Source organism: Mytilus californianus, unplaced genomic scaffold (assembly GCF_021869535.1).
Source record: "Mytilus californianus isolate M0D057914Y unplaced genomic scaffold, xbMytCali1.0.p SCAF_14, whole genome shotgun sequence".
NCBI lineage: Eukaryota > Metazoa > Mollusca > Bivalvia > Mytilida > Mytilidae > Mytilus > Mytilus californianus.
This window is the reverse complement of record NW_026262626.1, coordinates 16,239,127-16,299,510: the sequence shown is the minus strand read 5'-3', so window position 1 is coordinate 16,299,510 and position 60,384 is coordinate 16,239,127. Positions and strand designations below refer to the sequence as shown.

Here is a 60,384-nt window from a genome sequence, read left to right as displayed (position 1 = left end):
ATAAGGTGCTCCTACATGTTATATGTACCAGTTATTAATTGTTGTCTTCTCTATTCTAAACTACAAGTAATTTTTCATTAACCATATTCACAGATACCTTGTCTTGTATTAATTAAATCTTGTATTCTTCCAATTAATTAACATCTGTTAACCACCAGAGGTCAATTTCTAAACAATTACTCAGAACATCAGCTTTTCCTTCAAATTTTGACTAGAAAACGAAATAAGTTTAATTTTTTTGTTGGTGAAAAAAAAAATCGTTCTTTTTTCTAAATCAACAGTTGATGTTTACATGAAACTGTCTATCTTCAATATTATTCAAAAAGATTGGTCCTCATTTTTATTGAGTGGTTCTTTTGAAAATAAAGTACTGTCAAATTTTCATATCCCTTTAGATGAAGAGAAGTCTTATATGGCATATATCTATGGTTTTAGTACAAATCATATGAAATAGTTTGTTAACATGATAATGGGAATCCACATGAATTCTTCAAGTGTCGTGTGTGATCGATGGGATCCAAATCAAAACCTTTGGCACGCATCATCTGCATCAAGTCTCTGTCTTCTTCTCGTTCTCTGCAAGAAAATATATAAAATGTTATAAGTTTTCAAAAGTAAATACAAACCAAGAGTTGTTTAAACTGTTTTTATTTTAATACTATAAAAATACTCCTTTTTGTTAAGTACAATAACTACAATCCTGTGAACATTTATACAGGCAAATAACTATTATTACCACATGGCCTTAATATAACACACCTTAGAAGGTCTAAAATTATACCAGTAATTAAATGTGTGACAGTTCAATCCATCATTGCTATTATGCATGGTAGCATTAACACCTGATCCTTGCAGAGCTCAGTAAAAAAAAAACAAGCATTCTGAGAGTATTGCATGGTAATACATAAGTCCCCTACCAGTTAAAAATTCTTTGTACTGGAACAAAATTGATCTTTCACTTGTCATGGTGTAAGCTATATAACAAATATCAAGTCAATATCTTCAAGCATGACGCAAAAAAAGTGGGGAAAACTGATAATTGAAGTGAATTTTCAGTCCAAGGACCATAACTCTGCACAAAATCATCAGACCGGAACAAAATTTTAACTTGATCTGTAACTTGTCATGATAAAACTATATACCAATTATTAAATCAAAACCTTCAAGCATGACAAAAAAAAGTGTGGAAAACTGATTATTTGAGTGAATTTTCTAAGTCCAAGGATCATAACTCTGCACAAAATCATCAGACCGGAACAAAATTTGAACTTGATTTGTAACTTGTCATGATAAAACTATATACCAATCATCAAATCAATATCTTCAAGCACGAAGAAAAAAAGTGTGGAAAACTGATTTGCTGGACAGACAGACGGACGGAGTGCAAACCTAAAGTCTCCATCTACTTCGTCGGTAGGGGACTAAAATGCTGTGTTTTCAGATTTAAGGAATTTTTGGTTATTGTTGAAGCACACAGGAGAAGGAAACGAATTAGGTATATAATTAAGTGAATTGAATCCTTTCATATGTTAAAAAAAAGAAAAGAAAACTTGTTTTTACTAATCATGCAAGTTTTTACATGGAAGAAAAATTATGTATACATTCAAGTAACTTCTATACTAATTATGTAACTTTAATTCTCCTAACATTTAATATAATGCAGTTAGTAAAACTAGGTATTGCTATACTGAAAATAACTGCATTTCATTGTAAAGATTAGTTCAAAACCTACCATCAAAATAATAACATTAAACAGCACTTTGAATAATGCTCCAATTATCCAAGTCATCACTGAATGAGACTTATCATTGAATTTGTACTAACACGAGTACCAGGACAGGTGCCACATGTGGAGCAGAATCTGATTACCGGTACCCTTCTGGATCACCTATGATCACCCCAGCTTTTGGTGGGGTGCCTGTTGCTCAGTCTTTAGTTTTCCGTGTTGTTTTTTGTGCAACATAAACCAGTAAAACCCCACCTCCTCCTTTGGGAGCAGGGTAAAACTAAACTATTATTCAATGAAGTTTTGAAAAATTGGTAAAATGGAAGGAAAAGCAGGTTATTATGGTTTCCCAAAGACAAAATTCTGATGGGTAGAATCATTATTCACATTTCAGGTCATTTAATGTAAGCTTGAAATTAACAATCTGAGTGTGTGACACCCTCCTGACAATAGCCATCAGTTTTATTTTCTATTTCCGCTCCAACAATCTCTTTTAAAAATTAGATTTTCCCTTTGAATACCTGACTCTATCTTCTTCAATCATTTTAACTAGGCTATTTTTCTCCTCAACAACCTCTAACAATTCATCAAGGATTCGTTTCTCCTCAGCAGCCTGTTCAGGAGTCTTTTGTTCATCTGTAAATTAATGTTAGCCGTAAAAAGACATGCACAAGCAAAAAATAAAGTAAATAAAACATCTACCATACAGAATAAGTCAAGTAATAAGAGTTAGTACTACTTTCTTCAAGTTAACTTTATAGTACTCTAATCTTTATCATCAACATATAGTTCAAAGAGGATTAATACAATTGATCATAAATTCTTGACTTTTTCTGAAAATTGAAAAATAAAAAAGTTGTCTACCATATTATAAAATTATCAAAAAATAAAGAATTTGTTAGATGCAAATAGTGTGTGCGTACCGCAGGTAAATAAATGTTACTGTGAAAGCAGCAATGAAATAAAATCTACACACAAGTGTTTATGTTGTGTGAATTGATATATGTATGTGTTCATTATTTTCTCTATTCATTAACTGGAAAGTAACACGACTGATTTCCAACATGTAAACAGCAAAATTTAAAACATCAATTGACAATAATTTTGGATTAAAGGAAAATTTTTTAAAAACTTTTTTTATCGATTTTTGCTAAAATTGCTGGAATTTTACAGAAAATGTGATAAATCAAAATAAAATTGCAAAAGAGAGGGATTAGAATCTATAGATAAATTTTGTGCAAGCCAAATAATTGGTTTCCACCCCACCCCCCCCAAAAAAAAATTTAAAACTTTTTTATATATTGTACCAATTTTTGATACAAACTATTAAACGTACCTGCATGCCACAAGTGTAGATTTCTTGCTTAAAATTTACCTTACTGAATATTTTTAAGCATTAGGTAAACATTGCAATCAGTCATGTTGGAATATACTTTATAATGTATCAAAGCATGTACAGAACTTGCTGGAATGTTTTCACATAAATAACTATCAATAGGTTATAAGATAAGTAGAATACATGTGCTACTATAGTCTTCATACATGTACCTCCAATGAAAGAGAACAGATAAGAGGATAGATCAAAACATGTAACATCTACTTGTAAAAGAATGATCTGTTTTCTTCTAAGAGCACACACCCCAATAGAATTAATTGAAAAAGTGGGTATTAAATCACTTTATGATATATAATAGTAGAATATCTCTTTTCTCTATGTATGTTAAAAGAAGTATGAATTTTTTTATCATTGCTGTTTTTTTTATATATAAATGTCTGGAATATGATGATTTAGTTATAAACTTTGATATAAAATGTCATTTTTAAATCCTGTCTACAAATAGTGAAATCTCAACATTTAAAACTTACACCAAAAATCAATTGAAACAACCCATGGTATCCAATGTCCCACTGCCATCAAACAGAAAAAAAATATAGGAATTATAAGGAAAAAATGTCAGTAAATCTAATGTTAACTGTTGAAAAAAAAACTTTGGAAAATCTGGAAATAAAAAAATATGGAGCAAAGCAGGAGGTGAGGACTCACATTTCCGAGGTAAATAAACCTCACTCATCTCACTTGTCGAGAATCGGTTACTTCTACGACCTGTTTCTGAATTAAATTTTGACATTTTAAGCAATTTATATTCAATTGTAGAATTAACTCATAATTTTATACAGCAACATTAAGCAAACCATTGCACCAACAGTGACAAAAAAAGCATATGGCATATGCTGAAAGGCACGCATAATGACCTGGATTTTTTAGGGCATAACAAGGAAACAGTACACATAACTACACAATACACAAAACAAGTAGTTGAATATGGTGACAATTCACTGATAAACAAACAATTACGGTAAAAAAGGGATATAACTGACAAACAAATCAAGCGGGATATATATAATGCTGCATGATTTCACATTTTGAATGATTGATGTATGTTTCCTTGGTTTAAAAGTGCAATCACTCATCAAGACAACATGTGCTCATTACAAATCATCACTCAAAAGATGACCCTAATACCAGATATATAACCCCTTCCACATGTATAAATGTATGACTGAATCCTTTGCAGGTCTTTATCTACACACGTTACTGTTGAACAATGGACAAAGATGGAGGATTAATTATTCCAATTTCAGGAAATGTTGCATACAAATAAGGATACTCTGAACTCATTATTATTCGTGGGATACCAATTTTCATGTTTCCATGGGTACAGGTGAACCCTGATTTTAAATGTCCAAGTAAGTACAAACTTTCCTTAAGCTTGTATGCAGACTTGGACAAATCCACAATATCAAATATCCATGAAAATACAATTGAAATTCACAAAAAATTGGAACTCACGAAAATAAATGAATCCACAGCAACAAAATTTTAAAATGCAAAACCTATGTTGTCAAAATTTTCGTAAAAATAAAATCATCACAAAAACGTCTGAATTTAGCTTGAAAGCTATAATTTGCATCCTCCATTGACTTCCTGGAAAAGATCTTTATAATTTACTCTAAAATGCTGTTAAATGTTATTGACTGTTGAATATGTAGCCCTCTAATAGTGGATTCATAATCTGGTGTAGATTCTGTATTAATTGTTTCAAGCCCTGCATGACTAAGGATTCAGTTGTAAGACATAAGGGTGATGAGACATACGTGAAATGTGAACACTGTGAATTGTCACCCACACATAGAAAAACAATATCTGTGAAGATAAACTACCTTTCAGAAGTAATTTAACTAAAAACAAAATGGAATTTGTTTGAAAAATTTCGTTTAAAAAAATGTTTGTGCCATGGACATTTCCCACACATGAAATTAGTTTCCCAAACCATATTCCTAAAAAAATCCATTTTCAACTGATTTACAAAGAACAATATATCATCTTTTAAACTAAATAAATGTGGATAGTGTCCACATGTGGACACAGATGATGCCCCCGCTTGCATATCATATAGTTATAAAGGGACATAACTGAAGAACGGTAAAAGTGACGCTACCCAAATTTGAACTTGATCTGAGTTTTGTGGTAATAAGCATTGTGTGTAAGTCTCATAACATTTGGTGGTGGCTAACTTAAGTAGAGAACAGAAACTAAAAATTCAGCAATTTTTCTATTTGTAAACACGCATAACTCTAGAACGGTTGTGTATAAGTTTTACAACATTTGGTTGAGACAAACTAAAAAATTCTGCAATTTTTATGTTTATAAAGGGACATAACTCTAGAATGGTAAAAGTGTTGCCACCTAATTTCGTACTTAATCTGTATTATGTAGTAATAAGCATTGTGTATAAGTTTCATAACATTTGGTTGAGGCAAACTCAAGTTAGAGAACTGAAACAAAAAAATTGTACTTGATCTTTACTGAGTTTTGTGGTAATGAATATTGTGTATAGGTTTCATAATGTTTGGCTGGGGAAAACTTCAGTTACAGAATGGAAACTAAAAAATTTTGCAATCTTTCTATTTATAAAGGGGCATAACTCAATAATGGTTAAAGTGACACGACCCAAATTCAACTTGATCTGTGTTTTATCAGTGGAAGTCAAAATTAAACATTGCATTGTATAAAGCAATGATTGAAGTTGATTCAACTATAATCATGGTCAAAGGAAGATAACTCCAATTTTAAAAATATATTATATAAACTTGATATTTAGAAGAAAATAAAAATTTTGCAATTTTTCCTTTTATAAAGAGGCATAACTCTAGATCGGTTAAAGTGACACCACCAAAATTCAAACTTGATCTGTGTTTTGTGGTAATAAGCATTGTGTATAAGTTTCATAACATTTGGTTGAGGCAAACTTAATTTAGAGAACGGAAACTAAAAATTTTGCAATATTTCCTTTTATAAAGGGGCATAACTCTAGATCGGTTAAAGTGACGCCACCAAAATTCAAACTTGATCTGTGTTTTGTGGCAATAAGCATTGTGTATAAGTTTCATAACATTTAGTTGAGGCAAACTGAAGTTAGAGAACGGAAACCAATTTCGGGACGTACGTACGTACGTACGTACGTACAGACGGACAAGGGTAAAACTTAATGCCCCCTCCGCTACGGCGGGGGCATAAAAAAATTCAAATGAGTGCTTTAAGAATAAAATATAAGAAAAGTGCTGGTCAAGAACCATTGATTTGTGCAAACTGGAAGACCAGAATGAAACCAAATACCAAGCCAAAATACCCAATGCCCTTAATGTGTAAGTGGGGGAAACTTTACCATATACGGCACATTTTCTAAACATTTCTGACAATGGACAATCTTGAACTTGTAATTTTAAAATACCTATTAAACACAATTAAATGATTGTCAAATTCATACATTTTATCTAAACACTCTTTATATACTTATCATATATACAAGTATACATTAAATCTGACATTATATTTGATCTATTTATTGTAGATATATGCATCTACCCAATATCTGTATCAAAAAGTTACAGTAAATTTGACATCTAAGAGTTCAAATTTTTTGCTGTTGGGGTTCTGTCTCATTGTGCATACCACATCTCTTTTCAATCACAGTGAAAAATAAATAAATTAAGTTTCAGATTTACAGGTATATTTTTCTCCATAAAATGAACACCCGAAAGCCCTTTTTTGTGTCACAAATATACAACCCAGTTCAGTGATGCAGAATAATTTATGATGCACTGACAACTCAGTAGATGAAAAGCAAGTCTCATCATGAGACTTCACATTTTAGTCATATGAATGTTAGTAAATCATGCACAAGATGCAATCCATATAGTGTTCTATTTCTTAGTAATTTTTCAGTCTTTAAAGATAGCAAAACTCTTCAAACCCGACTGTATCCATTAAAATAAGTGTACAGATGAGATTTAAAATGCCAATGTAGCAAGACCCCAAAATTTGAAAATTAAAGATTTAAAAATGCAATCTTCCATGCAAATGCATATTTGTACATTCAAATTATGCAAATAAACTTCTAAAAATGAACTTACTGTTGATAGCCATTCTTTCTCTTAGTTCTTGTTCTAACCGCCCATGTCTGTCTTCTAGCTCCATATATTGGGCACTACAACATATTATGTAATTCTTTACAATTATAAGAATCTACAAATGATCTAATAGTACATGTACTTTCAAATCAAATACCAGGACAATATAATTTCATTTAAATTCATTTTTCTAAATTATCTCCCTTGAACTTTTCCAAAAACAACAGAATTAAACGCAGTTGAGACCATGTAGACTTAACCTATCACATGCCAAACAAAAATAATATTTGCAAAGATTTTTTTCTACAAATGGTCAACTGAAAATAAATGTAAGGAAAACTGTGCAACTAACAACCACTACTAACACAGTAACTATATGTATGCTATGGTAGACTTACTTGACCATCAGTTCTGATTCATATCTAACGAGAGCATTCTTCTCATATACCAAATTAAACCATTCCTGCATCAATTCTGACTCAACTCGCCCTGATTCTGTAAATATATATATGGAAGTAAAAATACCTGCTGTATAAAATCAAACTCAGAAATTTACCAAAATATAAATAGCAACAAGCATATTTATGCTAAAACAAGTTAGTGACTTTGAAAATAACATGTAACTTCTAAAATGTTGACTGACATTTACAGTTAACAAATTCCTGTCCAGTTCTGCTCAAACAAAGGCTCGACTCCCTAAAGCAAAACCGTTCATAGATGGTTTTAATTCAGATTTTGTTGTTAGGGGATATTTTTGTTATTTTAGTCTTAATATTTAATGTAAAAATGATAAATTAAATTTCTGTATTAAATCTTGGTTGCTGGATATTAAGCAACCATAATCAATCAATCATACTAATCAGATAAATTTGACATCTCAAGATTTAAAGAGTTTTTTTTCTTATTCTAAAAAATTAGAAACTTCATCAAATACAGTATCTTAATAAATTATTCCATGCATCTATTAATGCAATTGTGGACAATCAACACAACTGCAAGTTTTATAATTGTGATTTCAGGAAATATTACATACACATAGTCATGCTAATGCTATCAAAATTTAAAAAGCAAGTTATTTTTTTTTCAACATCTATCTTGTCGCAATTTTTGTAATAATAAAAATATCTAAAAAAAAAAAATACTGAATTTACAACAAGATAATCCCTCTACTCAGACAGTATTCCTTTTAAACTGGTAATAGGGATAAATACCTTCTCCTTCTCCTCTTAGGGCTTTCTCCACAACAACTCCTCTCTCCTCTAACTCCTTTTGTTTAACATCAACCTCTTCTAGTTGTCTTTGAATCTCCTGAGCTATCCTCAATCTCTTCTGTTCTTTCTGCTTCAACTGTTTACGAGCTGCTGATTGAACACGGCGAGCTATCTTTATATTCAGTTCATCCTCCGTTAAATTTCTCTGAAAAAGAAAATAGTTTGTTTCGGTTTTCTATACATCTTGCTACTAAATTCTACATTTATGAGCAGATATTTCACTTAATAATACACTTTCTTATAGAAAGAAAATTTATAAATTTGAACCTCCTTCTGATTTAATTTTCTATACATCCTGCAGGAAACTAACAGTATTGTAGGAATATTTGTTCCTATGAAAGTCACAAAATTCAAACTTATACAATTATACAATTTAAAAAATTTTGGAACCAAAAAACCTAGATACTTTGAATTAATTGGTATCCATAGAGGAAAATGGATTTGGGGAGTGCAAGGGATACAATCAGACACCTGTCACAAAATATGTAACTATCTAAAGTGTAAGAATCCTTACAATAACAAGCATTCAGAGAGTATTGCATGGCAATACATAGTCCCCTACCAGTTAAACATTCATTGTACTGGAACAAAATGCTAACATAATCTATAACTTGTCATGGTGTTAACTATATAACAAATATCAAGTCAATATCTTCAAGCATAATGAAAAAAAGTGTGAAAAACTGATTATTTAAGTGAACTTTCTATGTCCAAGGACCATAACTCTGCACAAAATCATCAGACAGGAACAAAATTCAACATTGATCTGTAACTTGTAATGATAAAACTATACACCAATTATCAATTCAATATCTTCAAGGACGAAGAAAAAAAGTGTGGAAAACTGATTTGCTAGACTGACGGATGGACACAGACAGATAGACAGACAGACAGACAGACAGATGGAGTGCAAACCTAAAGTCCCCTTCGACTTCGTTGGTAGGGGACTAAGAGCCTTGTGTTATGATGCATCTCCTGGTCAAAATTCCTATGTACGAGGCACTCAACTCTCTTTTTTTCATATAAATATAGTTTAAGAATACTGAATAAAATGCTCCGCTGGGGCGCAGCTTGATACGACCGCAGAGGTCGAACCATGAACAGTTGGGGCAAGTATGGACACAACATTCAAGCTTGATACAGAACTGAATTTGGATTGTAATTAAATATTTGACACAGCATAGGTTTCTCACACAGAATGAAAGTGGTCTTAGAACTTAAAAATTTTTAATTTACCTATTCAAACCATATCATTATTATTTGCTTTTATATTTAAATCAGAAATAACCAATTTAAAATGGATAATTTAAAGAAAAAAAAGGAAAAAAAAATCCCCCCAATTTTTTGAACCCCCTCATGATTCATCACCCCCAAACTCAATCCCAGCTTTCCCTTTGTGGTATGGTACCTTGCAGTACAATTTCAGAGAGATCCATACACTTGAACACAAGTTATTGTCTGGAAACTAGAAAAATGCTTGTTTTTTGGCCCTTTTTTGGCCCCAAATTCCAAAACGTTTAAGGCAATTACCCCCAAACTCAAACCCAGCTTTCCCTTTGTGATATGGAACCTTGCAGTACAATTTCATAAAGATCCATACACTTACACACAAGTTATTGTCATGAAACTAGAAAAATGCTTGTTTTTTTGCCCTCTTATGGCCCCTAATTACTAAAATTTTGAGGGAATTACCCCCAAAATCAATCCCAGCATTCCCTTTGTGATATGGAACCTTGTGATACAATGTCAGAGAGATCCATACACTTACACACAAGTTATTGTCATGAAACTAGAAAAATGCTTGTTTTTTGCCCCTTTTTTGCCCCTAATTCCTAAAATTTGGGGGCAATTACCCCCAAAATCAATCCCAGCATTCCCTTTGTAAGATGGAACCTTGTGATACAATGTCAGAGAGATCCATACACTTACACACAAGTTATTGTCATGAAACTTAAAAAATGCTTGTTTTTTGCCCCTTTTTTGCCCCTTATTCCTAACCTTTTTGGGCAATTACCCCCAAACTCAATTCCAGCTTTCCCTTTGTGATATGGAACCTTGTAGTACAATTTCAAAAAGATCCATACACTTACACACAAGTTATTGTCATGAAACTAGAAAAATGCTTGTTTTTTGCCCCTTTTTGGCCCCTAATTCCTAAAATTTGGAGGCAATTACCCCCAAAATCAATCCCAGCATTCCCTTTGTGATATGGAATCTTGTGATACAATATCAGAGAGATCCATACACTAACACACAAGTTATTGTCTGGAAACTAGAAAAATGCTTGTTTTTTGCCCCTTTTTTGCCCCTAATTCCTAAAATTTGGAGGCAATTACCCCCAAAATCAATCCCAGCATTCCCCTTGTGATACAATGTCAGAGAGATCCATACACTTACACACAAGTTATTGTCATGAAACTAGAAAAATGCTTGTTTTTTGCCCCTTTTTGGCCCCTAATTCCTAAAATTTGGAGGCAATTACCCCCAAAATCAATCCCAGCATTCCCTTTGTGATATGGAACCTTGTGGTACAATGTCAGAAAGATCCACACACTTACACACAAGTTATGTCTGGAAGTTACAATAAAAATGCTTATTTTTGGCCCCTTTTTGGCCCCTAATTCCTTAACTGTGGGTACCATAACCCCCAAAATCAATCCCCACCTTCCTTTTGTGGTATTGAACCTTATGGTAAAATTTCATTGAGATCCATTTACTTAAACTAAAGTTAGAGTGCGAAAACTAATGTGTCTTCGGACGACGTCCACGCCAACGTCATACCAATATACGACCACAAAAATTTTTTTGCGGTCGTATAAAAATTCATTAATTATTAAAGTTTCTCTGAGCGTTCCTGATGAAGGTAAATCCAGAAAAGTGCTTCGGATGTATAAAATCCATAAAGTGTTGGTTTCATTTTTTTAACACTTTAACGGCTTTATATCTGCGGACAATACAGAACTTGTGTGGTGTTGGCACTCACCATCATATAAGGTCACACAGTGATCATTGCGAATTGTTTTTAATGCTGTGTATACATAAATTCAGTATTTTTCAGTATTTTTCCTACCTTAGATCTTCTATTAAGTGAAGCATCTGCTGATAAATGACTTTCGTCTGAATCTGAGAACTCATCAACTGTAAACATACACAAAACATTATAAATATGCCAAAAGAAGTCATAACAATGTTAGTTTGGTCAAAAAACAATTTATACCATATACTGTGGATTCATTTAGGGCTATTCCATTAAAATGTATGTGGGAGGGTAGGAAGGGAAGTTTAATTATTGAATGTGGGTCATGGGTCTTTTTTCAGTATGCCTCTATTACCATTATGCAAAATTATCTAAAAATGGTTCTTGGTTGTAGGGATATTTTGAAAGTCCCTTCCTACCCTCCCACATACATTTTAATGGAATAGCCCTTATTTTTGTGGGTACCAATTTTCATGGATTGAGGAAAAAGTGTATCTTTCTTGGACATTTGATTTCATGGTTTGCAAAAGCTTTGATGCCTTAAAAAAACCAATAGAAAATTTATACATTTATACTTGGTTAAACATTAAAATTCCTGGTTTACCTTACCCTTGAACATGTTGAAATCAGCGAAAAACTGGTATCCAACAAATAATAATGAATCCACAGTACTGTAAATTCAGAAATTTGTGTGTGCATCTATTTATTGTAAATTTTTAACAGTGGACAAAAAATGGACGATTAACTGCAATTTGAGGTAAATACTGCAAACAAATAATACTTTCAAAATTTAAAATGCAAATACTTATATTTGCTATACCTATCCCCTCGCAATTTAAGCAATACATGTATATAATACATCTAAAAAAATTCTGAATTTTAGTACTTAAAATATTCGCATATATTGGAATTTTTTTGTTTTTGTTTGTTTGATTATTTTTTTTTATATTCACAATGTCGTCCTGAATATACATGAAATATTTGCCACTGGACATTAAGCAACCAACAATCATTTATTCACAATGTTTAGTATGTTATATCTTTTTCAAATAAAATCTTATTTTCAACCTTTAAAAAAAGAATGGTTAAACTGTTTTAAAAAGTCATAAATAAATATTATATATATACATGATATATATCCATGTACATAAAATTATACTAAATGTACATATTTAAATGATAAGTGATTCTGATATATATATATATGTATCAATATTATCATTTTTACATATACTTCTGAAAAACAGTGAGTAACTCAGCAATTTTTAAAGTTTGCTCCAACATGAACTGTCCAAAGTTTGAAAGTTTGCTTTCAAAAATACCTTTCTTCTTTTTGTCTTCCAAATTTAAAACAACCCTTTTCTCTTTATGGGACATATTTGTAGTTATTCACCTACTTCCTAATCAGTACAACAATTAAGAAGTCTAGATATTTACTACACAATAGAATGATCTATAGAAATCTCTTTAAAGATGTATCAGTTACAAGTATCTACTTTCTATTATGAATCTTTGATCACTGATGCAAAGATAATCACTTATTTTATGTAGACCGAAGCATGCAATTTATATTTGTGATAATAACCAGTTAAGCTTGATCAATATCTGGTCTTTTCTATAAATTAGATTAAAATTCAGTACTTCAATGTATATGTTTTTTTTTTTTTTTTTTTTTTTTTTTAAATGTAAAAATCAGACTATAAAAATATTTTTCTCTTCAACTCATTGAACGAGGACTATTTTTTTTTTAAAACTTCTTACGTTTATATACTGACATTTTTCCATTCAAAGAAAAAATATCTTTAGTAGGAAACAATCAATAAAAAAATTAAAAAAAAATTAAAAAAAAAAAAAAAAAAAACTGACCTGAAAACAAGAAATTTGGCAAAATCAAAACAACCAGTCTTATTAACTGAAAACATGATCAACATGATGAAATTTGCCCAAAAAATTGAACCACCTTTATATGATATATGCAGTTATAAATATAAAAGTAGCCAATAAGGGAACAAATTTTGTTTAAATCCTCAACCACCAGCCATATCAAATCTAAATAAAATGCTCTGCTGGGCGCAGCTTGATACCACTGCAGAGGTCGAACCCTGAACAGTTGGGGCAAGTATGGACACAACATTCAAGCTTGATACAGCACTGAATTTGGATTCTGATTAAATATTTGACACAGCATAACCAATTTAAAATGGAAAATTTTAAAGAAAAAAAAAGGATAAAAAGGGGGAAAAAAATCCCCCCCCCCCATTTTTTGAACCCCCTTATGATTCATCACCCCCAAACTCAATCCCAGCCTTCCCTTTGTGGTATGGTACCTTTCAGTACAATTTCAGAGAGATCCATACACTTGAACACAAGTTATTGTCTAGAAACTAGAAAAATGCTTGTTTTTTGGCCCCTTTTTGGCCCCAAATTCCTAAAAGTTTAGGGCAATTACCCCCAAACTCAAACCCAGCTTTCCCTTTGTGATATGGAACCTTGAAGTAAATTCCATAAAGATCCATACACTTACACACAAGTTATTGTCCTGAAACTAGAAAAATGCTTGTTTTTTTGCCCTTTTTAGCCCCTAATTCCTAAAATTTTGAGGCAATTACCCCCAAAATCAATCCCAGCCTTCCCTTTGTGGTATGGTACCTTGCAGTACAATTTCAGAGAGATCCATACACTTGAACACAAGTTATTGTCTGGAAACTAGAAAAATGCTTATTTTTGGCCCCTTTTGGCCCCTTATTCCTAAACGTTTTGGGCAATTACCCCCAAACTCAAACCCAACTTTTTCTTTGTGATATGGAACCTTGTAGTACAATTTCAGAAAGATCCATACACTTACACACAGGTTAATGTCATGAAACTAGAAAAATGCTTGTTTTTTGTCCCTTTTTTGGCCCCTTATTCCTAAAATTTTGAGGCAATTACCCCCAAAATCAATCCCAGCATTCCCTTTGTGATATAGAACCTTGTGGTACAATGTCAGAGAGATCCATACACAAACACACAAGTTATGTCTGGAAGTTACAATAAAAATGCTATTTTTGGCCCCTAATTCCTTAACTGTTGGTACCATAACCCCCAAAATCAATCCCAACCTTCCTTTTGTGGTATTGAACCTTATGGTAAAATTTCATAGAGATCCATTCACTTAAACTAAAGTTAGAGTGCGAAAACCAATGTGTCTTCGGACGACGACGACGCCAATGTCATACCAATATACGACCGCAAAATTTTTTGGCGGTCGTATAAAAACATTCCATATAAGTTTTCTGGATCCTTTCAATAGGAAAATAACACCTTATTTTAAGTGGTTCCTGATCAAACTCCCACCCCAATCAATTATTACTGGACTAGTCAGCATGGTCGTAATCTAAACAACAACTTACAGTCAGCTCTGGGTGGCATAGATCTTCTCTGCAATAACGATGGACGTTTCTGTGAACCATTCTGTCTAAGTTTAACTTTTTCAGAAAATACAGACGGTAAATCTTTCATTTCGACTACATCTGTAGACTTTTGTCGTTTCTTCTTTTTTTCAGATTTAGGAGTCTTCTTCTTTTTCTTTGCTGATTTTTCTTCCAGTGTGTCAGTAGAAGAGGAACGATTCTTGTCCTTCAATTCTTTAGAGTGTTCAGGAGATTTACTGGGTTTTAGAATTTGTAATAAGGATTTCTTTTTCTTTGTAGATTTTGAAGGAGTTTCGGTATCAGATTCTTTTGATAATCCACTTTCTATTATATCTATAGATTCTTTCTTTTTCTTTTTCTTGTCTTTTGATTTTGGTGTCTTAAACACAGAATTAACAGGTGTAGAATGCAAGATCCCAACTTTTTTGTTTTCCTCACTATCTGAAACCATGTCACTTGTACTTGGCGTATTTGAAGTTCCTGTACTCAATTCTTTGCGCAATTTCCGTTGAATTTTCTTTGCAGAAATAGGGGTATAATTTATGTCCGATAATCCTAATTCCTCATCACTTTTCAACCTAGCTTTCAATCTAGCATTTTCTCTAGCTTTACTTATTTCTTCCTTTTTTAGTTCCCTGATATGATCGGCAGTTGGTGTACTTGGTGTTGGAGGAACAGGCAAGATACGTTTACGGACATCCTTATTTTGTATTTCAATCTTATTATCAGGTTTTGTTTTCACAGATGTCTTCGGAGTGTAAAACTGATCTTTTTCCTCTAAAAAGTCATCTTCACTATCATCGGCAAACGGAATATTGTCAATATTTTTGGGTTCCACTGACAAGACTGGGGGACTAATTTTTTTAAGACTTACATCAACACCTATTTTTTTCCTTGCACCTTCTTCATTCTGACTCGAACTATCTTCAATACTATTAAATGCCATTAATTTTGTTTTGTCGACTGAGATTTTGGTTTTCTTCATATTTACATCTTTTATAATATCAGGGGTATCTGAAAGAACACTAGGGGTATTTGTACTGGTTGAAACAGATTGTGTCAATTCGGGACTAGATGGCGTCTTTGATCCTGATGAAGTTGGAGATCCAAGACGTTTCCTCATAAACTCACTTTGGAATCCAGGAGGAGTAATTCTACTCTTCATATTGCTAATATCAGGCAGCTTTCTCCCTTCAGTAACAGACAAATTTTTCTCTATACTTTCATTAACAGAATACTGCACATCATTGTTAAAATCATCAACTGACTTCCTCTGCTCAATAACTTTAGAAGGACTTTTAATTAGCTCTAAACTTTTATCAATTGTAATTAATTTTCTTTCAGAACTTTTTACATTATTTGATTGTTCTGAATCTAATGGAAGTTTCTTTTGTCTTTGTAGCAGTTTCTTACTCTTTGAAATTTTTGGAGAAGTGGAACTTTTACGGGGACTCGCATTATCGTAAATTTGTTCCTTTTGCTGTTGTTTATTTAAATGATCTGGTAATTTCGGCAAAGGTCTCCACACAGACCCATCACTATTAATCAATGGTGCTATTACTTTTTTCTGATTACTAACAACATTTTGTTCATTGCTTATTTCACTACCATCACTACTGATCTGAGGGGAGATAACTCTTTTATGAGAAGTCACATCATTAGTTTCACTATTTTTATCAGAACTGAGTACACTACCATCACTGATACATTTTTCACAACTTTCCAATTCGTTAGATTCCAAAATCAAAGACTTTTCATAATTATTATTCATATTAATTGAATTCCCTGCAGACACAAATGTATCACTAGTAACACTTGCATTCGGGGTTTCATAAATACTTTTATCGACTTCTTTCTGTTCATTATCCATTTCAATTTCCTTCTCGGCATTTAACGTATCGTCCAAATTATCAATAACACAAGGAGTCACTTCCTCTGAGTATTCTTCGTCATCATCATCAAGTTTCTGACTTATCGTCACTTGATACTGACGGAAAATATCATCGTCCAAATCATTATCAGGGGTATCATCCTCCCGCTCGTCGTCTCCAGCATATTTCTTATTGTCTTCCGAAAGAGAAGTTAATGAGGAATGAGCAGAATTACTCGGAGTTGAGATTGTAAAGCTTGAATCAGATCCAAATGAATTCCTATACCTTTTCTTACCAGGGGTTTGATTTCTACCCCTGCCTCTAGAACATGTCACAAATCTATCATCAATACCTGTGAAGTCTTTATTTTCCTCAGAACTTTCCATATTTCTAACACTTTCTAAGACAGCCTGAGTTGTATTTTTAGAACTACTATTGCTGCTTGTCCTTTTTGAATTATTTATAGAGACACGATCCTCCTCTTCACATTCAATATCGGCATGATTATCCTCTGACATCACATATCTATTATCGTCTGACATCACCAATTCTTCATCACAAACTGAAGAACTATCCGTTTTTAAAATATGATCACCACTGCTGACAGATGATTTATGATCAAAATCAGCCAATAATTTCTCCATTTCATTTTTCAGTGCAGTTCTATCATTTTCACCTTCAGACATATTTTCATCATCACTTTCAAACACTTCTTCAAACTCGTCACCAGTATCTTGCTTATTTTCTTCCTCATTTTCTTCCTGATCTTCGTGCACATTTTCTTCTTGATCTTCATCACTGAGTTCACCATTAACGTTTTTGATTATTTTCTCTGCTTCATCAGCTATTTGTTCCCATTCTTCAATTTCTATTATTTCTTCTTCTACAAATTCTTCCTCTTCCTCTTCTTCTGATTCAGATTTCTTTTCCTCTTTCTTTTCTTCTGTTTTATTACCCATGTCAAACATTTTCCATGGGTCTAATCTGACTGGTTCAGGCGCGGTGTTAAAGAAGTTAGCTCTGGCTGATTTCATTGCTGATGGACTGTTAGCCTGATTTATATCAAGAGGTAATTTACCATTCTGTTGACTAGGTTCACTATCCTTACTGGGGTCCGTTTCTTTCTCAGTTTCACTTGTAGAATCATCATGTTCCTCTGTATCAGAGTCTGAAATTTATTTCAAGAATTAATTACTTATTCAGGGCTATTCCATCAACATGGATATGGGTGGATTAGAACGGAATTTACCATTTTAAATCTTGTTACTTATATTGAGCTTTAGCTATTAGCTTATTCCTCACTTTTTGGATACTGCAACGAACCAAGAACATTCATAATATCCTCTCTATTTATTTTGATGTACTCTTGCTTTTAAATTTTATTTTTATTCTGTTTGCTTTTTTTGCTTTTTTATCTTGTATTTATGGTTCCTGTTTGTTTGTTTTGTTTTTTGGTACTTTATGTGTAAGTTCTGTTAATGTGATTTTGGGGTAGTGGTTGGGTCCCTCCGCCCCCTTTCCCTTCTTTAAATGGCACATGTATTCATTTCCTGAAGAAAACTCTCTGTTTAGTACTTATCTCTAATTATTGCATTATACACATACACATAAGTTCAAAATATGTGACTCTGGCTTCCTACACCAATAAAAACTGACCACCACGAAATAGCACAATAGTGCTGAAAGTGGCATTAAATACCAATCAATCAGAGAATCAAATCAAAATATGTGCACTGTATTGACGAACAATGTAATACACAATCTGACAATGGCCCAATATTTATTGATAAGAGGGCTTTAAGTATACCTGAAACTTTAACATGGGCTATGAATTATCAGGAAAATTTCCATAATTCTCAACTTACAAGTTACAACTCCTTAAAACAAAGTTAATGTTTTGTTGTTTTAACCTTTTTTTAAATTTTACCCTTCTGATAATATTACTCCACATGTATTTTTTCAAATTTGACTGTCCTCATCTTCAGCTCTGAGCCCTTCTACATGAAGATTAAAACACAACAAAAATTAAACCTTTTATTAAAAGAATATGAATATATCACCCCTCCCCTTTTTTCAATGTATATCATTAACAATTTGCACATACCAGCCTCTGACTCTTCTTCCTCCTCTGGTGGTTTGTTCATCTTTTCATATTGTATCTGACTTTCAAGTTTCAGAGCGTCCAGTAGATTTTCATGTGACTTTCTTTTCAATGTTTCCACGACCTGTAATGCTTCCTCTAAAGTCAGATCTTTGCTGTGTCCCACGGTCTCATTGAGGACCTCATTTAGTTCTTCATCATCACTTGGCCTGAAAAATAGTTTAAACTCATTCAATTCATCAATTTCAATTGATTTCATGGATAAATACATTATAAGTGCTGCAAAGTACAATAAGAATCCTGACAATTAATTATTCCAATTTCAATTTCGTCTCATAATTGATAGGATACAAACAAGACAACACTAAATTAACTCTTTTCTGCATACTGTAATCTATGCTGAACAGTCGTCCTTTACATAATTTCAAAATTTCTTTCAATAGTTTTGTATACATATGGACTATGGACAAACCTTACAAAATGAAATTCTAATTCGAACCATTACAAACAATACATCTTAACTAACTAATATTATAAAAAGTAAAATAACAAAAATACCGAACTCCAAGAGAAATTCAAAACGGAAAGTCCTTTATAAAATGGCAAAATCAAAAGCTCAAACACATCTAACGAATATTACTAGTACTTTTCTTTTATAACAGTTTGTTAGTAATGATCTCAGTACAACATAGCCCTTACATGAACATCACATGACACAAACCAAACTTCAACAATTTGGAAGATGAAACAATTGCATTTTTTTATTAATTTTTTAAACCAGTACGCTCTATGATTTATTGTTATATTAATTTGATATTAAAAACACTAAAAAAAAATTGAATCGAAAATTTAAAAGAATTATTACATTAAACATAAATCTGTTGGCATAGGTTTAATGATGGTGGTTGAATGCTGCATTTGCACGAATGGTTTTAATTGTGGTACGGGGCACAGAGTTATAATCTAAGACCGTGTAAATTGTGTGTAGTGGCAATGATTCATTAAGTGGTATTAAATTCTAAAGTTTTAGGTTGAGTGCTTAAATATCCAATAATTAACAGCAATTTTAGAAATATATGCAATGATAAGACATTAATACAATGAAGTATTATACAGCTACTGAAATAAATTAAATATGTTAGTCAGTGTTCTCCCCATAGATTTCATATAGACAAATTTTTAAATTGTAACTTTTGTCTTCGAACTTGACCTTCATTTTGTCATTAGTATAACAACACATTAAAATTTCATAAGTATTGGTTAAACGGTTCAGATGTTATTGAACTGTAACATCTGTAGGTGCCTGTTAACCAGCCATACTATGCCAAATCAATGACCACTATTTTTTTAATAAGAAGTTGAGTTAAAAATTTATCGGAAAATCATTTCCGATAACTTCAAATAACCATAATGCTAAAAGGCCCTTGGGTGAACACTGTTAGTATTGAAGTACTGTGCCATTTCCTTTAATTTTAGTTTCTACGTTTTGCCCTACTACAAATGATTTAAATAATTGATAGATAGCAATAATTTATACTTTACATAAACATAAGTAAAGTTTTTAATGATGATCTCATTCTGAAAAATAAAAATTCACTCCATTACATTGTGAGGAGCTTAGGGTGTGTAGGGATTCACTTGGATATAAATCAGTTGCGCATTTCTGCTGTTCTCAGTCAAATACCAGTGGTGACTATAATTAGGCTAATTGTTCTGTTACATTGTTTTAAGGTGGTACCAAACACCTTGACAAAAATTAATTTGGCTTGTTAATTTTCATAAAATTTTGACAAAATATTTACTTTGACCCTTTGACAAAAAATATAAAAATTTTAAAGACACCCTACACTTTATCGGAAAAATTTCATTGGCTATATAGCAGTTTGATAAACACTAATTTTGATCATTGAGAAGCTTAATATTTCCTTAACAATAGAACGTGATTAAAGCGTTCAGCTGATTTTTACAGAGTTATCTCCCTGTAGTGTTATGTACCACCTTAACATTGGATCTCACAAGATTATGGATGGGCATGTACAAAAGTGTGACATCTTTCAATTAAACTCAATATAAGTGATAAATTTCAAAGACATTTATCTTCAATTGCCAATGAAGTCGTAACTAGTTTAAAGCATTGAAACAAGTTTAGAATTATAAAATTACAAATTTGTTGAAAATTAAAATAAATTCACTATATTTCCTGAGAACAACAGATCACTTCTACCTTCTCTTTCTTTTGTATTTCCTGAAACAAAGAATTATTTGCCAAAAAATAGCACAAAAATACAAGCACATTGAATGTTGCAGCCTGCTTATGGAATCCAAATTCTGATTGAAGATATGCAACTTGTAAATAAAATCATTACATGTAAATCTTATTTTTTTTACAAAGATCTTTTATCATTCAAAATCAGCAACATTAGCAAAATATGTAAAGTAAAAAAATGTCATATTCAATTCATCTGTGCCAAAAAAGTAAATAAAGTTTTTTTGTGAATTGCTTATGCTTTTGTTTTGATTTTTGGTCTAATGTATTTACTATTTTTCTCTCTTTTTCTTTTATTTTTACGTAAACTTCATTTATCTTGGAATGAAATTTAGTTGAAAGACTGATTTACTGCTCTTTGAACAAATATTTCAACCTGACTCCAAGTCAAACATGTCATACAAAGGCTGTGAACATTTCAGAAGAAAACCAAAGTAAAACAAACAAACAAACAAACAAACAAACAAACAAACAAACAAACATGCTTCAGTAGAACTCAATATATAAACAACAACTAACATTACAAGCAAAAAACCTTCTTCAATTTTTTCGACATGAAAGTTTTAACTGTGTGTTTCTGTTATTGCTGTTTCTTATTCTGCTGCTAAACGAATCTACTGTAAATTCAGAAATATTCTGGAATGCTTTTAGTATTGCAAAAATTGCTATAGGAAATGTGAGATGAATCATTGCAATTCCAGGAAAAGCTGCATAATAACAATGCTTTAAACGCATGTTTTGACTTTGTTTGTCGTTCCAACCATCGCAATAAAAAATACACGCAAAAATTTCTGAATTTCCATAACTAAAGGGATCACTATTCAACCTAAAACTAAATGCATGATCAAATCAAAATAATAAACAATGTAATATTTAAGTGATTCTATGGATGCACAATCTGTGCAGTTCATTGATAGGAAAGAAATCTAGGCTACACAAATCAACAAATATCATCCAGGTACAAGGTAGCAAGAACTAATTAAACACACTGGCATTCAAAGCCTACCATTGACTCAGTGTGTGAGCCATCTCATAATCTATTAAATCACTGAAAATACAATGGAAATTATTACTGTTGATTTAACCCATTTCTCAGTCTATTGTTCTGTTCTAACAGTAGATTATTTTTCAAGAATCCATTGTCGCCCAGAATTAACATATATTCTAACTTTTGACTTATAACTTTCAAACTAATGTTGCATGATGATCATCGCTTAAGAATCCACCTCTTCTTATAAATCTCTAATACGTAATTTTAAAAGCTTACCTACTTTAGATTTGTTTATTTTCCTAGGCACAAAATTTCATGGATTTAAGAAAACTATTTTCATGAATACTTGATTTCATTGTTTTAACAAATTTTCACTCCTTATTTATAAAGCATGATAAGAGTCCACAATCTCACTTTTTTTTACCACTGACTTTTGTCAAGAATGTTTCAGTAAAATTTTCTTAAACTTGCAACTGATTTATATAGGTAGCAACCAATAAACAAATTTAGAACAATTATTTGACCTTTATAAGTACAAATCCCAAATTATCCTGTATCAATTAAAAATATGTTCATCAAGCCCGTAAAATAAAATCCAACTCAGAAAAGAACACATGTAGTAAATACATAGTTAAAGTAAGCTCTACAACAATATTATCTATCAAATAAACATGTACATACTCTAAATCTGAATCACTGAGGTCATCGTCCATGTCCAGTAGTAAGGCATCAGATGACATGGACGCCCTCAGATTATGTTCTGTAAGCTCCTCCTCAGACTCCTCTTGTAGACCATCTATACTGTTCTCAAACTCTATACGCTCTGGGGTCTTCTTTGGTTTAGGCTCATCATCAGGTGGGCTTAACGGAGGGGTTAGTGGGGCTAAAAAGTAAATCATATACCATATTACGGTCATCTAATAAATCATATACCATATTATGGTCATCTACTCTGCAAGTGGGGCTAAAAAGTAAATCATATACCATATTATGGTCATCTACTCTGCAAGTGGGGCTAAAAAGTAAATCATATACCATATTATGGTCATCTACTCTGCAAGTGGGGCTAAAAAGTAAATCATATACCATATTATGGTCATCTTCTCTGCAAGTGGGGCTAAAAAGTAAATCATATACCATATTATGGTCATCTACTCTGCAAGTGGGGCTCAAAAGTAAATCATATACCATATTATGGTCATCTACCATTTGTGTCCTTTTCCTGATCATGTCATTTTGACTGAGTGGGGATTCGCATGGAGGGTGATGAATGCATAGCAGGAGACCCTTACCCTGTAGATGCAAAGGTGATGTATGCACAGCAAGAGACGCCTACCCTGTCGACATTCCCACACTCCTTTAGTTCATGAGAATCTCTTAGTTATTGTTTGTTGCCTTGATTTGTCTTTTTTATTGATTTGTGAGATTTGAACAGCAGTAAACTACTTTTGCCTTCATTTATGGGACTTAATTCACTAGTATCTCTTCGTTTTTGAAGATACTATCTATGTCCACACCTTTCTATCTCTTTTCTTCAACAACTTTCTCCCTCTCTCTCTCAATACATTTATTAACTCTGAATTCTGACACTGTGGAAGGAGAATCATTTTCAGGGTATAGACAATTTTTTTCATATTTTCGTTTTGAAATACTTTTATTCATTGCAGTTCATTAAAACAAATATAATCCAAAAAGATACCTTTTGACTATGAGAATACTTTTTTTTTTGAAATCAGTACAAATGTGTGTCTTTAATTTTGGTTGATTTAATTAATATCCACATCAACAAATCAAATTTTCTGTCATGAACACATTCTGTTACTTACATGGAATTTTCTTGGGAGATGTTCTCCTCTCAGGTTTTGGTGATGGACCAGCATCAATGACAACCTTTGGAATATTTTCCTGTAATAATATAAGGTATATTTGGTATTTGTTACAAATTGTAAGTTCACTGGACTCACAGCATTCATTACTCCTGATAAAAGCAAGTCAAGAAAAGCACTTTGAACATGATAAATGTGACATATATGATTACTAGTTCAGTTGACTATTAATGGGAGAGGGTATCTGTCCAGCAGGCAATGCATCAATGCTAAAATGATTTTTCACATACATTTTTATGAATTCTTATTCAACTACATTTTTCCTAATATGTGTATTTAGGTTCCAACTTCCATAACAAAAATTGCTCTAAAGACAGTTTGAGTTTGTTTTTGGTTGATTATTTTGTTTGTTTCTTTGCTCTTTTTTTTGTCTTCAATTTAATACAAATTCTCAATATGAACTGATTTTTTTATGGTAAATTCTAAGAAATGTACCTCAAAACATTAAAATTCTTCATTGTTTATTGTTCCAAGGTGTAATGTCAAATTGAAATGTCTATGACATTGACCTTCAAGACAGAAAATTAAACATTCCTCTCCATAAACCTTCTTGTGGTTGACTACAAAAGTCACTTGATCATAATAAACCATTTGTATCCTTCACATAGTAATAAATGTTTAAAAGACTCATCTCTAAGAAAATCTGTAAATGAGTTACCTTAATCTGTTCCTCTTCTTCATTGTAACCTCTTTTTCTTTTAAATTTCGAAAATCTCATTTCTAATCTGGAATGCCGGAAGCAGAAGAACTTCACTGTAAAAAATAAAAATAATTTTTAAATTGTTTTCACATTTTCTCATGCTGGGGCTTTAATAACTTAACATACAGTATGGATTTTGCTCATTGTTGAAGGCAAATGATGACCTATTATTTTTTGCATCCTTGTCATCTGGTCTCTTCTGGAAGTTGTCTAAATGGTAATCATACCACATCTTCTTATATTTATTATAATGTTTAAGTGAAAGAAACAATTCCTTCAAAAGACAAAAATTATGCACATAATTAATCTAATTTCATCAAACCTTTGTATATGTAAAAAAAAACTGTGATTGCATTACATACTCAATAAAATTTACAAATATAGAGGTCATAAAGAATAATTACCATCCCCAGTGGGCAGTTTATCAGCACTATAATTATTCAGGCGTAATCCAACGTCACAGTAATCACATTTGAGACATCCTCGGTGGAAAAACAGACCCTCTGCACTCATCCTCTCCATTAGGTAGACACGTTTCTTACAGAAGTAACAGGTTTCACTCACTGGTTGTGCTGCCAATAAAACACCTGGTGTCTTCTGTTGAAATATATTTTATTATTTTTTTTTGAAATTACATATAAACAAAACATGACAGCTAAAGCAAATTTATTTCACTTGAAGAATTCTTAAAGCAATGAGAAACACTATTTGTACCTCCAGTTTTGTTAGGGTTTGTGTTGCTCAGTCATTTTTGCCATGATTTTGCTGATCTCTCTTCCAATTTAATGATTTTTTATTCTCTATTTCGTATCTTCTGCCCCTTTTTAAAAGTTTACAGTGCCTGTTAATCATCAAAACCGCAACCTGGTTCCTTATAACATAAAAACTTTTATAGCATTTGAAAAGGTTACCAGTGATTCTGACTATCTTTTGCATGGCTGTGCCTTTCTTTATTGAACTCTTCCATACAGTAATGGATGGAATCCCTTAAACCCCTTAAAAATTAAAAACTTACCAGTTTCTTGACAGGTGTTTGGTTTACAGCTTGTTCTGATTGACTCTGGAACTTGGAGGCCAGAATCTCTGCCATGGCACTGACCTTGACATTGCCTTCAATGTCAATCTTATTTTGATTACTGATGTCCTTGAACTTCTGATTCATGTCAAGTTTATTAGCAATCTCCTCCATTGGCAGTTTGTTATATTTCGTTAACTCTACTTCTGTCTTCTCAAAATGCTGAAAAATATAATGACTTGTTTTTCTTAAGCGATATAAATGTTTGTATCCCCATGACAACGGAGTACAAATGAAGGGTTAAAATTACCCCTAATATTTAAATGTTTTTTTAATCAGTCCAAAATACTTCAAATTTCACATAGAAATAGTTCTGACATAACCAGTCAGGAGCGTTACTTAAACAAGTTATTTTTTGGGGTTACTTATATAGGTAATTTTTGTTTTTAAAAATTATAAAATTACTCAATAGAGTTATTTTAATTTTCAATAGAAGCATGGACTAAATGTAGTTTCCATGAATTTTTACATCATTTTATATCATAAAATTAAGAATTTATTAAATTTGAGAGGAGTATAGAGATAAAGGGTTACTTTAAAAATAATGACAAAAATATTACTTGAATAAGTTATTTTATACATCTTTGAAAGAATTAGTAATAACACTTATTTTAGGAACAAATGTAATTGTTTTGGGTTACAAATTATAAATAACTTCAAGTCTTAATAAAATCACAGGTTTATATCTATTTATATCGGTCTACCTTCAAGATTTTCAAGGAAAATGATATTTTAATAGTCCCTAGAGACCAATCTTTGACCCAAAAGCGTGGATATGAAAGATTAGTGCGTCAGAAAGGCAATTAGTGTTTCAGAAGGATTAGATTTTATATTACATGGGAAAAATAACCAGATGACTTGTGAAAATTTGTTAAAGCTAGTAAAATCTGTATATTTGGACACCTATAAAAATAATATTTAGAAAAGTTACTTATATAAGTAATATTTAAAATAGCCTCGTTTTCAACATTACTTGTATAGGTAATTTTAAAAGTTACTTGTTTAAGTAATGCCCCTGACTGATAACTGCCGATACAAAATTAACATTTTGGCACATCACATTATAAACTACAATCTAATGACCCATTAATTAGGTGTTGTGTTGTAATGTCGGTTTTGGTCCTATTATTCCATAATTTATAATTTTTTAGCCTAATTTACTTTGGCTGCAACGCCAGATCCAGAAACGCTTTGTGTCTAAGAGATTGAATATGATTATTAGCACCTTTTGCTTACAGAATCATATGAAGTGTCCAAGATTTTCCGCAAGCTAAATTTTAGCTCTGAAAAATGCATAAAATCATCATATTTTGACAATATATCCAAAATGTGATTACTTTGGAGCCTATAATGTATTCTTATGAAAACAAATTGTTTACCTCGCATTAAGGCTTTTGAAATAGATCTATTTTGAACCAAATTACAGCCCTTCGAATATTTTATGATAAAGATGAAATTCAAAGCCATATTTGGCCAAAAGTGAACCTTGTACTTGTATGTAAATCAATCTTTTATTATTATACAGTGTATAAAAATTTGGTTCGAAGCGGATGAAAAAAAAACATTTTTCTTTTGAAATGATTTACAGCATTGTAAGGTGTGCCAATAATTTGTTTGTGGTTTAGTGTCGGCTGTTGTCTGCTCTATGGTCGGGTTGTTGTCTCTTTGACACATTCCCCATTTCCATTCTCAATTTTATTACTCATGAAAAATATCAAAATAAATCAAATTTATTAATAATCTTAAACACCTGTTTTCCTATTAAAATAAATCCAAATAAAAATTGTCTGCTTTTAGAGTGATTCAATTAAGGAATGACCCCTTACCTCTGGAGATTTATGTTTTCGTTTGGACAGAGAAGATTCAATGACTTTATCTTCATCTTTATCTTTTCTCTGGAATAAGATTACATGTTATTAATTCACAAACCTTGTAACTATGAAATACACTATAAAGTCCCTAAAAAAAATTCACTTCAAATTTTTTTTATCTGCAACTTGAAAAACAAGAAAAACAATATATATGTACAGGAAACCATTTAAAATAATCTTTTATATCTAAATAAAAAAACCTATGCATTCAGCACTGTTGTAATAATATTTTTTACTTTTTTTATTTACTTGGATTATTACATTTTAAGTCCCACTTTGCTTTTATGCCATTTAGATAGCTGAATTCTATGAAACATACACATCATACAAAATTTTCTTTAAACACATTCTCTGTATATACACTACCTTTTTAGATCTGAATTTGGCACTATCTCTGTATATACACTACCTTTTTAGATCTGAATTTGGCACTATTTCTAAGTTTTTGAAGTATTGACAGTCTACTTAAAGGAGATTTGTGGGATTTCTGTGGCTCATCTCTCAACAACACAGTACTGGAAGATTCAGCTAAAATTATATTTATAAAATACAAATAAAGACATAATCAATTTGCACGACATATTTTATAATTTTTATTTCTTCTTGGCACATTTATACCACATACCTAATAACAATGTATACACCATTCAAAATTAACCTTTAATATAGGTTGTTTCAAGTAAGAATCCTAGAAAATTAAGACAGGAGTCGATTGCGTCTGCCACTTGAAGGATTCAAACTCACAACCTCAGTGTTGACAGAGGGGCAATTACTGTAGATAAAGTCCTTAGACCCTTATGTCACCAAGGCCCAAGATGAACATAACCAAAAGTACAACACATTCAGAAATTAGTGCAATGCTTTTATTACTATGTTTTATTATTAAGACATAGTTAATAATTCAATAATTAAAATCAATGAATTTAAATTTATGCCAGTTATATACTGCTTCGTCATTTAACTGAGTAATTTCACAAAGATTAAGTTTGTCAAAGACCAGAATTAATTATCCTATTAAATTCTAAAAGCTGTAATCATAATACATGTTACATGCACTCTTCACGCTTAGCCACAGGCCCAGCAGCCCAGGCTTGCAAAATTGCCTTCAGGCCTGTAAAAATCAGCTTCACATGCCAATAGAATCTAACTAAAATTTTCCAAAAATTAAGCTCCGGTCCTGTAGATTTAAAAGTTATCGTGAAGACTGCATGTACAGCAATTTACAATTCATACCATTTGCAAGTCTTTCCTTCTTGAATTTATGATAGAACTGAGACAGAAACGAGACCATGGTGAGTTTGTCAGGAAGGGAACAGTTCATCATCTCCTGCGGTGTCATCATAGGCTTTATACCTAGTGAAGATTCTGCCACGGTGAATGCTAACTGGTTATTCTGGACTGGTTCGTTAGATAATAATGATTGGAAATCTCTGAAAATATATTAATATAAATCAAAGTATGCTTTTTTCTTTCATTAACAAATGTATAACACTGGTTAGGGCTGTTCCAGATCGAAACACATTGAGGATGGGAGGCACTCAAATTAATTAATTGTGGGTGGTTCCATTTTCTTTGGAATTTTGTATGAATTATAAGTAAAATGAAAATTTATATTTATGGGTGGTCAGGGTCTTAAAAAAAGTGTCTCTCATGTCCCATGTGTTTCATACTGGAACAGCCCTTAATATTCCAGACAACTGGTAAGAAAATATCTCAGTTGACAGTTGACCTTTACCTGTTGTTGTTGGTTTGATGTCTCGTGGACATTTTTCTGTTTACATTTTCTTTCTGCTTATTTATTTTGATCTATTACACCTTTTTTGTATTTATGTTCCTACTCTATTTAATGCATTTTGCTATTTGTACGTTTGGCCTCAATGGTACCTCAAACAGTTTGACACAAATATACACATCTTTGTCAATCGATAGTTATGGATAGTTGTCTCATTTGCAATCATACTACATCTCCTTTATTTTCATATATAAGATATAAATAATTTTGTTTAATCATGTGTTTAGTGATTTAACACTTTCAAGGTGTTGACTCTATTTGTTATGCTATGCAGTTCACTTTAACACATTTTTCCTCTTTATTTGGTTTGTGTAAGCCATACTAAGGATCCATTATTATTCACGGGATACCAATTTTCATGGATTTTGTTGGTATAAGTGAACCACAAATTAAAATGTTCAACAAAGTACAAATTTTCTATAAGCTTAACTTGCAAGTCTTTCCTTTAAATTTTCTATAAGCTTAACTTGCAAGTCTTTCCTTCTATGCAGACTTTGGCAAAACCACAAAATTAAACATCAACGAAAAAACATTTTTTTCTAAATCCACGAAAATAAGAGAATCTGCAGTATTCCATTTACTTCCACTTACATGAGATCAGGTTTAAAGTAATGTATAAGAGCACAAAGAGCCAGTCCACTCCTCCAGGATGCTGTCAGATCTATTACGTGTACATTTCGATACGACCCATTGTTCAATACTCTCTGACACCAGCGTAATAGGGAATAACTGTCAATATACTCATCTAAAACGAAAACAATTAATCAATCAATGTGGAAAAAAATCTTGTTTAGATTTCAATGCTGATTTTTTACTGTTTGCAAAAAACTAGAAAAAATCCCATTAGTTCTAATCAAATCAAAAGGATGATGATGATGATGGATGGCAGATTAAATGCATATTCAGGATGTATAATATAAATACTAACCCTGTTTTGTACTGGACAAACACACTGAGCTTTGTTTTTAATGTGCTCTTTCACAATGTGACATTCTCAAGGAAGCCATGTCACCCTACCAAAACACATTATTCTGATTCTAAGCCCACTGGTCTTTGCTCTTACTCCTCAATTTGCATTGCTTAGTTGAAGAGCAGCAAAAAAGCAGCAAATACCAATTTTAAAGTCTTAGGTTTGACTCGGCAAGGGTTCCAACGCACAACCTCTTGCATTCAAGATTAACAACCTACCATGAAACCATCGAAGCGATCTAATCAGAAGGAAATGTCTGATGATTTGTTTCTCTTTTTTTTCCTAGAAACCATAGAAATTTCATATAATGATTTGCTTCAATGAGTTTATCCATGACTTAAAATGCATCAATGCATAGTATAAAGCAAAGTCGGCCTGTTTGGTTAACTATAACAGACTGCCTTGTGAAATCTCTTATCTTTTCCAACATGTGATGAGGGTAAATCTAATATTCATAGATGACATAAAATAAATCAATCCATTTTCATTACAGTTTCTAATCATTTTTGCTATTCCTGTCAATTCAGCAATTCCTTCAAAAGTTTCAATACAGTAATGGGACTAAATATTTCAGTGGATATTTTGTACATTGTACATGGACAAGACTGAAAATTCAGAAATTATTGCAAGTATTTTTATTAATGCTAATAATGTGACTGGGTGAGAGCATCACAATCTAAGAACTCACATTCTGATCAATCTCGCTATATTGTCCATTCTTAAAAAAAATTAAATAATTTCTGAACTTACAGTAACATGTCTAAAAGTTTTCAAATTCAATGAATAAATTCTCACCATTCCTTGGTCGTTTAGCAGGTACCTCTATAATTTCATCACTGTATGTACCATCTCCTGTGTCATATAAATGCCTTACTTGTTGTGGTAACACTGTCCTCATGTTCATATTGGAATATCTAAATGAAGAATATTGTTTTAAAACTGCTTAATGGAATATATACATATGGACAGAACGTTCAAATACAGAAATCCATAAATTCTGGAAAACATTCATGCATGAATACTATATCTATTTTCCTTGGAACTCTAGTTTATCAGGTGTTTTTTTTAGCTTAAGGGCTGTTCCATATAAACAGACATGCTACACATGGGAGGCAACTTGAATTGGCAACTATGGCTAGGAGTGAAATATTATGTTAATGGATGCAGGTCTGTAAAATTGATTCTATAGGTTACCCTATTTTTTCAATGTGCCTTCTACATGTACAATGTATATTTTAATGGAACATCCTTTATACATTTTTTATTGCTATAAAGGTATTTTAAGAAAATTTCAATCTCAAAATTTACACCAGAAAATGTCTACAAGGTGGAGAAGTACACATATAGTTTTGAGTTTCAGATTAATTAAAACTGGTTTTTTTCATAAGACATTTCATGTAGATGACTTTGTCAAAGAATTATTTTTACCTTGTATTTTGATCAAAGTTCTAATCACAGTCTTTTTTGTTGATATTTGTATATCAGTCCCTGAGGGTATCATTAGCTCAGTAGTCAGTACTTAGGTACTGACATGATTTATTATAAACCTTTCTAAAATTGTCCATTCATAAATTTTGAAATCATAAAGAGACAAAGGTTTCAACTCCCTCAGGCAAACTTGACCTTAGATGGATTTGGCTATTTTTTTATGCCATTTTTGATGGTATAGCTCTTCAACTTTCTTGGCCTTCAAATATTCGGCTTTGAGCATTCCTGATGAAGGTAAATCAATAAAAGTTTTGAATAATAATTTACTTATTCATTGTTACTGTTTAGACAAGTAGCATAATTGCATAAATTATTTTTGACATTTTCTATAATAATTTACCTTGTATTGGGATCTAAGGTAAATAATTTTTGACATTTTCCATAATAATTTACCTTGTATTGGGATCTACTGTAAATTATTTTTGACATTTTCTATAATAATTTACCCTGATTGGGATCTAAGGTAAATTATTTTTGACATTTTCTATAATAATTTACCTTGTATTGGAATCTACAGTAAATTATTTTCGACATTTTTCTATAATAATTTACCTTGTATTGGAATCTACAGTAAATTATTTTTGACATTTTCTATAACAATTTACCTTGTATTGGAATCTAAGGTAAATAATTTTTGACATTTTCCATAATAATTTACCTTGGATTGGGATCGAAGGTAAATTATTTTTGACATTTTCTATAATAATTTACCTTGTATTGGGATCGAAGGTAAATTATTTTTGACAATTAATATAATAATTTACCTTGTATTGGGATCTAAGCCATACTCAGTGTAATTTTTGTTAAGATTTTCCGGAGTAGTCTGAGATAACACTTGGTAAATACTTTCTCTCTCTGCAATGACTTGTAATGGTGTCATCTTCCCAGAAGCCCAGTTCTTTACCATCCATGCTGCATCAAATCCTCCCAGAAAACCTCGGGCGCAACCTGAACCTGTAGGCCAGAAAGGCTGAAAAAGAAATAGTAAACTGTTCACTATGTGTGTAAAATGTAAATACATTTAAAAACAGACTGATGTTTAGGTCAAACTTAAAGTGAATACGTTTTTATAATTGATGCATATGCAATAGTTAAGATGTATTCCATTTTGTAGAGACAATTTTCTTCTGTTCCTTATAAATTTCAGAATTCAAGTTTTGCAGAGTTAACCCTGTAAAAATATCTATTTGGGAAAATGACTGTTTACCTTTCTTGGTGAATGTTGAACCATTGTGAAATCACTTAATTAAATTTCAATCTATCACATGAAAAGTTGTGTGCACTTTATTTTCATTATTCAATGATAATAATAAACTACCAGAGTTTAGAAAACAGCCTAAGCTTGATTGGTTCTCTTTGCAGTGGTTCACGCTATATCTCACATCTAGTTAAATGGATGTATAGTACTAAGATACAAATATAAATTAAGTTTTCAACATATACAAACCTCTAACAAGCTATCTCCCACAAGACAACTGAGTAATGTATGACCATTTCTTTTAACAGCCCTGCAAGCATTAACTGCAGCAAACATGGATGTGAAGTCAAACATGGCGACATCTGGTTGCCCATAATGGTTAATGGCATAGTCTAAATGAGGAAGAAGTTGATTGGTGGAGAAATCAGCAGCCTCTTTGGCATAGTTCAGTAATTTGTCTTTACATACGTTCTGCTGTGATAACAGTGTGGCTGTGTCTGGGTGATCCTACAACACAGAACACCATAATGTGACACAGGTAAATAATGCCATGACAAAATGACACAGGTAAATAATGCCATGACAAAGTGACACAGGTAAATAATGCCATGACAAAATGACACAGGTAAATAATGCCATGACAAAGTGACACAGGTAAATATTGGCATGACAAAGAGACACAGGTAAATAAGACATGACAAAGTGACAAGTAAATGATGGCACGAGAAACAGACACAGACAAACAAGGCCATGACAACGTGACACAGGTAAATAATAGCATGAGAAAAGGACACAGATAAATAATGCCATGACAAAAGGACACAGATAAATAATGCCATGACAAAAGGACACAGATAAATAATAGGGATATAATCTAACAACAAACTATCTATTTTAAATGAATTTCAAAAAGCCCAACACCAAATAAATTACAGTTGACAGAAAAAACATATAATCTATCTTAATTTGCATATTTGAGATAGTAAATATAGACATTCAAATATGATATTACACAACTGAATTTTAGGGCTTAAACTAAGGCCTTCTGGCCCTTCTCCTTTAGTTTCTATGTGATCCAAAAGAAGTACAATAACATAATGAATATTTATGTAGCACAACATCTTAGTGGTAGCTGTTGTTTGATACTTTGTTTCCTGTGACATTAACATGGAAAGGGAAAAAAAAAATCTTATCTGCTTTTATAAATAATAAAGATGGTAGTTTTCACAAAATGAATAAGTATTTGTTCATTGCCAACCAATGATATATAAGAATAATGGACACATTCATAAAATTTATGGTTAAGCAGTTTTCGTTGTCACTAACTTTTGTTAAATGCACATTTGAAATGATCTGAATTGTTTTGATAATACAATAGGCAACAGGAGCCTGTACTTCTGTGGTTGCCATTTGTTGCTGTATATCATATTTGTATTTTGTTTATTGTATTGTAAATAAAAAGGCCATTAGTTTATTGTTTGAATTGTTTTACATTTGCCACTTTGGAGCCTTTTAAAGCTTGCTATGAGGTATGGATTTTTTTTTTATTGTAGAAGGCTATACATTGACCTATAATTGCTTTTATCTTTGTCATTAGAACTCTGGTAAATAGTTGTCTACTTGGCAATCATACCACATCTGCTCATTTTTTTTTACACCCCACCACTACTACCAACTACAGAGTGTTACAAACCTGCAAAAGAACTCCTTTATCCAGAAGACTAGATTTTTTAGCTGTCATAACAAAATAATGAGTGTCATCTTTATAATAAACAATATTTTCCAGATCAATTCCAGTCTTTTCATTTAGATCTTTGAAGAATTTTTGGTTAAATATAAATGCTACACCACTGATTTCCTCCACACGGGCCTCTTGTTGTGAATTACGGTTAATGAAATTGGCTGTGATGGCTATGGCAAGTTTTCCTCGAAATTCTTTCCTCTTGAATCCTGATAAAAAAACAAAAGTTATTAGTTTTTTATATTTCAATTGACTTATAAGAGAAATCCGATTGATTATGGAACTTTAACACCACTTTCTAAATATCAACATTTTGATGCATTAATATAGCTTTAACTGACTTCTGTGGCCTAACCTTCTCTATAAAGCTTATTATACCGGAGGTTATCCTTGTATATAGTTACAACATTAATAGTACCCATTTTATTGCACCAGATGTCATTTCAACAATACATTTCTAGATGCTACTGCTCACTGATGATACCCTCGCCCAAATACTTGACGGTAAACAGGAAGTTGTTGAGTGATGAATCTGAAAACGCATCACACAGTATAGCTGACTTATATAAACCCTGAAACCAAATTTCAGAAATCCTTGTAGTGTAGTTCCTGAGAAAGATGCGACGAAAAATATTCATGGGACGGACGGACGGATGGATGGATGGACGGACAGACAGAGGTAAAACAGTATACCCACACTTTTTTAAAGCGTGGGTATAATTAAACTATAGGGTTTTTGTCATGTATTTAAGATTATGAGGTTCTTTAATATTTATTACTTCTTTTCTTATAATTAATGATACAATTAATATCAGTGAAAAGTACTGTGGATACAATTTTTGTAGATTGAGGAAAAATTGTAAGTTTGTAGATTTTAGATTTCGTGGTTTTAGACAAAGTTTACTTATAAGCCCATAGTAAATTTGACATTTAAATTTGTGGTTCACTAATACCTACCAAATCAACAATAATTGGTATCCAACGAATAGTAATGAATTCACAGTAATATGATCATTATTTGGAGAAAGCTAAAAGTAAACTTACCCTGCAGTGTATTTCTTTTGCCATCAGCTCCAATTAACACATCAAATTCAAACTCAGCGACAGGACTATCTTCTGGTGTAATTTTAGCCCTCCATCCTGTTTCTGTAAATACAATCATTATATTTCAAATACATGTATATTCAATTAAAAGGAAAAAAATGTAACATTCATAAAGTTTTGTTCTCATATATTTTGGCTAAATATTTCATTACTCCTCTGTAATTTTCATAGGTTATGCATTAAAAACATTTTCCCAGCAACCCTTACATTTATCAATGTTTGTTGGGGCCCGTTTGAATAGTTTTACACTAGTAATTTTTGGGGCCCTTTATAGCTTGCTGTTCGGTTTGAGCCAAGGCTCTGTGTTGAAGACCGTACTTTGACCTATAATGGTTTACTTTTATAAATTTTGACTTGGATGGAGAGTTGTCTCATTGGCACTCATACCACATCTTCTTATATCTATTGTTGGGAGCCTCGGTGGTCAAGTGGTCAAAGTATTTAATTTACAGTGATCACTAGCCTGATCAACTTTGAGGTTGCGAGTTCAAGCCCTGCTCATGGCTAAGTGCATTCAACCCCGATCTTATTGACTATGATTTCCATTTTTCCTGCTGAAGTTCCTTGGTTCTCCCCGAGTTCTCACACTTTCTCCACATATAAACACTAGCAGCCATGAAATATAAGAGTGCTAAAAGTGGTGTTAAACTCCAACAATCAATCAATCAATCACAATTAATTTCAATTTCAAACAAATTTTCAAATTCTTGTTATTTCTTATATATTTTGCCATACAGATTAACATCCACTTCTTTTCATATATATATTTCATATTAAAATTTAAAAGTCAAATCAAGCTATATTTTTGATAGAAGTTGAGAAGAAAATAAGTGTTTCATATTCATACTGAAAATGTCTGACAGAAGTTAGTGTATTTAATAAGTTTATAGTTTTGAATGACATTTACACACTGTAAATTCCGAAATTATTGCGTGCATTTATTATTGCGATTTTTGAAGAATGGACAAAAATACAAGCTTTATCATTGCGATTTCATGAATATCTGCATACATAAGTATGTACATCATACATCAGAATGCAAGTTCCAATTATTGCAATACTAACCCAGTCGCTTTATTCACATTAATAAAAACATCACAATAATTTGCAGTAGTCTGATAAAATGTGCATCATCGGCAGCACTGATATCTTACAGCTGTTAAACAAAAAAGTACATGGGTTTTTTATAATGCATTTTTTCATCAGATCCACCACCAATCGAACTCTACTTAATTACACCTTACCAGTACATTTATATAACTATCCTTAATTTTGATTTGTTGATAACTAGTATATTTTTTATGGTTTTTCTTCTATCAAATGAATTTTGTTGAATTCACTTTAAATACCTTTCTAAAATTCTTTTTGAAGTTCTTTTTGCTTGATCATTACTACATTTTCACAAATATGCAATTTTAATGATTTTTTTTTCACATCATGATTCATGAAATAAATATGTCATTTTATTCATCATTTTGAAAAACTGAAAATAAAAAAAATTGCATGTATATAAGCAGATTATGCACATTAAATCAGCATCAATGGAATAAACCTTACAACCGTTAAATCCAATCAATAACTATTGTAATGTCATCAAACTCTGGATAGATCACCCTTCAGTGTAAGCTATACCAAGTAGAAGATCCTAGAGGTCAATAACATAACTAATAACCTGGACAATGATTGATCTAAGGTGAAAGAAGAAATTACTGACCAGGTTATGCTGGTCACTTCAATTATCATTCAATCAATATTAGATGTAATCCTATCAACTAATTATTATATGTTTATTAGTGTACCAGTTTCTTCCCAAGTGATTGAATCTGAATCAAAACACTAACTGGGTTTAACAGGATTAAAAGTTATATTGATATCAAAGGATATTCAGTGCAATAGAACTAATTTCTATCCTATACAATTGATTCAATATAAAATAGCTAATAGATCATGAAAATGATCTATAGGGCATTCAATTAGGCTTGTAACAACACAGACTTGACACAGATCTTTATCCTTCAGAAGAGAATTACTCTACTATTTATTAGTAGCGTCATTTCCGTTTTACTATGTATATTCACACTGACTGATTGTTCCATCGGTGATTCAACCAAGACATCAATGAAAAGTCTCTACTCAAAGAAAGAGTGAAGTCTATGTGTACATCAATATTCCTTTCATTAATATTTCTTATCTCAAAGACTGTACTGACAAACCTCAATATTATTACCAATAGTTTTTTTCTGCACTGAGGACAGTAGTTAATTATAATATGAATAAATATCATTTTCCATGGAGCATGCTGTTCGATTAATCTGTTTAATTGGTTATAATTTTTTTATTTTTCAGTTGATTCCCAACACTATGTTCCATGGAAACCCTCTTGCTCTAATTCTCTACTGATTGCTTATTTTCTTTATCCTCAATTTATTGTTTAATTGTCCTCAGATGATAATTGTTCCAAACATTTTTATTGGTATTACAGGAAAGGCATATTGGTCTACATATATCATCTAAAACTCTAGGGAAACAGATTCTAATACTGCCATCTTGTAAAATATAATTTTTTGCTTTTCTTGACATCACAATTTCAACAAGCATTCTGAGAGTATTGCATGGCTACACATAGTTCCCTACCAGTTAAAACCTCATTGTACTGGAACAATATGCTAAGTTGATCTATAACTTGTCATGGTGTAAACTATATAACAAATATCAAGTCAATATCTTCAAACATGAAGACAAAAAGTGTGGAAAACTGATTATTTAAGTGAATTTTCCAAGTCCAAGGACCATAACTCTGCACAAAATTATCAGACCGGAACAAAATTTGAACTTGATCTGTAACTTGTCATGATAAAACAATATACCAAAATTCAAAAAAATATCTTCAAGCACGAAGATAAAAAATGTGGAAAGCTGATTTGCCGGACTGACGGACGGACAGACAAACAGACAGACGGAGTGCAAATATAAAGTCCCCGTCGACTTCGTCGGTAGGGGACTAAAAATTTGAAAACCCTATAGTGTTTTCAAAGTTTTGGAACTTAAATACCTCAATAAATATGTTGATGTACAACATATGTATATATACTCTTTACTTACTGTGAGATTGGTCTGTGGGTGGCACTATCAAGCCATCAAATGAGGTATTGACATGAATATCTACACCAAGGAGGAGGGCAACCTATACTCACTGTGAGATTGATCTGTGGGTGGCTCTATCAAACCATCAAATGAGGTATTGACATGGATCTCTACACCAAGGAGGAGGGCAACCTATACTCACTGTGAGATTGATCTGTGGGTGGCTCTATCATTCCATCAAATGAGGTATTGACATAAATCTCTACACCAAGGAGGAGGGCAACCTATACTTACTGTGAGTTTGCTCTGTAGGTGGCTCTATCAAGCCATCAAATGAGGTATTGACATGGATCTCTACTCCAAGGAGGAGGCCTAGGCTACCTATACTTACTGTGAGATTGATCTGTGGGTGGCTCTATCAAGCCATCAAATGAGGTATTGACATAAATCTCTACTCCAAGGAGGAAGGCAACCTATACTTACTGTGAGATTGATCTGTGGGTGGCTCTATCAAGCCATCAAATGAGGTACTGACATGGATCTCTACTCCAAGGAGGAGGGCAATCTATACTTACTGTGAGATTGATCTGTCGATGGCTCTATCATTCCATCAAATGAGGTATTGACATGGATATCTACTCCAAGGAGGAACGCAACCTATACTTACTGTGAGATTGCTCTGTAGGTGGCTCTATCAAGCCATCAAATGAGGTATTGACATGGATCTCTACTCCAAGGAGGAACGCAACCTATACTTACTGTGAGATTGCTCTGTAGGTGGCTCTATCAAGCCATCAAATGAGGTATTGACATGGATCTCTACTCCCAGGAGGAGGGCAACCTTCATGAGTATACATTGTAACTGTCTGATGCCTACAAATTCATGAAAAGATAACAATGAAAGTTTTTATTTTAACACCATATCATGAAAATATGACAGGCGCATTACTTTTTTTTTTTTTAAATAATGAAGGTATTGTTGGAGAGACAAGTTAAACATTCAAACATTTTGTGATTAGGAATAAATGACTTCCAAAGTATCAATTCACTCAGTTTTAATATAAAAATCCCTGCAAAATCAAGTATAAATATCTTTTTACAGTGGTATAATTAGTAAGATCAATTTACACTGTTCTAACGATTTTTCCAACATTAACACAGAAGAATCTTGAATCTCAGATACAAGAATACCAATTAAGTAACCAAACAAATTATTACTTACTGATGTGGTCTATGGCACCAGCACAAAATTTTCCAAAAAACTTTTTGGCCCCAAGATTTTTGAGATCAGTGATAAGGAATGGCCAGAGATGGAGTACATTGTTTCGTGAGAAACTGTCTCTTTTTTCTACCACTACAACCCTAGCTCCAAGTAATACTAATTCTATAGCAGTCCTCAGTCCACATGGTCCAGCACCTATTACCAACACCTGCACAAGAAAAGAAATTTAATTTTCTTTAAAATATCATTATTTAATCAATCTTTTTTTTTTCTAAAATATTTAAAATACTTCTAACAAATGTCTTTTGTTAAATACATTGCACATTTTTTCAATGTAGACAAAATTTTGAATGTTTGCTAAACCTCCATCAATTGGGGGGATAAAAACTGAGAGTTACATAGTGATCATATAGTGATAGAGTAAATATTTCAGAGTTCACTTTAAACAGGAATTTAAAGCACATTGCATTAATCAGAAATAAACTGCTTCGCTGAGTGCAGCTGGATACGCCCGCAGAGGTCCAACCCTGAACAGTTGGGGCATAAATGGACACAATATTCAAGCTTGATACAGGTCTGAATTTGGATTGTATTAAATATTTGACATATTATAGGTTTCTGAATAAATGTAGTCAAAGAACTTGAAATTAGTTATATGAATTGAATTTATATTCAATTAAAGATTTCTTGCTGTTTTGCAATACACTGTGGTGTTGCGCAACACAAATAGTAAATCTGTTGTCAGCCTATAAACAAATAAAGTTCAATTAATTCTCAATGTCATATTAGAAATTTATGAAAATGTAAAGGGAGCTTACATCAATAGGTATAAACAATTCACCAAAGTTTCATGAGAATTGCTGACAGCATTTTTGAGTTATTGTCTGAAAACTGGAAAATCACCCCTTTTTTAATGAATAAAACCCCATAACTCAGAAATGTAAAATGTAATATTTATAAAATTCTAAACGGAGCTTACATCAATAGATATAAACAATTCACCAAAGTTTCATACGAACTGGTGAAAGCATTTTTGATTTTTTGTCTGAAAACTGGAAAATCCCCCTTTTATTATGAATAAAACCCTGTAACTCGGAAACGTAAAATCTAAAATATATAAAAATCGAAAGGGAGCTCATGTCAATAGATATAAACAATTCACCACAATTTCTTGCAAGTTGGTGAAAGCATTCTTGAGTTATTGTCCGAAAACTGGAAAATCACCCTTTTTTTAATGAATAACTTTTAATGAATAAAACCCCACAACTCGGAAACGTAAAATCTAAAATTTATAAAAAACGAAAGGGAGCGCACGTCAATAGATATAAACAATTCACCAAAGTTTTATGCAAATTGGTTTAATGGTTTTTGAATTAATGTCCGACATGTTGAAGACGGACAGACAGACGGACAACGGTATACCATAATACGACCCGTAAACGGGCATATAAAAAATAATGATGTAGACAGTAATCTCATGGGTTGTGTGAAGAAAGTCTTCTTTGTTTCTCATATCTTTTTCTACAAGTTCTCACTGTGTTTTGATGTAACGTAAGAGGAGACTAAACAAGTTTTATATCACATATTAGGTATATGATTTTATTTGACTGGTATTTCATTACAATCAATTTAATAATTAATTTAATTTAACCAATTTGTCATTAAAAAAAATGGCAAAGTTTTCTTTAAACAAAAGCCATTTCAAATCAGAGATAAATCTATTCTTGCAGGAATAAATCCAAACTAGTTTCTATCCATTTTTAGCATCATCGACTTACATTTGTATTAGCACAGGCTTCTCCCCTACGATATTCCTTCCTGGAAGCATGCTTGTCAAGTTTAACCCAGATATTCTGAGCCTTCCAGAAGTTTATCTTAGATTTCAGTCTACGATAAAAGTTGGCGTGCGTGTCATGTTTCAGTCCTGCTGCATCACAGAGGTCATGGAATGTAGATAATACGGATTTACACGTGCCTGCCTTGGTGAAGTTTTCAAACTGCCAAGCCAACGAGGCAGCCTCACCTCCATTCATACTGCATGTCTGTTACCTGGAAATAAAAAGATAAAAGATATAAATATTGTTGATACACATACGGAGTTCTAATAAATATGAATACTCTTATTCTGGTATTACATTGAATTCATTCTTTCTTTTTCATGGGTACCAGTTTTCATGGATTGATAACACATTGTATTTTAGTGGATATTAGATTTCATGATTTTGTCAGTCTGCATGCGAACCTTGTGAAACTTTGTACTTTGTTGATATATAATGAATCGACAGTACAAACCATTGTTTGTGACTTTTACCAATGTTTATCAAATCTGTCATGGTGTGTAATTTGACTTACTTTTTTATTAGTGCTTTTTTGAAAAAAGATAACTTTTAATTCTTAGGAAAACAGTTTATATGTAAGTATTTCGTAAAATTCTAAATTTATTTGTATTCAATTAACTTTTAATTTTACAAAATACAAACATTATAAACTTTCTTCCTAAATTAGTGAATATTTGGTTTTTTTTTTTTAAATAACACTAACAACAATATAAGCCAAATCACACACCATGACAAATCAAATATGTAACTATGTTACTGGGGATCAAAATATCACGACATCATTTGATTTCAAATTAAATACAGAAATAGATACTTTTATGATTCAACAACAAAACGTAACTTTTTCACAAGGAAGCAAGGAGGTTTATCCAATGCACTTTGTACTTTCTACAGATGTTATGTTTCTGGAAGGTTAATACGAGGTTTAATTTTCACTCACACTTCCCTGTAATTTCACAGATAACGCAACATATGTTTGCATACATATTGAAAAGATATACCTTGTAAAACTACACATTTCATTTAATAAATGTTCTATCTAAACCTGTCTATTACATTTAGTATAATATGTTATGTCTGGCAATATCAACACAATTCAAGATGATGAATCTTATTGAAATAAAACTACCATGTCATAATAAGAAAGTATATAAATAACTCCAGGCACATGTGTGTTTCTGTTTGTACAAGAACAATGCAATCTGCTTTTCAAATGACTCGCAGAACAATGCATTCTGCATTTCAAATGCCTCCCAAGTGACTTTCTAAAATGAACAAAGGTCTATATATTAATATATCCGCCAAAGGAATCTAACAGGGAAAATAACAGAGTTTATCAAATTTTGGATTCAAAGCTTTCATTTGAATATCATATTTCATTTGATTTTGAATCAACTAGACACAGATTTTTTAAACTCCACAAGTGGATATACATGTATTTAACTCAGTAACAAGATATTTCTTTCTGTAACAATTTGTATAAATAGGTTGTACATATATAAATGTACTTGGTAATTAGAAATTATAGATCTGAGGTTTACTGAAGCTGCCAGCTGCTTTATTTTGTTACCAATGCCCAATATTAAAACCAGATGTCTGCAATAGACACAAGGGAGATTTTCTAAAAAAAATTCTAAAATGCAAAAAAATAATAAAAAAGAGGAAAGATACCAAAGTCAGAGAGAAACAAATAAGACCATGACCAAATGGAAAAAAGGTGAAAAGACAAGAAATAATGTTCTTTAAGAACTTTATATCCATTCTTTCTCCAGGTTATTTGAAAGAGAAAGCATCAACAAAAAAAATTCTGCTACATTATGATAGAATAGAGAATGGAAACGGGGAAAGAGTTAAAGAGACAACAACCCAACCAAAGAGCAGAAAACTGCCGAAGGCCACCAATGGGTCTTCAACGCAGCGGTGGGCTTCAGCTGGCCCATAAACAATAATCTTTACTAGTTCAGCAAAATGGACGCTACTATGACGCTATGATGGCTAAAGTAGGACAGATCGATTATTGGGAGGGACTAAATTATTCGTGTTAAGAAAGCACTTGCTTGAATATCATAAAGTAATTTCTCTTGATTAAACTGAAGACAAAGTAGCATAAATGTAAACTGTTGACTATCTCCACTCAAACTATCCTTTAATATAATGTAAACAATTATTGATACAGTATATACTGTAACTTGTCAATTTCCCTGATGGAACAATTATGTTTTGTTCAAGAATTGCAATAAGTGAAGCACATGTGGTTAAAATAAGTAATTATTTACATAGGCGACAATTATCAGGTAGCCTTTTTGGGTCCTGCGTTTTCACTATAAAAGATCCGTTGATAAAACTGTCACATTCTGAATTATCAACACCTTTGGGTGTGAATAAAACTGTAAAACACATATGGTGACGCAGCTTTTTTGATAGAAAAATTGCATTTTTTAAGGGTACTCAACGTTTCCGGAATTTTCGAAATAGTATGAATGAAGAACACCCCTTGCTTAATTTTGCACAGAAAATGTTGCTCGTCACAGAGAGCTTCCTCCAAATTTCTCGCTTTTTCTACACCAATGGCCAACACTCATTTCTCACTATTTCAATTTTGTTTTCTAATTACCAGGGCAGCAGAAAATAAATTTAATTCTACCTATTATCTTAGGTGTAAAATCTAGGTTGCGCAAGTCATCTTTAATTACTTCCTTTAAACTTGTAAACACTGAGTGAAAGGTGAAACAATGGTATATAACTGGTATTACAAACCATCACAAATTATTACTTCCCGACTTTAGGATAGAATGTGCTACTACTAATTTATTGCTTGATCTATTGTTGCTGGCTTTACATCCGTAGCTTATGAGGAAAGGCAAAATACACTGCCTAGAGAGGAAGTATAAGGACGTTAATTTACAATGTGACTGGAAGTTTGGTACCCATAGCACCTTTTTACCATGTGACTGGAAATTTGGTACCCATAGCAGTCCTACTATGTGCATGGAAATTTGGTACCCAAAGCACCTTCCTACCATGTGACTGGAAATTTAGTACCCATAGCACCTTCTTACCATGTGACTGGAAATTTGGTACCCATAGCACCTTCTTACCATGTGACTGGAAATTTGGTACCCATAGCACCTTCTTACCATGTGACTGGAAATTTGGTACCCATAGCACCTTCTTACCATGTGACTGGAAATTTGGTACCCAAAGCACCTTCCTACTATGTGACTGGATATTTCCATTTTATGAAGCTAATTTGAACCCCTGACTTAGTTTCAGTAAGGGAAGCTCAGTACAAGAAACATTATAATCCTATGTGTGAATCTACATGTATCAAAACACTTTCCATTTAACCCACTGTGTAGACAGCATAGGAAAAGACGTACAAGGTGGTTTTAAAAACAGTCTTGCCATAAAAATTTCCCATTCATTTCTGCATACAGCAAGTTAAAAATTTGATCAATTATTTTTTACATCCACTTAATGAACTTCAAATTCAATTTTTTTTCAATCACACAGAAAGCTATGCATACTGAATGAAAAGGGGCTGTTTTTTTCCTTCCCAAGTCAAACATTTAAATCTTATATCAAATGCACATTCCATTGATCACAATACTAGATGATTTTTCACATTCCATCGATCACAATACTACATGATATTTCATAACTTACAATACAATATGACTGCACTTTTAAGAGTGATCCTTTTTACATGTAATATGTTTGTATATTAACAATGCTTGATCTCTGCCCTTTGGGGAAATTTTATTATCAATCTTGCTTATAAAAAACAAATCAATTTTTAAAATGTAGATCATAAAATAAAATTTCCTTGGGCAAAAAACCAAACCAATAAACTGATTCCTTTAAAAAAATATATGAAATATTACCTCTGAATGACTTTCAAGTACTTATTATCAACTAAAGAAAGGGATTATTATTTAAAGGGTGAGGTAATTGCTTTCCACCTTGTGTATATTTTGTCTACATTATAAATTCAAATAACAATAAACATACACATTTATTTTAATGCAAAAGCACAAATATTTTTTGTGATGCAGTCTGTCTGCCTGAAAGGGTCTCTAAACTTTTCCTTTCAACTTTATAAATATATGTTTATTAAATTTATTTACAAATACTTGATGCATTAAGAATGCAATATAATAAAGATAAATATTTCCTTATATAATGGCCCAACTTATTAAAATGTTATATAACGTCTATATGTATGAATCTCGTCCAAATGTGAACTGCAATATATTATTATATACTAGTATTATACAGTTAAGCCTTCTTAATTGATTTTTAATGTAAAACATACATTCCTTTATGTACCTTCAGTTTTCAGCTGATCAAGGTTAAAATGGAAACGTTTGAAGGCTCAATTAACTAATACATCTCTGTCAATTGTTCATATGCCTTTCTGAAATCACAAATCTTGTCACTGGTGGCTTTAAAAAGAGAAAGACGATACTGAAGAGGCTGCTATGATGATTCAAATATCATAAGTCCAATAAAAACAGACAATACCACAACCAAAAATAAAAACAACAAAAAGACAAACAACAATATCAGAACATCACATAGAAAACTAAAGCCAGAGCAACTTAAAGTTAAACCAAACCAAAAACTGCAGGGTGACCTCAGGTGGTCTGAATGGGTAAGCAATTCTTGCTCCACATGTGGCACTCATGGTGTTGCATATTAAGTTACATTCTAATATTTTTTGTCCCTTATAGAAGTTCAAGTAGACAGCAGATCAGACAAATCTTTAAACGTCTGCTAAAATTATCAGCCACATTCCTCTACTCAGGACAATTTAGTGTGTGACATATTGTGTAGACAATTCACTGTTGTTACAGACAGTTTGTTGATCTTCGTATGGCTTTTGGTTAGTTCGTGTTGTTAAGTCAATGCCTAATCATCTTTATGATCATACATGAGGGGGGCCTCGGTGGCCGAGTGGTCTAAGTAGTTACTACTGTAATCACTAGCCAGTCAACATTGAAGTTGTGAGTTCGAACCCCGCTCGTGCAGGTGCACTCTACTCCAATCTTAATTGACTAGGATTGTCAGTTTTCCTATCGAAGGTCGGTGGTTTTTTCTGGGCACTATGACTTCCTCCACCAATAAAAACTGGCCGCCACGAAATAGCCCTTAAGCGGTGCTTAAAAGTGGCGTTAAAACACAAGAAATCAAAAATCAAATCATACATGAGGGGGGCAACACAGGGTTCTCATTTCCCAAATCCTGCCTTTTGTTTGTTATTTTTATCCCCAACCTTTTCCAGATCCCACATTTTTACCCCTACAAAATATATCCCACATCCCAGCTTTATTCTTCCTATATCCCACACACCCGCTATTTTTACCCCCTATATCACACATCCCTATTTATGTTTACCCTTATATCCAACATCCCTTCTTTTTTTACCCCCTTTATCCCACATCAAAAAAGCTTGTCCTGACTCATCCCCCTCATACATGAACCAATTGTACTGAAAAATAAAATACTGTCAATTCAGAATTTTTTAATATCTATAATTTAAATTGTATTTAACAATAGACACAGTGAGAGCGTTACTGACCTAAAGAAACATTGCATAAAAATAATGTTATCAAAACTATTTTATTTCGCGAAACCCGTCTTGTTAAATTTTTAATATGCTTTAAAAACTTTGCAAAAATTTCTGAACATCCAGTACACAATTTGCAAAGTGTAAGGTTCAGAAAGGTATAAAATGAGTTGATTAGGATTTTCCATACATGTACATAGTATTACAAAATATTCAGCCATTTGTCTGTAATAAAGCCTTAAACTTAAAGCACCAAAACAGAGCCCCAAATTCTGGTTTAAATTCCCCTACCTAGTACAGCCATCTTTAACATATTCAGAATTCTTTGATTATTATCTGTCTACTCAACTGGTACATGTAGTTTATAATTACTGAATGTTTAACAATGCTTTTGTTTTGTGTTAACTTAAAATGTTAATCAAGATAAAAACAGATTTAAAATGGCAAAGTTCAGGGTGGTTGACACTGGTTTACTGCTATTAGAGCAATGTTTCACTTAAAAAGATAGACTGTTATGTGCAATATCTGCATATTTAAACAATTGCTGAAATTGTCCTAGTCCTATAATCACCAAATATGTGCACATTAATATATTAAGATTACATGTAATGTTTTAGAGACATTATTTCAGTCACCATTACCATAATGGGCCTTGTCATTGCTAATAATATAGTATACACAAGGTGAATCTATTACAAACTCTGAAATTGTCCTTGTACTATTATCTACGTGTAATATACAATATAAGCACTCACTCTTTAAACAATTAAATCATTCTTGTCTATAATTAAGGGTCTGGATAGGGGTCCTTCAATTTTGTATTCTCTAATTCTTTTTAATTTTAGGGTTTTTTTTCTCTATTCTTTATATTTTTTGCCCATTTTTCTCTATTCATATCATTTTAACTTCCCATTATTCTCTTTTCTTTATTTTTTTGCCATAATTTTTTCTATTTTTTCTATTTTTGCCTAGTTTTATGCAAATTTTGTGCCTTATTCTCTATTCTGTAAACTCCATTCAGACCCTCATAATTGCCACATATGTGCATATTAATATGAATATTAAGATTATATATGTTCTAGAGATACATGTACAATTTCACTCCGTAATATACCAAATTCTGGACCTTGAGATTGCTTGAAAGGCAAAAAATACAGTACACACAAGGTGAATCCTTAAATATCACTCTTGGAAGTGAATTTTCATAGTGAATCAGAATGCTGGCCATTTAGAGTGATTCACCCTAAAATATCTCTCAGTTATGCTGTAAATTCAGAAATTATTGCAGGTTTTAAAATGCGAATTTGCGAGTATGGCAATTATAAGAACTCTAATTCTGATATCTGATACATATCTTTATGCAGATTTTCCTGAAATCACAATAATTGATCTCACATTTTTGACAATTATTTAAAAATCCCAATAATAAATTCACAAAATTATTTCTTAATTTACAATATTCAATAGGCAATACATAAAAAGGTCATAAATAAGTGTTTTATCAATCAAAAACAATCACTCTACCAGTACAGTGAATCACCTCACACCAGTAAGAGTGATGTTTGACCGAATTGCCTATGTTTTTACTTGATGCAAATAGATTCATGACTTAAAAAAAATCCAATGCTTTCTACTATACAAATCTGAACAAATGTTAAATAGGCTGATATAAGAATAGCATCACTACGTGATATTATGTTAATAGTCATCATTTAGGCCCCTAGCTAAGGCCGTCGTAAGGATCACACATAATTTTACTTTTGACATCCAAAACAGATTTTGACATATACATGTACATGTATTTGTCTTTGCATATAAATATTGATCAAAATAATGAACACATTAATTTTGGTTGTACATTACAGGTTGATCCATCAACTTTTGATTATAAGATTCATCAATCTGCTGGGAAAAAAAATTAACCCCTGAATGTAAACTCACAAATGCACTATTGTGTATACATGTACATGTACATGCAAATCTTAATTTGATTACTAATACAACAGCCTAAAAATATTCAAACATCTCTTATCTTTAAATAGATGAAGTCATGTGTGCATAACTTAAAATACTTTTTACAAATGTTTACAAATGTTTACCTGCAAGTTTTTAAAAATTCCTTCAGAATAGCATTAATGAGATTCCAATTTGTCTACAGATAATTCGAATTCGCACCTTAAGAACTGGGAATATTATATATGCCAATTTAACATTTAAATTGTATATAAAAACCCATCCTGTACAATCATATATACATTCAAAATTATTTTGATTAAACTTGTGGTTTAAATTATCTTAATAAGCTGAACAAAGTCAAACAGGTCTTATTCATCTAAAGACTTATATTACCCAGGCACCTTGGCTCAAATGAAATAATAATGAGCCGAAAAAAATGACACAAAACATAAAAAGAAAATGCAGCCTTTTGAAAATGCATGTACCGTTATAATGAGTCGGAAAATGGAATTAAACTATGAAAGGAAAATACCGTGTTTATGGTTATAACTGATGACCTATAATTAATGGTAACTGACCTGTGACTAATTTCATCCCCTCCTACACCCATATAACACACCTGTTGATTATATATATATGTTATGTGTTTTAAGGCTTATTATTTGTACTTGTAGCGTACAATGTTTATAATAAAGATAAAGAGTGGCCAAACTAACCCTAAAGACATTTGAACTACTACATGCAAGGTGAAGGATACAGTACATGTAGTAATGTTGGTACAGGTTGAACTGGCTCATAGTGTTCGACTTATATTCAATGACAAATAACTTAATTCGTAAATTGTAAAAATTAAAAGTACTTGCACAAGTGAATATAATTCTTTATAAAAGCAATGGTATTAATTCATTCTACAAAATTTCAGTGCACAAATTTCTTGAATATCATTCTTTGGGTATGCTGAAGACCATATGTTTGTAAAGTCATATCTATAAAATGTCTGAAAGCATAAAAAAAGGCAAATAAACTGTCCAATTAACTGTTGTGTACTTCAGAGATTTTGTAAATTAGTATTTATCTATTAGAATTACATACAAACAAAAATACTGATCTCTTTATCATGATCAATGGATCCACTGTTCCTGTACGTTGCTGTTTACAAAAAAACAAGAGTAAAAATTTTCAACAAGAAGTCCAGATCTAGAAAACTAACAAATTAAAAAAAATTTGATTGCTGAAAAAATACATGTTTAAACATTTCATACATGACATTGCATCTGGGATCAATATATATGTTCCTGATTGCATGTAGAATGCACATATATACACTTGTGAACAAATAATATAAGCCTGCATTTCCCACCTCAAATTTCCAAAAAAATTGGCAGAACATAGAAAATGACTAACTGTTCCTCTTGATTTCAGTGCATGACAGTATAGTGATGTGTCCTTTCAGAAATGTGCTTTTGTACTAGCCTGATGTATAGAGTATCCTATTGAAATTAACCGAATAGTTCAGTTGTTATATTTCACTAAATAAGAGGGCTACAGACAGCTATGCGTCCAATGATCATTATGAGTTCAAGCCATTGCGTGGCAGAAAATCAGACACGGAGAGGTATTAAATTATTCCAGTTATATTGAAATGTGCCTTTCTGTTGCATATATTTCAAAATTGAGGAACATAGTAAAAAGGTCACTACCAGTATAGTATACATGTGTGACACCACTTCAAATGAGAATCATGAGGACACAAAGCTTATTCAAAGTGTTAAACAACCCCCCCCCCCCCCCCTCAAAAAAAAATTAAAAAAAATATATAAAAATTGGATGAATAAAAATTGATTCATTGTCAACAATAAATCTTTTAAAATTTAAAAACTTGTATGAACTTACAAGTTATAATGCTTAAGTTCCAATTCAAAAAGATGTTCATATGTTTTCATTAGTAACAATCAAACTGTCATACTGCAGAGTATCATAAAACATAAACACAACAGGAGGTATTCATTTTCCATCATTTACAAGTCTAGTCACCTGTATAATTGAGATAAAAGGTAATACACAGACAGGTGTTGATTACAAATGATAACTGAACAATACTTGTATACAGAATAATATTTGTGTATTCCAAATTCATTCATCTAGTAGGGAAATTGGAGTAGCTTTTAACTTATTATAGCTCTTTTTTTATCAAGTTTCACTCTGTATTCATTTAGACTTGCAAATGGCTACTAAGTAAGAATATATAATACTCAATTTGGTCACGATATACACTTTTTTACTTTCATTAAAATATTTTTTTGAGATATTATATATATATTATGTTCCAAACACCTGTATAAACGTGTGGATAAATTTGACAGATGAAAAACCATACACTTATCCATTGTTACCAGTCAGTGAGTGGATAATGAAATAAATATATTTATGATGATGATTAAACATTAACTGATGATTAATCATAAATGAATAAATCATTAAATCATAAAAATAAGCATTGCCAACTTTTTCATGATGTCATAAAAGACTTCATTCATTCAGCTGGTACTGTAACAATATTCTGTTATAAATACTGGAAAGACCTAAAATTTCAATTCAGGCCATAAGTCCTAAAGGTATGTTTTTATGATAACAAAAAATATTCAGGTTATAAATACATTGTGTATATAACTCAAAGGACCGAAAAGAACAAACCTTCAAAATTTTGAAACAACAGCTTGCACATAGGATGATGGATGGCTACTTAGCTTCCACTGGCAAATTAAAATGCATATTCATGATGGGAACATAATAATGTTATACTTGCACAGATGCAGTGTTTTCCAAACAAATTTCAAATATAGCTACGGCTCCTATTATAAAAGTCTATTGGTTTTCTCATTTCAAATGTTTATCATTTTGTTCTCCTGGTGTCCACTTATAGCTTACTATAAAATATGGGTTGTGCATTGTTGAACATTAGTACAGTGACCTGTAAATGTTCACATCTTCGTCTTTTGGTCCTCAAAGGAAGAGTGTAGTTGTCTCAGGTGCAATATCACCATAACTCATCTCCTTATTTTCATATGCACTCTTATATAGAAATAAGAAGATGTGGTATGAGTGCCAATGAGACAACTCTCCATCCAAGTTACAATGTGTAAAAAGTAAACAATTATAGGTCAAAGTACAGCCTTCCACATGGAGCCTTGGCTCACACCGAACAGCAAGCTATAAAGGGCCCCAAACATGACTAGTGTAAAACAATTCAAACAGGAAAACCAATGGTCTAATCTATATAAAAAACGAGAAACACTTAGGAACCACATCAACAAACAACTACCACTGAACAACAGGCTCCTGACTTTCAAATAGGACAGGTGCATACAAATGCAGCGGGTTTAAATGTTTTAACAGGTATCACTTTTTAATACTATTTCAATAATAAGAAATTTTCAACAACAAAAAAAAACTGATTTTTAATGATCCCATGACAAACAGTAGTTCTTATAGATACAGTCAAGTTATGACGTAATAAATTCTGTATTTTTTAAATTCTTTAAGTTGTCTTTTTGTAGAAAGTATCTAGCATAGAGATTTCATCTAAGAAAATTTTTAGGTCATACAAATCCCATAATGTCAAAGGAGTTATTATAATAATATAAGATATATTCAAAATTAGCTATTGCTTATTAAACTTTATATGACAGTTGAAACTGCACCAGGTTATCACCACTGAGTCATAGTCAGATTTTCATGCCAGTACATTAAAATATTTCTCTCACTCAATATTTAAATATATCTCCCTATTTGGTAAATCACATTTATGTTTACATTTACCATGTGTCAATTTAACAATGTCAATATTTACAAGGGTCAGTAGCTAATTAAATCTCAAATTCAAATGGGATTAAAGTTGTGCATTAGACATTCTTATAGCTACTATATACGCCTACAGTAATCCCATTAATATGAAATCTGCAATACAGTACAAAAACACAGATGTGTATTGTGTACAGTAGAGACTTGCTGGAATTCTTTGTTGAGGGTCAAAAGTTCGAAAAAATGAATGTTGACTTGTCAGATTTACTAAACAATTGTCCAAGACAACTGACAATAGTAATCTGGTTAAAATACGGATCCTGTGTCCAAAATTCACAAACAAGGATCAGACAACTCTAAATAATCGTCAGTTGTGAAGACCTTGTCAGCATACTCGTGTTGAAACATACATTAAATAAAGTTAGAGAACGGAAACCAATTTCTGGACGTACAGACTTGAGGACGTACAGACGGACAAGAGTAAAACTTAAATGCCCCCTCAGCTAGCAGCGGGGGCATAAAAATTAGAAGTTAGAAATTTCATTGGTTGCCGTCATCAGTAATCATGGTAGCCAGGTAACATTCATCAGAAAAGAAAGTACAGAACATTTCATGATCCTTAAAATTGAATCATGATTCATAAACATACATGGTATGTTATATTAAAGATTAGATTGTTGACAAGAGTAAAATATGATCCAGACAAAAGTTAGCACCACGACCAAGAATTTAGCCTGTTCATGCAGTTTAAATAGTGAAAATAATATTCAATAGTTGCTTTTTTATTAAAATATATCTATTGGTCTGTCAAACAATGCATGTGTATGGTTTTTATCCAAGCCATCGCCAAATATGAAATGTATTTCAAACTTATATTAGGGATTCATGTACAACGTACATAATTTGTTGCCTTTGTCTGTTTGCATGGTTTGAGAAAATAAAAAAAATGAAAATTGTCCAATAAGTCTGAGTGTCCAATAATTTCTTGATCTTCAACAGAACTCAATTTATCAGTCATTAGTTGAAACAAAAACAGCAATCAATTGCAAAAATTATTTTCCTTTCAAACATAAATCAATATCAACATCTAATTTACTTTCAAATGATACCAGAATACACTGAATATACAAACTTTAAACACTTACAAAATGTACATCTGTGTACCTCCCGATTTACAAAATATAAAATCCTTCCAGCTTTATATTAGTAAGCACTTATTTATAGTCCATAAAAATACCAATGCATGCTGAGAAAGACAATAAAACATCTCAAATTTAATTACATCATCATTGCAGGTAAAATAACTATGCTCTATTTCTTTCAATCACAAGTTCAGTAACCAAGAAATCATCCTTTGTTCAATCACTTTTTTCTCTAATTACAATTTCATTCAATTTCGTTAACAAAATGTAAACATACCAGAGCATTGAACTGAATAGATTTCAATCACACAAGAAAGTGATAAAATCTACTGAATCTAGATAATAATACACAATTGTAGATCGTTTACACTTTCCCCTATTGTTTACTGAACCAAACTCTAGTCATACGGGTGTATTTAAGTGTTATGATGATGTGATTATTATGTGTGGATAATGAACGTATATTAAATTGTCAATAACATTATTCTTATGAAATACATCAAAATGTTAGAACAGTTCTAATATATTTTTCAAGGATCATTGCAGCTATGTATCTTGTTTTTCAACACTAACCATGATTTATGTCCTTTTGTTTAGAGAACCATCCTGATATCAGCACCAGTCTGGTTTACCGGTAGATGATTGATTGATTGTAATTTGCTTAACATCTAGTTGTAAGTATTTCATGTTTCATCAGGGTGCGAACATGTACAAATCAACAGTATCGAAGAATCTGTCTTAAATTTCACATGTCCATTAAAAATAAGGAGATGTGGAATTAAATTTGAATGAATGACATCAGCTATCTACTAGAGTCCAAATGATGTTGAAATAAACAACCTTCACTGATGAGCAAAACCCCTGCAGTATAGTATAATATTTGGACATGTCATAGTTGTATAATTGCAAAGGGTACAACTATCACTAGAGACCAAAGGACAGGATGTAAAAAAACCCACTGTTCTGAGCAAAACCCATTTCGTATAAAGTAAGTTATAAAAGGCCCAGGCATAACAAAATGAGAAACAATTCAAAAGAGAAAACCAACAGCCTAATTTATGCTAAAAACAAAGAAAGAAAAACGAAGACACTTTGTTTGTATCAACATAAATACATATATGCATTTAATCATTTTATTTCAGTTCAGAGTACCTTTCAGTATTTTTATTCCATCTCTATACAAATACACAGGTATATATTGAAACGAAAAAAATGTTACTGATTAAATTTTGTAATGATACCCAAAGCTAAATTTAACGATATATGACTACTCATGGGCCCCATTAATTTCCATACCTGCAGATATATACAATTAAATGCACAGGTTTCCATATGAACTTGTACACAATACAATTCATCCTTTTAAGGAAGTATTTATTTACATCCACTAGTGAAATACGTCCAAAGGTTGTTATCTTCAGTTTAGATAAAACACCAAATAAGGTTTCAATAATATATTTTTATCAGTTCAGTTTAACTGAAGACAAAATGCAAAGTCACAACATCTAAATTTACCTGTTAGTTTGGGCATTGTATTGCTGACACAAACTCAAATATACTGAATGCATGACCTTTCAAAACAAACATCTAACTAATGTCATTCAAGACTAAAAACAAAATAGGCACAAATTAATTACCATTCTCTGTCTCATTTTTAGGTCACCACTCTTATTCTTACAAATTATGTTCCAGAAAGAGTTCAGTATTCATGTACATGTACATGCTTGGTCACAGACCCTACAGCACAGACTTGTCAAATTTATAGTAAAATTCTAAAAGAATTTCTACTACATGTACAGGCCAATAGGATATACACAAAATTTTCCATCAAAAGAATGTGGGACCTGTAAAGGCAAAAGTTTATATACATTTTGATCGTTCCACTCTCTGTTGATTTCATAACTCGATTATTTCTAACCCATCAAACCATAAATATTATTTTTATAATTTAAACTTATAAATTTGGAAAACCATGTGTACAGCTGTCCATGTAGACAGGAATTTTAGTTAAAACAACATGTGTGTTATCTTGTGAGAAGAATGTTAATGTACAAATGTACATGTATATTGATGTCTAGATATGGCTTTTCAGTTTTACTGTGAACTAGTGTTGTTGGTTTGCTACATGTATTTCATTAGTATACAAATTACACAGTACCTCTTTTTATTCATTCATACTAAATAATTAAAGCTAGCCGCCATGAAAAAAGCCAAGAAATCTGAATGTGGCATTAAACTCCAATAGTTTATCAATAAATCATTCTTTATGCAGAAAATTTTTTCTTTCATTTCATGATGGCATGTTTATGTCAAATAAACCTAGATGAAGAATTAAGATTAAACATAAAATACAAATTCACTGGATAAATTCCCATATTATGATATTTTAGTACATGCATACATTCAATATGCAACATGCATCCCTCATTCTTGCAATCTCTGATAAAATTCCATTTTAATGTGCACACACATGTTACAGTCATAGCTTTCTATCCAGCAAAGAATCATGTATTACATTGTTATTTTAAATACAACTTACTGTCCATCATGTCCATGTTCATTATGAATCTCATTGGAAATTTCCATCAATGTCATCACATTATTTTAGTATTCTGTCAAATATTTGCTTACATTAAAATTGAGAATGGCCATGGGGAATGTGTCAAAGAGACAACAACCTGACCAAAGAGCAGACAACAGCCAAGGCCACCAATGGGTCTTCAACACAGAGTGATAATCCCGCACCTGGAGGTGGGCTTCAGCTGGCCCCTAAACAAAAATGTGTACTAGTTCAGTGAAAATGGATGTCATACTAAACTCCAAAACATATAAATGAACTAAAATTAAAAATGATACAAGACTAACAAAGGCCAGAGGCTCCTGATTTGGGACAGGCGCGAAAATGCTACAGGGTTAAACATGTTTAGTGAGATCTCAACCCTCCCCCTATACCTCTAGCCAATGTAGAAAAAACAAACAATGATACAAGACTAACAAAGGCCAGAGGCTCCTGATTTGGGACAGGCGCGAAAATGCTACAGGGTTAAACATGTTTAGTGAGATCTCAACCCTCCCCCTATACCTCTAGCCAATGTAGAAAAAACAAACACACAGCAATACTTGCTTACTTACAAAAAATTTAAAAAAAAATCTCTTCAACAATGCTAAAGTTTCTCTCATTGAAGAGAAAATTTACATACTGCAGGTACAAAATGTAACTGCAATTTTCAAACTCCTCAATAATTTCTAAATATATAACTTCCCATAATGGCAATCAAACAAAAATGTGCACTGTCCATGACACAACCAATTGATAACACTATAGCTAAAAACAACAGAAATACTAAAATTCTTGAAACAATAACAACAAAATACCAATTGATTATCATGATTATCGACATCACCATGATCACTGACCAAACCAACTGATTTCAGACTTATTCCAATCATCGGAACACGCTATTTTATAAGGCTCCTTACAATGCATAATCAACAACATTAACAAACAAAGCCAACAACACAACTGTTCCATAAGGTACATGTAAACATAAAACCTGTTACACAACAATCAGGTGACGAACCATATGACAGGTCAGGAATAATTATTAATTGGTGGATTATAAATAAACTAGCATTTAAAGGTTATTCCTTCTCTGTTTGATACTGGCAGTGTCTACAACAATCTTCAAATTTTGGGACAATTATGTCAATTTATGAAACACAATAACAAAAGGAGCAAGCACTGAAACAGATCTTTATAGTTTACCCTTTTACATCTCCATGCATCTTTATTAGTATTGATATTTCGGGCAATGTCACAGATATTGTTTTTTTTTATTTAACTTCTAAACATTAAACAAATATCTGATCAAATATATATATCTTATAAAATATGTAACTTTACTAATAAAAAATACCGAAAACATTGTTTTTATTTTACCTTGCATTTATATGAGAAAAGTTTCCAAGTCCAGGCTAAACAAAAGAATTCCTACACATAAACCTATCCTCACCTATTCATCTGTTATAAAAGATGCTGGTTCGATCCCAAGTTACGCAAGAATAGAGTAGGCCTTGTTGACTAAGAAATTCGTCATTTCTGATACACAGCCATTGAAATTAAATGGCAAGGACACCTGTTGAGAATTTATTTCGAAAAAAGGGGGATAATCGCTTAAAGATTGCGGTGCCATCAGCACATTAGTTACCTTTTGTACGACAACCTTTTCCTGCCACCTCATATGTCACATAATTATATGATCTTTTAGATATTTCCTATATGCGAATAGAATAAGCATTCATTTTTCTGAGAAGCGCAATTGAACAGTTTGGTGGGACAAAGAGCAATAACCATTGACAAAACCGTTTTTGAAGTAACATATATCATAGGGTAGACTGAGGTATTTGTGTTCGCATAGATATAGTTGTCTTACCCAGTCAGATTTGATTTCATTTCCCTGTATTCCGGTATATAAAAAGTTTCCAGTAATGAAGATATTAGGTTTGTACTAATCTGGGAAATCACTTCCTTATTTAATGACCAACGTAGATACAAAAAATGTACAAATATTTTTTTAGGAAGGACCAAGGATCACAATGGATCATGTATAGTGATACATACTCTCTATACAAATCCTTGGGAGGACCAATTATAACATTCTGATTACAGCAAACAGTTTTCTTCAAACTTTTATCATCTGGTTGTATGACTGATTTTTAATATAAACTTATATTTACTGGGTAACTGATTTTTTCAATATATCTCTGAACATGCAGGTATATTAGGTAAGGCCTGATGTTAAAAGGTCAAAGGTGAAAAGTCAATATCCAAAACATCATGCAAGTTGAAGGTTCAAAGTAATATAATATACAGCTGGTATTTGTATTGGAGCCAAATGTTTTAGTCCTATCACCGACTTGTTCCTTATTCGTAAGCTGAGGCAAGCTCTAGCACAATTGTTCCTATAGAGATGAATGAAAAGAGGCTTATAGTTGATACATTTTGCAATACAGATGAAGTTATTACACACTCGGATAAACAAAGCTTGATGACCATACAGACCGCATATATCCCTGCCTTGAACTTGAAATACCAAGTAATATTTTCTTGTAGCAACATTCTAGCTGAGCACATTTAACTGATCAGTATTCTAAAACTCGTGTTTCCTCGTTTGATGGGGGCTTGGTGGTTGCGTGGTCTGAGACAGTGGCGGATCCAGAGGGGGGCGTAGAGGGCGTACGCCCCCCCTTTGCTTGCACTTTTTTTTTTTTTTTGTAAAATGATTAATCGGACTAGACTTCGTGAACTTTGCCATTTCCCGTGTATTTCATTTTTATGCGACAATTCTTTACTTATAAAGATATTTTCGTTCGTATTTACTGTAATATATTATTGATTATGTCAAAGTCATGTGATTCTCTACGGTGGAGTTGACCAGTTCGTCGAAAAAACGTCACTTAGTCATTTTGAAATTCAAATTACAGTAACACATTGCTTAGGCTGAGGATGATAAGCATGACGCCTTCAAAGCGACAAAAGATGTGAGCAAGAACGTATTGACTTCTATTTCACAATTCCACCCAACAGAAAGTAATACTCTATTACACTCTCATGAAAAAAAAAGTTCCACAGCAATATTATTTACCTACGAAAACATGTTTAAACCCACACGCCCCAGCCCATTAATAACATTGCTGAATAGTGATCCTCAGTCAGTAAGCTCTAGATATAGATTTAAAGTCTAAGGTACGGACCATTTGATCTGAGGGGGCAGTCTGCGATATTTTAGAGAAAAAATTCTGACCCTGATTTTTGCCTCAAACAAAAATTCTGGCCGTATCTGGATTGAAAACAATAAT

General features: G+C 32.0%; 1 protein-coding gene across 9 annotated transcripts; it reads right to left on the bottom strand.

Moving 5' to 3' along the window:
- Window positions 1–352: 352 nt before the first annotated feature.
- Window positions 353–58,664, bottom strand: LOC127724286 (protein-methionine sulfoxide oxidase mical3b-like). 9 transcript variants are annotated; one of them, XM_052231210.1, is made up of 28 exons: window positions 58,466–58,664; window positions 41,998–42,268; window positions 40,220–40,427; window positions 39,757–39,870; window positions 35,854–35,955; window positions 34,762–35,018; window positions 33,318–33,575; window positions 32,635–32,840; window positions 31,178–31,296; window positions 30,004–30,157; window positions 28,854–29,050; window positions 28,030–28,148; window positions 27,576–27,644; window positions 25,690–25,911; window positions 25,079–25,271; window positions 24,633–24,727; window positions 23,915–23,993; window positions 22,770–22,971; window positions 22,104–22,145; window positions 18,835–19,040; window positions 14,839–17,898; window positions 11,540–11,607; window positions 8,410–8,614; window positions 7,597–7,693; window positions 7,202–7,275; window positions 3,771–3,836; window positions 2,248–2,362; window positions 353–576 (listed from the first exon to the last, which is right to left on the bottom strand). In XM_052231210.1, exons 2-28 carry the CDS (start codon window positions 42,250–42,252, stop codon window positions 459–461), a joined length of 6,900 nt encoding a protein of 2,299 aa, XP_052087170.1. In that variant the 5' UTR covers window positions 42,253–42,268; window positions 58,466–58,664; the 3' UTR covers window positions 353–458. The 9 variants fall into 9 exon arrangements, with proteins under 9 accessions (XP_052087170.1, XP_052087173.1, XP_052087176.1 ...); XM_052231213.1 differs by lacking the exon at window positions 3,771–3,836 and adding an exon at window positions 6,454–6,519 and having other exon boundaries at window positions 58,539–58,664; XM_052231216.1 differs by lacking the exon at window positions 3,771–3,836 and adding an exon at window positions 4,949–4,966 and having other exon boundaries at window positions 58,539–58,664.
- Window positions 58,665–60,384: the final 1,720 nt, after the last annotated feature.

What these genes read in the sequence shown, in the direction of transcription:
- LOC127724286 (XM_052231210.1), bottom strand. Translation starts at nt 42,252, where the DNA reads ATGAATGGAGGTGAGGCTGCCTCGTTGGCTTGGCAGTTTGAAAACTTC. An exon ending in TGGGAGATAGCTTGTTAGAG is followed by an intron (nt 32,841 to 33,317) that starts GTTTGTATATGT and finishes TTTCTTTTTCAG; the next exon opens with CCTTTCTGGCCTACAGGTTC. An exon ending in TACTTTAAACCTGATCTCAT is followed by an intron (nt 29,051 to 30,003) that starts GTAAGTGGAAGT and finishes ATATATTTTCAG; the next exon opens with AGATTTCCAATCATTATTAT.